The sequence below is a fragment of the Squalius cephalus genome, assembly GCF_949319135.1.
Source record: "Squalius cephalus genome assembly, chromosome: 2".
In the NCBI taxonomy this organism is placed as follows: Eukaryota; Metazoa; Chordata; class Actinopteri; order Cypriniformes; family Leuciscidae; genus Squalius; species Squalius cephalus.
The window spans coordinates 55,104,624-55,176,712 of record NC_137123.1 but is presented as its reverse complement, the minus strand read 5'-3'; the positions used below and the strand labels follow the sequence as shown (position 1 = coordinate 55,176,712).

General features: G+C 37.7%; 4 protein-coding genes and 1 pseudogene across 11 annotated transcripts; 2 read left to right on the top strand and 3 right to left on the bottom strand.

The window, feature by feature from the left end:
- Positions 1–1,890: 1,890 nt before the first annotated feature.
- On the bottom strand, positions 1,891–2,993 carry LOC307148796 (carbohydrate sulfotransferase 12-like; the record flags this gene model as incomplete). The annotated part of the gene is made up of 1 exon (XM_079854638.1): positions 1,891–2,993. Exon 1 carries the CDS (start codon positions 2,953–2,955, stop codon positions 1,891–1,893), a length of 1,065 nt encoding a protein of 354 aa, XP_079710764.1. The 5' UTR covers positions 2,956–2,993.
- Positions 2,994–16,345: 13,352 nt separating this feature from the next.
- Positions 16,346–17,145, bottom strand: LOC307149475 (carbohydrate sulfotransferase 12-like; annotated as a pseudogene). The gene has a single exon. The product of its transcript is annotated as a carbohydrate sulfotransferase 12-like (transcript).
- Positions 17,146–31,759: 14,614 nt separating this feature from the next.
- On the bottom strand, positions 31,760–42,317 carry brat1 (BRCA1-associated ATM activator 1). Of its 6 annotated transcripts, none has more exons than XM_079853212.1 (14): positions 42,238–42,317; positions 41,845–42,037; positions 40,764–40,918; positions 39,792–39,939; positions 38,689–39,082; positions 38,186–38,305; positions 37,532–37,611; positions 37,345–37,448; positions 36,188–36,371; positions 35,427–35,500; positions 35,235–35,319; positions 34,671–34,769; positions 34,394–34,563; positions 31,760–33,020 (listed from the first exon to the last, which is right to left on the bottom strand). In XM_079853212.1, the coding sequence occupies exons 2-14, from the start codon at positions 41,969–41,971 to the stop codon at positions 32,298–32,300; spliced, it is 2,463 nt and encodes an 820-aa protein (XP_079709338.1). In that variant the 5' UTR covers positions 41,972–42,037; positions 42,238–42,317; the 3' UTR covers positions 31,760–32,297. The 6 variants fall into 6 exon arrangements, with proteins under 6 accessions (XP_079709338.1, XP_079709342.1, XP_079709340.1 ...); XM_079853216.1 differs by having other exon boundaries at positions 37,345–37,445; XM_079853214.1 differs by having other exon boundaries at positions 41,845–42,010; positions 42,238–42,297.
- A 6,446-nt stretch (positions 42,318–48,763) lies between these two features.
- On the top strand, positions 48,764–68,513 carry LOC307153262 (kinesin-like protein KIF19). 2 transcript variants are annotated; one of them, XM_079862565.1, is made up of 20 exons: positions 48,764–49,255; positions 50,631–50,711; positions 52,987–53,097; positions 53,317–53,404; positions 53,535–53,671; positions 53,784–53,909; positions 55,452–55,544; positions 55,650–55,751; positions 56,067–56,219; positions 56,647–56,769; positions 59,574–59,730; positions 60,597–60,759; positions 61,798–61,975; positions 62,183–62,453; positions 62,589–62,710; positions 62,994–63,365; positions 64,319–64,490; positions 64,710–64,817; positions 64,937–66,335; positions 66,420–68,513. In XM_079862565.1, the coding sequence occupies exons 1-19, from the start codon at positions 49,214–49,216 to the stop codon at positions 65,095–65,097; spliced, it is 2,760 nt and encodes a 919-aa protein (XP_079718691.1). In that variant the 5' UTR covers positions 48,764–49,213; the 3' UTR covers positions 65,098–66,335; positions 66,420–68,513. The 2 variants fall into 2 exon arrangements, with proteins under 2 accessions (XP_079718691.1, XP_079718692.1); XM_079862566.1 differs by lacking the exon at positions 56,647–56,769 and having other exon boundaries at positions 48,766–49,255.
- On the top strand, positions 66,493–67,692 carry LOC307153268 (carbohydrate sulfotransferase 12-like; the record flags this gene model as incomplete). The annotated part of the gene is made up of 1 exon (XM_079862594.1): positions 66,493–67,692. The coding sequence occupies one exon, from the start codon at positions 66,493–66,495 to the stop codon at positions 67,690–67,692; it is 1,200 nt and encodes a 399-aa protein (XP_079718720.1).
- Positions 68,514–72,089: the final 3,576 nt, after the last annotated feature.

Below are 72,089 nucleotides of genomic sequence, written 5' to 3'. Positions count from 1 at the left end.
GCCAACAATCAAATCCAGCTAAGTGAGTTAGCGACGTACGAAGAACGGACCCCAGTGCATGATTATACTGTTTTGAATATCAATCCTGCTAAACAGGATTTTTACTTTCTTTATTCCACTCCTCGTGTTAAATTGAAATATTCGCTAAGGAACACTCAGGTAAGATGACGTAACATTAGAACAGCCTTCTATCTACAGTTTTGACTCCTCTGCTTGCTGTTTTGCTATTATTCTCGTGCACTGACTCGTTCACTAAGCTGAACAGCCAATCAGAGTTCTCCTGCGTGTAAATGAGACAACGGTCTATTTCTGCAGATATAGGTCTATTCATCTTAGATCAGGTTCGATTTTCTGCGTTTTTCGCATAGCAAGCATTGTGAATGGTGTTTTGACAATTCAGAGCCACCAAATCACGAGTAGACGAAAAAACGCATGCGAAAATTTCGGACTCAGTGTGCAAGGGTTAGAGTCTAAAGCCTTTCGATTTTGTTTTTGATCTTTTCTGTTTATGTCAGTTTTCTAGGTTTTCAGTCTTGGTTCAGTTGAATCAGTTCTCTCCCTGTTTGTCACTAGTTTCAGTTCAGGTGTGTCTCGTTAATTAGTCTCAATAGTTTCTCTGTTTGCTGTCTATTTAAAGGTGCTGCATGTAACTTTTTCATTCTACTAAAGCATAAAAATATACCATAATATGTTTGCATATATTGAGGAAATGTGCTAAGTTTGTTTCTCTGAAAAACACTTCTACAGCCAGTTCACGAGTTCACATCTACATATAATTAGTACAATAAGTTTATGCGTATTTGGCGTGCTGTCCGGGGGGAGGGCTCCGAGCTCGGAGTTAGGCCCGAACCCAGGGTACTCCCCCCAGTTGGTAAGTGTAGATGGAACTGTAAGTGAGGAGATGGGGTGGAGGGATGCTGACAAACTTTCAATGAACAGAGATAGGTCTGCTGTGAATTTATACTCTGTCATTGAGTTGATTACTGATTAATCTCCAGCTGTGCATAATTTGGTTAATTATCTGAACCTGCTCCTCCCGAACTTTGTTAATAAAACATCATTTATTTTACTTTGAACAAGTTGTTTTGTTCCTCTTATTCCTGTTATTCCGGTTCTTGAGTGTGATTTGAGTTTGCTTCTAAATTAAGACTGCTACAACTATATCCACACACACCTATATCCACCACATCTTTTTAATGTTTTTTTTTTTTTTTTTTTTAGATCAACTTGAACACTGAAAGTAAAAAAAAAGCTTTAATTGCAATAATTAAACCATGAACTACTGTGTGAAATATAAGCCTGTTGACTTGTAAAGAAAAATATCACATATGTATCATTCATATTTTAAAAATCATCACTGTGAAAGTTTTTACAGTGATTTTACAGTTTTTGATTGACCTGATCACCAAGAAAAAGGAGACAGCATCAAAAATAAGTAGGTTAGAAGGTTAAAAAATGAAATCTGGAAAAAAGAACCAAGATTATCATAAAACAGTAGTCTGAATTTAACAAAGATTAAAAATAGATTCCATCAGGCCTCAAATATGTTTCAGTATGTAACCAAACTACTTTCGTATAGCCCTGGGTGATGATACCTACAAAGTTTTTTTTAGCAGAATATTGACAATGCCACCTCAAACTGCTCTTATGTCAGCTTCATTTTGAATTCCTTAATTTTTGCGAATCAAAATATTGGGCCAAGTTGGCCAACCTTAAGGGATAAGTAGCAACAAATACAAATTTAACTAACTTAGACTTGCATTTAATTTAAATAAGACCTAGACATGTTCTTGACAGATTTCATTTAGGATTCAGCTTAATTTATCTTGTTTCTATTTGCAGGTGGTATATAAGTAATGCAAAATCAGAAAGAACAAAAAGCAATACTTGTCACTCGTCCAGAAGTGTCTCAGGTTTCTTGTATTCAAATAATTTAAAGTCTGTTTCATAAAGATTGTACAGCTTTCTCCTGTCAGCTATGGAAATGCTTGCAAACCATTCTTGCTCCCAGTCTTCTGTTGTCCTGTTCTCGTACCCTGGGGGAAAGTGAATATATTTATCCAGCCCAAGAATCCTCAACAAATGTTCTGTATCCTCATCAAGAGTTTCCAGCTTTCCAACAAAATCATAGTCAATTTGGCACGGATGGCAGAGTCTGTACATCTGCTGCCAGTGTTCATTGAATGGTTTTACTTTCTCAGTCTGTGGATCTAACAGGTACTGAATAAAGTGAGTAAAGGACGGTCTGATACCTGCGGCGAAGGCCTCTTGAGCAGAGTCAGGGGGTGATGAAATATTAGCATGACGCTGAAGCATTGTGGAGGCATACTCCTTATAGAAATACTCATCTGCCACAGTAAATTTGTTCCGGAAAGCAGAAATAAGTCGTACAAAAGGATCCCGTACAAAAAGGAACTTAGTGTAATTCTTTAGTTTGTGATGCATCAATGGACGTGAGAAACGACCAAAGCGTTTCCAAAGCTTGTTAAACGTCTTATGTACTGTATGATTATGGATTACCTTATCTGGTATGTCAAGAGGATCCAGATATGGAGCTCCATTAGGTGCCTTCAGGTTCTGGCTTAGCACAAACATGACTCGTTTCCAGTTGGTACATGCTACCTTTGGTACAAAACAGTAAATAACACCATGATGATCATCCACAATGAGATGGTCCAGGGCTTTGTTTGGAATTTGGTCAAATGAGATTAATTTCCCTGGGAAGTTCAAGCTGCTATTGGCTGAGCAAAGCTCTCTTATCATACGTCTACGATGAGCTTGACGCAGTTTGAGGTGTGTGAAATCTTGTGATGAAGCTGTGTGTGGGTAAAAAATCCCATTTCTCAATTCATTCCAGAAAATGAAGAATGTGACAAATACTGTTCCCAAAAGAATGAAGAACTGGAGTTGCCTTTGCATTGCCATTTTCGCTGGACGCTTATTCCAGATCCTCATGATAGATTGAATGGTATATTGTTTCTGGAATTAAGTTGAGAATTCTGGGGGAAAACACACAAAAAAAGGACTTTATGATGAATTCTGAATTTACAATCTACTACCACAAAATATGATTCATCACTATATCTAAACTCACACACAATGTGAACATAGAACGAATGCTCTATATTTCTGGCAGACTACACTCTTTTTAAAAGATTTTTTGGTAACACTGGAGAATAATGGTCCGTCATTAATAGGTAACTATCTAGGAAGTGATGAAGGACATTCTACATTAACACTTCAGCTACCACTATTAACTCATATGGGTAACACTCTCTGTGATGTCCATGCTTATAATGAATTATAGCTCCATCTATACTTAAGTAGGCCTATTACTATTCTATAAATATTTTTATAAAGACTCATTAAGACCAACTGCATTATAAGAACAGTTATAATTCCATTTATATTATCTTTATAATTATTTAGGCTATAAGTCATGCATTTGCTTTTTCAATGTGCATGCTCATAATCCATTAAACACTGATTGTCAGTCATGGTTCCATGAATGTATTTATAAAGATGCGACCTGCATTACTGTAATATTATTAAGTTATAGTTACAATGACTTTTTTGTTATTCAGATTTATCTCTGTCAAATAGGGGAATATATTGTTATTAATAGCCATGTTGTTTTCTTATACTTTTTGTGAGTGATAATTAATAACCTCTGTGAAAACATGTGTTGATTATACATTATGATGTTATTATTGAAAATGGAGGGGGGAAAGATGTGCTCATTATACATTTGAAGTTGTTTACTTGTCAATGTAACTAATGAACAACAATTCCTGTTATAAAATTAAAACACAGAAATCATTAATACAAACATTTAAAAAAAAATAACAATGTTGATGTCACAGCCACCAGCTCAGTCATCCTCAGCACTACACTTCCTATCATCCTCCCTATAGCTCACACCTGATTACACTCCTCTATCACCTGCACTGGCAAGCCATCACCCTCATTATCACACCTTATATGTTCAGGCCCCGTTTACACGAAGGGAAGACGCAGATATTTCGCTGCGGTTTGGCCTCTCATTTCCACGAAAACCCCGTTTTTATCACAGAAACCGATTATTTCTAAAAACTCCGGCCAAAGTGGAGATTTCTGATAACGCCGGTTATGTGTTGCCGTGTCAACTGGGAGAAACAGGGTTTTATTCTCAAACGTCACATTATGCGCCAGAAAATGCTTAACGTCATGTGAGCCCCCTATGTTTATTGGATTGCCAGGCTTTATCCTTCTCCCTGCCGCCCATAGGTTTGGCATAGTTAAGATGGCAGCATGGTGCTCAACGGCGTATTTATGCGGGTTGATGTAAATGACAACTTTTTTTGAAAACAATGTTGTGTGCATGATGTTATTATTGAAAATGGAGGGGGGGAAATATTCGTTTCTCTAAATACCTGGCTATGTGTAAATGTGGCCTCAGTCACTTTCCTACCTATCATTGTCTGGTCTCGTCAGTTAACCATCCACTGACCTACCCATCCACCTACCTGCATCCTTACCTGCTATTCCTCACCATAGATAGATAGATAGATAGATAGATAGATAGATAGATAGATAGATAGATAGATACTTTATTGATCCCCAGGGAAATTAAGGTGTCCAATAGCTTATACATATCATACATTCACACAGACACACAGACAAGACCTCCACGCAAACATACATACTACAAAAATACAAAGGAGATGTCAATAGTGTACCAATAATGTGCCATTACCGTAAGGTTAGATTAGTAACATGTTAAAGGAGTGGTGTGGGAAAAAGAATGCAGAAAGGTGCGATGGTATCATAGTGGAAGAAAGTGTCATTTCAAGTACACTGCCAGTTCAAATTCTACAACAGTTTACACAATATATCAAAAATAGAATAATCATTATTTACTTAAAGGTGCAAAGAGCAAGTCTCTGAGTTTTTGCAGAACTATGCCCCCCTCTGGCGACAAATGAAACTGCAACACTGCAACTGAACGCGCATGACGTCACGCCCAGTCTCAGATTCGGCCCGAATCCCTCTTATTTATTTTACTGTACAGGATTATAGAGGCAATCGCAGTGATCAGAGAAGGGCTCATTCAGCCCATCAGGCAATTGTTTAAGCATGTATGGGTTAGAAAAACAGGTATTTTTAACATGAAAAGTTGCTTAATGCACCTTTAACTATACATAGACAGAAGTAAAAAAAAACAACAACAAAAAAAAAAAACAGCATATAGAAAACAGCCTATATAGACAAAAAGACAGCATGGTGTATAAACCATACAAGAAGCTAGCAGATTGGGAAAGTCAAACAGTGCCAATCAGTCCAGTCCAGGGTAGATTATGTTTACGTATTAAAAAGTGATGACGTAATGCGTGGCGCGTCACAGACCAGCACAAGACGAACAATTGTGGTTAAAAAGTATATACATTTAATTTGTTTATTTATTTTAAATAACCGATCATTTCGCCAGATAAGACCCCATTCCTCAGCTGGGATCGTGCAGAGCCCTTTGAAGCACTTCAGAGCCCTTTGAAACGGCATTGATTTGAACTTCAACATTCTGGTTGCCGTTGAAGCCAATTGTGTGGAGAAAAATCCTGAAATGTTTTCTAATCCTTTAAACACTAAAATCAATCACACTCCTCCCCTTCTGTGTTGCATTGAAGAGCTGAATAGCCCTAGGGACAAAGGATCTACACAGTAAAATCCCCGGTGTTAAATTTCACACCGCTCTGTGTTTATATGTTAACCACCAGCAGTGTGTTAAAGTAACACTGATGCAGTGTTAGAGTTAATGAGATAATTAAGTGATTAATTGAGTCATGATTGAGCACTGAAGACACCTAATGATAACAAGCAGAATCACTGAAGAAAAGAGAAACAAAAGAACTGCAACTGACTTCTGGAGATGAAATCAACTGAAGATAAAAGACAACATTAAATCTCTCAGCAGTGGAGGATTAAACAACTCCACAAACAGCATTACCAGCTTCATTTATTACCAACTAGTTATTAAAGGAGAACTCGGCAACTCTAGCGAACTCTAGTCACTTCTTCGCTGATTTTTCCTTTTGTTGTCACATGTTTTCCTCACGAGCTCCCCCTACAGTGGGGGGGGGGGCGTATATTTCACAACACGGTCGTAAAAAACCATAGACTGTAAAACAATATTGACGTAGTGTCCGTGACGTCACCCGTAGGTTTCTGAAGAGCATTTTTGAAGCCTAAAGTGGGCGGAGCCGTCCGTCGCCATCTTGGCCTTGCGTCACTCCCCGATAACAGAAAATAGGCAAACAGGCGGGGCGTGAGTGGAGCTGAGGAGCCTGGCCATAGATATGAGCCTGGCTATCTGAAATCACCTAGCTCAACGTGATCGAGTTAGCTGATGATGTAAAGCCAATTAAAAGTTCCTGTTTTTGCCCTTTGAAATATTTTAATAGTTAAAATACATGGCTACAAGTGAGACTGTGTATTACTTCGAGAGTGTTTGTGTGTGACAGTGATTTATGTGCATACATGTCAGTCACTCTTTCATGGTCCGTCAGCGCGGCATCGCTCAAGTTCGTAGAGAGCTTATTCAGTCCATTTTAAATTCTGATTTTGGCCGCCTCTCAAATGGGTTAAACCGTTAAACCATAGATATATATTGCCTTTGAAGTGCAAGTAAATGCGCTAGAAAATCCGCGCTCATTCAAGGATGTGCATTTATTGCATGGACGGAGAAAGCGCCGACGCCTGCAGGATTTCATCTGACGGTACATAAGCATATTATAATCTGTTCCGTGAGAGCAGAACGAACGAGCCTTTATTGACTTTTTAAATTTGAAAACCCCAAAAAGCAACGAAATTGTCAGACATCCATTAGTGCAGAGTTCACCAATCTCGGTCCTGGAGGGCCGCTGTCCTGCAGAGTTTAGCTCCAACCCCAATTAAACACACCTGAACCAGCTAATCAGGGTCTCACTAGGCATACTAGAAACTTTCAAACAGGTGTGTTGGAGCTGGTTGGAGCTAAACTCTGCAGGACAGCGGCCCTCCAGGACCGAGATTGGTGAACCCTGCATTAGTGCATGTTCACAGAGGAAAACAACTGAAATACAGCGCTGGTTCACAAAGCACAAACACTGCAGAGAAGGCAAGTTCAGCAGCTAACATTTGCTGAGGTGAAGTGACGGCTAGTAACAGCAGACAAACGGCTAGCATTGACATCAGCGGGAATCCACCTGTCACTCAAGTGGCCACACCCTTAAATTTAAATATTAATCAAACGGATGAGTTATAAAAAAAATTCACCCCCCTCACAGTTGTTATGAACGGCAAAATTAGCTGTATAGACCAAAGCCACAGAGAGAACCAGGCTGTAAACATGTTTTTTTCTGCTGTAAAGTTGGTAATTTTAACGTGAGGGAGATACAGATTTGACTCACTTCTGCAGCCAGGCCAAGCGGTCAGTTAATGAATTGCAGTTTAACTCACTTCCGTGTTGGTTTCAAGAGAGAGACGGGGAGGTTGCCGCTTGTAAAAAACTCACTTGCGGTGGCCTCCTCCCCCTCTCTACCACTGCTCATGTGCGTTTGTTATGATCGGAGCAAGCCAACTGTATCGTGTGGAGCTATGTCTACCGAGGTGGGTAATCTGGTAATACACATAGACTGTAAAAAAATAATAATACATGCGTGTGTGTTTATGTCGAATTGCCGTAAAGCAATTCGTGTTTCGCGCTCATTCTCGTTCTCGTTCTTGCTTCTCACGAGACTTCCAATTTCTATTTTGCCGGTGTTACGGATCAACTGGGGATCATGTTAACTGGGGACGCGCGCGTGCACGCAGATAGTTTTACCTGGATTTCCAGCAGATGTTGAACGGTGACAGACAGCGAATTTTTCACTGAGCAGATTTAAAAGCTTTCCACGTTATTGGTAAATGTTTGTATCATATTAGGACACTGTTGTTTACTCTGTCGCTGCTCTGCTGAATGTTTCAGACGCAATTAAGGGAAGTTTTAATGTGTTTTAATTTCACGACACAGACCACGCCCACATTATTTTGTTACTCGTTTCAATGAAATTGAATATCTGATGACAACTGTTAGTAGATTAAATAAATTATGCTATAGACATTGTGTCTTTGCAGTGCATGTATATTCGCAGATTATTGTTATGATGCCAATTTGTGGCTTAATTTAAATTGAGCAGCAATACTGCTGTGGTAAAAGGGATGTCAAGCATTTATTTATTATTTATTTTAATGTTACTGAGGAATGAGTTAAAACACAAAGCATACAGTAGGCTAGACTCCATAAATGTTCCTAAAGAGTGTTGAAAATTGAGAAGCCATAGTTTATGGATCCAGTGAATTACCCACAGCATTTATTCAGGGGAATGTTCAACAAACATATTCATTAGCTAACAGAAAGTAACAATAAAAAAAAGGAAAAAAAAAAAAATAGGCAAATGTGCATGCATGCAGGACAGCTGTATTTGCCAACAGTGGAAGATCTGACCACACAGTCCCACCTTCCACATTCTGAACATTCAATCTAAAGAAGGGAGAACAAACTATAGACTAAGTTACATGTTAATGAAGAACAGTTACTTGTTTTGCAATGTATATACATTTTTCTTACCCATTGGCCAGTTTGGCCTTCATACCTATGCTGTTCTCCATCTAATGTAATCATGTTATATTAGTAAATAAATGTCACAGTTGTATTATCTTTTTAAGAACAATTTAACACACCATCACCCTTCATTGTGAAACTTTCACATCTCCTCTTTATATAATCACGCTCCTTTCTTGAGCAGCAATCGGGATATTGGTTATCCTGCAAAGTTTTTGATTTGTCTAACTTTAATTGCATCCATTTGCTGTGGCAGTATATGGCCTAACAACAACAATGACACTTAATTTATAGACCTTTTAATCTGTTCCTAATGGTTAGCAGACAACAATAATGAAAGCACATGATGTGATGGATAACAAGTAAAGAGAATATGTTAATGAGATTCATGGTACCAGTCAAATGAAGAGAACTGGCATAATTTAAATGTATATTACATAAAAAGATTGTGTCATATTTCTTTTGTTAAAGAGGTCAGCAAAAAAGTAAACAATAAAGCATTTCCTATTGTTTTAGAGAGGGTCAAGCTATTCGTGTGAGGTGACAAATGATTAAGAGGTTGGTGACAGTAGGCCTATGAGAATATTAGCCATAGAGAATATCAGTATATATTTGTAATAATTCATTATCACTATATCATATATTTTGCTTATTTCAGTAATACAATTTGTGGTTGCCTTTAAGGTGGACTTTAATCACTAAAGACAAAGTTTTTTCTACATGTCCAGTCCAATACAAGACATAGATACACAACATTCAAGTTCATGCTCCTACTGAGCATAATGTACATTTACACATTTGGCAGACACTTCTATCCAAAGTGACTTACATCACGTTTCAAAGTACACATTTACATTTATCAGTTCTTGCTTACCCTGGGAATCGATCCCATGACCTTGGCGTTGTAAGCACCAATGCTCAACTGTTTGAGCTACAGGAAAACTCGACACAATGTATAATTTAATATTACTATATATTTGCTACTATATAGAATTGTTCTGAAAGAAGAGTCAAAATTCGTTTTTATTTTTTTATTTTTTATTTTACAAATCTGTTGAAAATGTTACAAGTTCATGAGATAATTAACTTAATGACCCTACGTGTATAAGCACAGCTGCTTTATGTCCAGGGAAAATGATACAGAGGCGTCAGAGCTGGTTGTACAGAAAAGAGATCTTAATATAATCAGCAGAGTAAAATAAGCTGATAAGAGCTTTTATATAAAAATAATAGATCCATTATAAAATTAGGCTATATGCAGATCAATAAATGCAACTTGAAAAAAATTTAAATGACTTTGCAATTTATGTTTCTTTTAGGTAGCCTAGCTACTTTAATTTATCTACTGTCTGTTGTTATTTGTGATTAGAACTCATGACAACACACTACAGAAAATATGATACACTAATGTTGAGAAGAAGATTCTTACACGTCTTCTGAAGTGCACTGACAAGTCTGTTCATCCAATGAAACCGAATGCCCCATGTTAACATAGGCGTGGTTTCTGAGCTTGACACTTAAGTATGTTAAACTTATTTGAAATTGCGTCAAATACGCAGGAATATACACTTCAAAAACAAATCGCTTTATTATGCATATACAACTGGTGAAACATACGTTTTTAATCATGGATCCGTGAAAAATGGCTGCGACGAATCTGTAGCCGTCTAACATCTGCTGGAAATCCAGGTAAAACTATCTGCGTGCACGCGCGTTCCCCAGTTAACATGATCCCCAGTTGATCCGTAACACCTGGACGGTAGTCCCCAAGTTGCAAGGTTGGTTTTCCGCCTGGGAACGCTGGGGGGAGCGGGGAAAGTCACCAATATCACCAGAACAGGTTGTTTAACCATCCAAATGAATTCTAGACAGGTTTATTAAGTTAAAAAAGTTACCAAGTTCTCCTTTAAGAATTAACAGAGGTCTAGATGTTGATGTTTTATTGGAAATAGTTTTGTAAATATATATCAAGCGTAGCGTTAGTTCTGGCAGGTCACGTTAGTCAAGCTCGCATCAGCTGACTCTCAGCTGATCCACATCTAGCCTACCTATAGGAATACGACGCCTATCACTCACTGTATACATATATAAGCTCCTTCAGTATTATCAGCAGCTATCATGTTTCTCAGGAGCGAATTACCCTCCTCCATCCCCAGCTCCTCCTCTCGCCCAGTCAGGATTTGGCATTCTGATTCCCCTTGAATCAGAATAAATTCTCGAATTATGTTGTACTTTAAAATCTTGAATTAAATATATTTGCAAACTTTCATGTTGGTTCTGTTCTGTTTACCCCAAGGGGGGTTATTGCTGCTCTCCCTGTTCTTTTCCATGCTGCTGCATGGATGCACAGGGAGTTTGGCGGTAGTGGTCCTGACAGAAATATATATATATACTGTATATATATATATATTACAATTATATATGCAATATATATGCAATTATAACTGTTTTTATAATGCAGTATTGGTCTTAATGAGTCTTTATAAATATATTTATAGAATAGTTATACTTATAAGTATAAATGGGGCTCTAATTCATTATAAGCATGGACTTCATAGAAAGTGTTACCCTAATGTGGAAACAAGATTAACTAATCAGCAAGTAATATCAAATTTAGGAATGAGATAGTTCCTTATTAGGTCATCAAGAATGAGATTGGCATCATTTAGAATTAAGAACTAATAACTAACCATGACAATTTATAAAGAACTGCTTATTAATACTAATCACAACATTAACATGTCTGAGATGTGAGCAATGGTCTTTTTTACTCTGAATATAGTTTTCACTTTAAAATAATAGTTTGGATCACCAGTAGCCTATAGTTCTTGAAGAGTGACTAGGTAACACTTGTAATTAGTGATGCATTTTATGACTATATTCAGAGTAAAAAAGATGATTGATTACGTTTTGAGCCAATGCAGACTTTGAATGTAGCCTATACTTTAAAATAGGCTATTCATAATTTAGGACTATATAATTAGGCATGTAGGCTAAAAAGTGATTTAAAAAAATAGAAAAATGTTTTAGTTAATATTTGACACACACACAGAAAAACCAAAAACAAAAAAACAATAAAGAACATAATTTAAATCCAGCCTGTTAATTGTCACTGTAGCCTACAATCAGAGATGGGCATAAATACATGGAAATGTATTTAAAATAAAAAATAAAAAATACTGTGTGAAAAAATGTATTTAAATACAAATACAGTATTTTGTATTTTGAAAAACACAAAATAGCCTACATGTGAAATTGGCCATCCAGAGCAGGTATCACAATGAATGAAGAAACTACATAGGCCTATTGAATTTTCATTCCTAACCTCATCTCTGCCCTCTCTGTCATTCTTTCTTTCTTTCTTTCTTTCTTTCTTTCTTTCTTTCTTTCTTTCTTTCTGGCAATTACAAATAAACGTATGCAAAATAGCAGCCATTTATGTACTTATTTCTGGTTACAATCTATTACTTCTGGGGAACACTATTAAAAAATTAATACTGTATGTAAAACTGTGGGAACCTTTTCTAATATCTAGCAAATAATATGGATGGGCGATATGACCAAAATCTCAATTTTACATCACAGTATATCATGGTTTCACAATTCTCAATATCAGTTTTGATACAACAGCACTGAATTTCAAACTCTTTTGCAGGTTGTCCAATGCTTTTTAAGTAAATTTATATTTATTTTATGTAAAGTTTATTTGTTTCTATAAGTTTATTAAAATTAGAAAGTTTATCTAAAATGTTAAATTAGAATTAATTTAGATTAATTTGACACTATTTAGTATTTACCCCCTTTTTTATGTAGCCTACAATAAAACTAAAAGCTGAAGATTTTTGTTGTGTAGCCTATCATTCATCAGTGTTTCTTTAAAATCAACAACCGATCAAGACTGAGGCTAACGCTATTTTCCCACTTGTCTGTGCTATTTTATTCTTTCATGTTAAGTGAAGTGAATAATGCACTGTTTTAACTTTAATCAACAAGTATTGATCATGAAATTCTCACCTTATTCCAAAAAAATCGCTGATCCAATGCTGAGCTATAGTGAATGTCTGAACTAGTTGATGCACAAAATCAGTAGGCTACCCTGATAAAGAGGTTGACTGGAAAAAGTATTTTATGTAGGCCTATTTTGAAAATACAAAAATACTCATCTTAAATGTATTAAATGCAAATTACATTAGATTTTTTTCTAAAGGCTTTAAACTACAATATACAAAAAAGTATTTTAAATAGCCTACATGTATCTGAAATAGGCTACTTCCCATCCCTGCCTACAATTATCATATTTAAGTCTGACATTAAACAAATTCCCCAAAACAAATTAGTTATGAATAATTGCCATGAGATAACGCGCTACTATTAGCCTACTCAGAATCTTTACTTTGAATGAATAGTATCCATTCAAAGTAGAGATTTGGAGTAGGCTAATTTTGTACTTTACAGACTATCAGCGACGCATTACAATTTCACTGTTCCCCACTACCGAACACCTTTTCACTGACTCGCGCTTGTTAGTCGGAAATTATTTCAGTTTTTTAGATCTTGTTAAATTGTAGTGACAGTGTTATGCCAAAACCTAGTGATGCTAAATGGATGCCTTGAAAGTAATACAAGCCTAAATTACCGCATACACAACATACATCATGTTTTAGCTTTACTACTTCTGGGTTCAACCCAAACGAAATATCAGTAGGCTACTCACCTTCAATAGGATACTATCTCCTCATAAGTTGATTGGATTGATTATTTGAACGTGCTCCTCCTGAACTTTGCTTATGAAACATCATTTAATTTCTTCAAAATCAGACATAGTAACTTTCTGAGGATGTGGTCTGATCTGTCTGACCTCAGTGCAACACGAGGATATGCTGATCGCCTTTCTGATATTATTCATTTTCTCAGAGAAGGTGGTAGCAAAAAGACAGTCATTGAATGACAGAGTAAATGATGTCATTTTGGGTGTAACGCGTTTGCGTAGGCAAACTGATGAAGACGAAGATAAATAAAGTGGCAATACAAATATAATAATCCAAACAGGTAACACGTACACACGCACACGCACATGCACAGGCACTCACGCATGCAAACAAGACCAGACAAACTCAAAGGAACACACATGAACTTAAAGGTGCTCCAAGTGATGTTGGGTGAAGTCACTTCTTGTTGACGTTCAAAGTATTGTCAAACAAAACGGAGGCTAGCTTGACCCTCCCTCCTCCTCATCCCATCCCCTCCTCATCCCATCCCCTCCCCCTCCGTTCCGTGCTTCCTGAAACATTCATGAACCATTTAGAAAAAACAAACTGGATTTACCCACCTGTCCTCATCCTGTCCCCTCCCCCTCCCTTTCGTGCTTTCTGAAACATTCATGAACCATTTAGAAAAAACCAAACTGGATTTATCCACCTGTCCAGCAAGAGCAGAGGTACCTGAATGTCGGATTGGAAGCCCTTCTGCCGGCGGAGTTCTCGCCACCTTTTGAATGCTTTTCCGATGTAAATTCGGGACTTCGCGTTCCATCTCCTTTTCCCTCTTCTTTGTTATTTGTTCATCGGAACGTCGTCTCTTTGGTCGTGTGTCGGCCATATAAAAATTCTCAAGATTATACATTTTTAACGTTAGTCGTTGTCGTTGTCTAGGACATCTCTCCTCTAGCTAACTTTCCTCTTCATGCTTCTCTCTCCTCCACTCCCCACACACCCCCCTTCATGTGCACCGCACTAACCCCCCAACCCCCACCCCCACCCCCAAATCATTCTTGTCGGTTATTGGCTGGAACACTGTTTGTTATGTTTCGTGGTCCAGGCTGGGCCAGTTTCTTTTTCTTGCCGTTTGTGGAGCCTGGGCTGTCTAGAGTTTTTTTTCAGAAATCAGAAAGAGCTTTATTGCCAAGTGTGCTTGCACACACAAGGAATTTTTCTTGGTACTGAAGCTTTCTTGGTACTGAATTTGTCTGAGATCCTCCGGCCTTGCTTCTTGGGAGAGATTCCCTGAGAACTGCTCGGGAAGATCTCCTGGCCGTGATTAAAGGGTACCCTAAACCAACTTTTTTTAGTTAATGATCTGTAAAAATGGGGCTTTATTAGTGCTGTTCATTGATTCGAGTAACTTTTTTGACATCTGGGTATAAAGTGTTTTAATTCTACAATATATGGTGTAAAAACGTCTGAGTGCTGCCCTCTTCAGGTTGAACGGTGGCTACTGCAGTTGAATTTTCCTATTGGATGTTTGCGGTGGCAGGTGACGTAAGCGGTGGCAGGTGACGTAAGCAGGTTCCAGCTCACCACGCCCCTGGTACGAGCTCACCACGCCCTTGGTATGAGATTTATCTGTATTTAGTACAGTGGGCAGGAGGGTACGTAGGTGTAGTGTTGCTGGTTGCAACAGCACTGCTGGACTGCATAGCTTTCCAGCAGACTTGGAAATTAGGCGCCAGTGGTTGCATACACTTGGCCTGGAAGACCGTGAGTGTGAAACCTGCATTTAACGTGGGATTGCTTCTCCAACGCAGTAGAGGTGGAAATGGGCTTCTCCACAGCTCGCGCTGAAAAGCGACAGTGCCAAACGCTGCTCCTCCTGCATGGACTCCACCACCGCAGCGGCGTCTTGATGTGAGTGATCATATATTTGAATCACAATTCATGGTTAGGCTAAAGTTAATCCTCTGGGGTCGACAAACGCGTCGGCGCATTTTGCTGGATTTTTTCACATAGCGGCAAAATATGAATATGCCTACAGAGAGCGCGCGCTATTGACATCAACTCGATAAAACTCATCAGATGCATGTACTTTCGTCTCGCGGCCCTGTGAGTCACTCTCCATTTTAGAGAGTCTGACAACAGGTCTCAGGTGCACGCCCCCCTGCTCACGGTTCGTCCCCTCTATCTCCGCTGGGGTCTGCCCACTTTTCTAGCATTTTTCAAATATTGCCAGTGGGTGGAGTCAGGCTCTGACCAGGGGTTTAGTTACCCTTTAAAGCATTTAAAGGACATTTGCTGAAGTCTGTTTGTCGATTATTCCTGCACAGGAAGTAAGCTAGTTTAGGGGAACAAGTTAGTTAGGTGACTATTATTGAACGGGGACGTTGATTTGTAGACGAGACCCAGATAGACTAAACGTCGACAGTAGACGTTCGGGGACGCCGATTTGTAAACGAGACCCAGATAGTTAGGTTTAGGGAAAAATCTACCACAAAGTCAATGTGAAGCAGTGAGTAATCTTTCTGAGCGTCGTGTGTGTTGTGTGTGTGTGTGTGTGTGTGTGTGTCGGGACTTTCACAGACAGCACGTTCTCTTTTGTCTTGTCGCACTTGAATGGTTTAAAAGCATTTGCATGAATAAGAGTGTGATCATATTATGTAACGCTAACCAAAGGATCACAGAAAAACAGATGCTGCGTTAATTGAGTTAAATTGGTTTAACTTGTTAAACTGGAGAAAAAAAAAATCACATAACGCGTTAAGGTTGACAGCACAAAAAAAAATTAAAACAAATAACTTACACTTACATTGAATTTAAATATGATCAAGACATGTTCTTGATAGGTTTCAGGGGATTCAGCATAATTTCTCGTTTCTCTTTGCATGATCATTCATGCAGAAGTGTCTCAGGTTTGTCATATCCAAATAATCTGAAGTCTGTTTCATAAAGATTGTACAGCTTTCTCCTGTCAGCTACGGAAATGCTTGCAAACCAGTTTCGCTCCCAGTCTACTCTCTCACCCTGGGGGAAAGTGAATATATTTATCCAGTCCAAGAATCCTCAACAAATGTTCTGTATCCTCATCAAGAGTTTCCAGCTTTCCAACAAAATCATAGTCAATTTGGCACGGATGGCAGAGTCTGTACATCTGCTGCCAGTGTTCATTGAATGGATTCTTCTTCTCAGTCTGTGGATCTAACAGGTACTGAATAAAGTGAGTAAAGGACGGTCTGATACCTGCGGTGAAGGCCTCTTGAGCAGAGTCAGGGGGGGATGAAATATTAGCATGACGCTGAAGCATTGGGGAGCCAAAATACCTAGAAATCCTCATTGGGTGAAGCAAACTTATCCCGGAAAGCAGAAATAAGTCGTACAAAAGGATCCCGTGCAAAAAGGAATTTAGTGTAATTCTTTATTTTGTGATGCATCAAAGGATATGAGAAACGACCAAAGAGCCTCCAAAGCTTGTTAAATGTCTTGTACTGTAGAATTATGGATTACCTTAACTGGTATGTCAAGAGGATCCAGATATGGAGCTCCATTAGGTGCCTTTAGGTTCTGGCTGAGCACAATCATGACTCGTTTCCAGTTGGCACATGCTACCTTTGGTACAAAACAGTAAATAACACCATGATGATCATCCACAATGAGATGGTCCAGGGCTTTGCTTGGAATCTGGTCAAGTGTCTTAAATTTCCCTGGGAAGTTCAAGAAGATATTGGCTGAGCGAAGCTCTGTTATACGTCTACAATTTGCTTGACGGAGTTTGAGGTGTGTGAAATCTTGTGATGAAGACATGTAGGGGGAAATTCCCATCTCTCATTTCATCCCAGCAAATTATGAAAAATGTGACAAATACTAGGCTACTCCCAAAAGAAAGAAGCTGGAGCTGCCTCTGCATTGCCATATTCGCTGGACGCCTATTCCAGATCCTCACAATAGATTGAATGATAAATATTATTGTCTCTGCAATTGATCAAGTTGAGAATTCTGGTGAAAAACACACAAAAAAAGGACTTCATGTTGAATTCTGAATTTACAATCTACTACCACAAAATATGATTCATCACTATATCTATACACACTACAATGTGTACATAGCACGAATGCTCTATCTTTCCGGCAGACTATACATTCTATTTAAAAGATTTTTTGGTAACACTTTAGAGTAATGGTCCGTCATTAGTAACTATGCAGGAAGTAATGCAGGACAAATGAGTAGAACTACATTAACATTTCAGCTATTAACTCATATGGGTAACACTTTCTGAAGTCCATGATTATAATTAATTATAGCTCCATTTATACTTGTTTAGAAGTATTACTATTCTATACATATATTTCTAAAGACTCATTAAGACCTATACTGCATTATAAGAACAGTTTAAAATTACATTTATATATTTTTTTATAATTAGCCTACATATAAGTCATGCATTTGCTTTTTCAATGTGCATGCTCATAATCAATTATGATTAATGTATTATAACGTCACCTTCCTAAAATAATTGCCTAAGTCATTTTTTCAGGTTTCTCAGAAAACGCAAAAAACTGAATCAATAATTGAATATATGATATTTATTGATAATGTCACTCAAAAAGGTTATGGCAGAAGATGACTATTGACATACTAATAACAATGCATGTCAATTATGTAACGTAACAGAAATAAATGACTTAGGCAGATTTCTGAACATGCCTTTGTGACTTAGGCAATTTTAAATGTTCAACTCTGTTCAACTCTGTCAACAATAAAACACTAACAAACAAACTAAACATCATTCTGAGGAGGCATGTGCATCTCCTCACTTCTACCTCCAGCTCTTCTTTGCTGGGGACTTAATCAAATAAGTTGGCAGAACTGTCTAAATCAGTTTGCGAATCAGTTTGAATGATTTGTTCGGTTTCCTGCACGCACTGAATCTGAAGCGGTTTCACACTCGGACTTATAACAGGAAGATTTAAGAACATCAAGCGTCCGACTGTACTGGCCGTGGACCTACAGTACAGTCAAGTCAAGTGAAAGCAAATCTGCAAATTAATTATTTTGTTTGCCAGCGATGAAGATCTTTATTAGTTGAACATCTTCGTATGCTGTCTGAATGAATGATTCCACAGGACGATACATTCGATTTCATTTCATTCAGGTAATACATTTTACAACCAAACAGATTATACACTCACCTAAAGGATTATTAGGAACACCTGTTCAATTTCTCATTAATGCAATTATCTAATCAACCAATCACATGGCAGTTGCTTCAATGCATTTAGGGGTGTGGTCCTGGTCAAGACAATCTCCTGAACTCCAAACTGAATGTCAGAATGGGAAAGAAAGGTGATTTAAGCAATTTTGAGCGTGGCATGGTTGTTGGTGCCACACGGGCCGGTCTGAGTATTTCACAATCTGCTCACTTACTGGGATTTTCACACACAACCATTTCTAGGGTTTACAAAGAATGGTGTGAAAAAGGAAAAACATCCAGTATGCGGCAGTCCTGTGGGCGAAAATGCCTTGTTGATGCTAGAGGTCAGAGGAGAATGGGCCGACTGATTCAAGCTGATAGAAGAGCAACTTTGACTGAAATAACCACTCGTTACAACCGAGGTATGCAGCAAAGCATTTGTGAAGCCACAACACGCACAACCTTGAGGCGGATGGGCTACAACAGCAGAAGACCCCACCGGGTACCACTCATCTCCACTACAAATAGGAAAAAGAGGCTACAATTTGCACGAGCTCACCAAAATTGGACAGTTGAAGACTGGAAAAATGTTGCCTGGTCTGATGAGTCTCGATTTCTGTTGAGACATTCAGATGGTAGAGTCAGAATTTGACGTAAACAGAATGAGAACATGGATCCATCATGCCTTGTTACCACTGTGCAGGCTGGTGGTGGTGGTGTAATGGTGTGGGGGATGTTTTCTTGGCACACTTTAGGCCCCTTAGTGCCAATTGGGCATCGTTTAAATACCACGGCCTACCTGAGCATTGTTTCTGACCATGTCCATCCCTTTATGACCACCATGTACCCATCCTCTGATGGCTACTTCCAGCAGGATAATGCACCATGTCACAAAGCTCGAATCATTTCAAATTGGTTTCTTGAACATGACAATGAGTTCACTGTACTAAAATGGCCCCCACAGTCACCAGATCTCAACCCAATAGAGCATCTTTGGGATGTGGTGGAACGGGAGCTTCGTGCTCTGGATGTGCATCCCACAAATCTCCATCAACTGCAAGATGCTATCCTATCAATATGGGCCAACATTTCTAAAGAATGCTTTCAGCACCTTGTTGAATCAATGCCACGTAGAATTAAGGCAGTTCTGAAGGCGAAAGGGGGTCAAACACAGTATTAGTATGGTGTTCCTAATAATCCTTTAGGTGAGTGTATACACATCATTTCTAGCTGTTTGATTCCAATATGGTAGCCTATTCAAATCTTGGCTTTCAAATAATAATAATAACAACAATAATAATGAAACATAAATTATGACACATAATGCGCATTATTTGAGTTTTCCGAACTTGTAAAAACAAACTTCCCAGGAGAACTTGAATGCACCATTTGGTCCTCCTAACCCTATGATATTGCCTGAACAAAAGCGGTCTAACTGTAGTGTTGCCCTGAGGCAACAAACAAAAAAACACAGTTTTAGTATATAAATAAAAACAAAATAAATCTTTAAACAATCAAACATACTTATTTACATACTGATGCACATGCATATATTTTTTAATATAAAGTTATTTTAACTTAAACATGTTAAAAAGTGATATTTATCTTACTAATTGGTGGCACTGTGTACCATGTGGCTTTGCTTCATGAAAGGACTACTCCACCCCCAAACAAAAGGTCACACCCACTTCAGCCCCTGATTTCATTGAGCAGACATGTCAGGGGATATTATATAGGCTATTTAAAAAAAAAATTTAAAAAAATTAAAGGGGCGGTGTGAGGTCCAAAGGGTAGTTTGTTGCCTGAGGGCAACACCATGCCATAGAGGGTTAACAGAAAACCTAATGCTAGCTTCATTGACTTAGCTATTTTTATTGACTAAAATGTGGACTAAAAAAGAGAAAAAACTATGCAATATTTATAGTCTAGCCTATATTATATTAAACCTCATCACTTACCAACAGGGGGTAAGCCCTGAATCATGGAAATAACTTCAGAGCTTGAGTAGCTTTTCGATCTTCTTGATGCACCGGCCATCTTGAAAAGTTTGTAAAATTGCCTAAGTCTCATTGCCTTTTGACTTAGGCAAAATAAAACGGCCTAAGTCACACACTTGACATAGGCGATTATACTATAGGGGTAGAATTGCATGATCTGTTCAACTGAGGATGTGGCCGATTTTACCAGAGGTGGCCAGCATCATGAGGAGATGACTTATGCAAAAAAATAATTTTTGTAAAAAAATGACTTAGGCAATTATTTTAGGAAGGTGACGATAATGCAGTATAGGTCTTATTGAGGCTTTATAAATATATTTATAAAATTGTAATATAGGCTGCTTATATGTTAAGAAGGATTCAACCAATCAGGTTTCCATCGCGGCTATCCGCATTAGCGCCTAAGCGCCAAAGTTCACAATTTACGATATGTAGAACTAATTCCTGACTACCATTATAGTGTGAGTAATATCTCTGGATGGTGATATATATTGTTATTCGTCTATATTTGTTTATAAATTGCGTTATGTGAATGCCATGTCTGAGCTCTCAATGCCATCTTTTAGACAAACTAAGTACTGCAACAACTTTAATAATGTAACCTGGATTATTGCCTATGTTAATGTTAAATGTTAATATTTCAGACCACTCACTGTTACCATTCAAACTGAATCATCAGTAAACTTCAAACTCTGGTTCAACTGAGTCTATGTGTTCTTGCCGACACACCAGTGCGGATACAAATCCACCTGTTCCAGCACAAAATACAGTCCTTACATAAATCTCCAAATCAGCTTACTTATAAATAATTAATAATGGGGTTATAATTCATTATAAGCATGGACTTCATAGAAAGTGTTGCCCTAATATGGAAACAAGAACTTACTCAGTAAGTAATATCAAATTTAGGACTGAGATAGTTCCTTATTAGGTACTCAATAATTACTGAATGAGTTTGGCATCAACTAACTAATAACTATTAACTGTCAAATTATAAAGAATTACTAATTAATTATTAATCACAACATAGGTATATATGTCATAACATGTCTGAGGTGTGAGCAATGGTATTTTTTACTCAATATACTGTAGTCATCAAATACATCACTAATTACTCAAGTAGCCTATTACTTAGTAGGAAGTAGGTATTACTTAGTAATCGAGTAGCCTATTGAGGAGATTCCCACTTACATGTAAAGCGCTTCGAGTACCCAGAAAAATGCTATTTAAATGTAACAAATTATTATTATTATTATTATTACTTAGTCATGATCTGGATCATTATTTTAAAGTGAAAACGTCTTTTTCAAATTATAAAATAGTTATGAATAATTGCCATGAGAAACATCTTTTCCAAAACATAAAATAGTTACGAATAATTGCCATGAGATAACATGCTACTATATTCAAAGTAAAGATTCGGCAGAATTATTTACAGTGACAAATTACCATTTCACTGTTCCCCACCACGAACACGTTTCACTGACTCGCACTTAGTCGGACATGATTTCAGTTTTTCAGATCTTGTTAAATTGTGGTGACAGTTTTATGCCAAAACGCAGGATTTGGGGCCCCCTAAAAAAATATTGGTGTGGGCCCCGACCACTCTCCACCAATACTCCACCAATAGATGAGCATGGAGGCCCACATATAACAGAATTATTATAATCAACTTAATTATTTCCTGGATTTTCTATCACCATAGTCCATAAAGGTATGTAAATGCAAGAAATGGGATGACATTTTTTTTCCCGCTTTTTTTTTAAAGTGCGAAAACAATTTCCCCCATTTTGTGTCCCCCCTTGAAAATGGCTACGGACTCAGCACCTCTGGTTGAGTTAGGCAGGTCATTCCACCAGCAGGGAACAGTCCAGGTAAAGGTCAGAGAAAGAGATTTTGTGCCTCTTTGAGATGGCACCACAAGACGACGCTAACCCTACGCTAACCCTAACCCAACCCAACCCAACCCTTTCTGGATGGCACGTAAGTCTGAAGTAATGAGTTAGGTAAAAGGGAGCAGCAGAGCCAGTGGTAGTTCTAGGCAAACATCAGTAGCTTGAAAATACACAATATAATTTATTTCAGAAGTTCTTTAATTACAATTTAAAATAAATAAAAATTTCAGTTGTAATCTCATACAAGCACGGCATGCCATTTAAACAGGAAAGTAACAGCTCCACAAAATTAAAAACATGGTCAATAAAACTTGTACAACTGTAATTATTCAAGCATTACTGTTTTAACATGTTTAAGTGGCAAGCAAGCATTCACAACTTAAAAGAGATTTACACAATATTTAATAGGCATCTTTTAAAGATGTCATTTAAAAAGACATTGAACATACAAGGTGTGAATATGGTTATACGATTATGAGCTTAATCACATTGATCGAAGTATTGTGTTTACACAAGTTAAAGTTTAATCGCAATATTGCCCAAATCCCATTACAATCGCATTAGGTAACACACTCAATGTGTAAAGAAACTGCTTTATCCTTAGGAACGTTCGACCAAAGAACTTAAAATAATGTTGTTCCAAACCTCTATGACTTGGAGATGAGGAACACAGATTAACACAAATGAAGATGTTTAGCAGAGGGGACAACTGACCCCCAATTCACATTCATTGTATAGGCTACAAAAAGGTGCAATGAACATTGTCCAGTTGAACAGTGCTAAACATCTCAATTTGGGTTCTGTATGAAGTAAGTTGGCCTAACTGATATTTGGAGGGTGAAAACATGACAAATCTTTCTTAAAAAAAAAAAATATCTCTTATGCTTTGTGTGCTGCACCTTGCCTTAAATTGTTTCATTACAGCCATAACTTCGGCACCTGTCCCAGCACACCATGTCCTTTTGGTAGGTATTCAATTTCTGCCTCACTCTTATCTCTGTATAGAAGAAAACATACTTTAGCTTTTTACTTTAACAAGCATACTTAAGTTCTAACTATGACGCACTAACGCACTACGAAGACTCTTAAAGGTGCTCTAAGCGATGTCACACGTTTTTTTAGGCCAAAACATTTTTTGTCACATACAGCAAACATCTCCTCACCATCCTCTAGCTGCCTGTCCCCTGAACACTCTGTAAAAAAACACGGTCTCTGTAGACACCAGGCTCCACAAACGGCAAGAAAAACAAACTGGGCTAACCCGCACCACAAACATAACAAACTGTTCCAGCCAATAAGCAACAAGAAGGATTTGGGGTGGGGTTTGGGGGGTTAGTGCGCGGATGAGGAGGAAGGAGGGTCTAGCTAGCCTCCGTTTTGTTTGACAATACTTTAAACGTCAACAAGAAGTGACGTCACCCAACATCACTTAGATCACCTTTAAGGTATAACTTAACTAAAGGTATACCATTTCTAGGCGTGTTCCTTACCAAACCTTAAGAAATTACTTAAGATATACCTTCTTACGTGCGACGTTACCAGGTGCTGTCCATGGCAATGGTGCTGAATTGGTTGATATCGATGACTCGGGAATCAATATTCTCTCATGCAGGGGCTGTTTCACTGCATTATGTGAGAAAGCGGTGTAATTCTTTATAAAAGAAGCACTTCAGAAATAGCTGAAATTGCATTTATTAGGACTCATGGGATATTATAAAAAATAATCCAAACTATAATAGCCTATAATATCCTAGCCTACATATTTAAAAATTGTATCATATATTGCTGCCATAATAACCATTTCAAATTTTTACGTGCTTTCTTCTCTTTTCCATTTTTGTTCGCTGAGGTGGAGCTGTGATGAAATATTGTTCTTATAAATATTTTCCAGCATTTCAGTAATAAAAGTGTGCATCTTACGTACGGTGCTAGGCAGTGATCAAAAAGGATTTAAACAAAATTTTGAATCTCTTCTTGTAAACTCAGAGATGTGGATTCAGACGGCAGTTAAATTACCACATGACCTGTTTGTCAAAAAACAGGTAGCTTACTAATTTGGCCAGGGATTTTTACACAGGTTGGGTGAGAAAAAACTTTGACATTATGGATTCGGATGGCAATAAATTCACCGACTTACCCCTGCAAATGTTTAAAATACCGTATGAGCCCATGAGAAACAATTAGCCTCCGAATAGGACTTAACTTACACCGTTTTCACTATAAGAAAAAAGATGGAGGGTCAGTTTATGCAGCCAGAAGAGAAAAAAAAACACTCCATCAGTAAACCCCATAGAAGTTATTAATGAATTAATTTAATTTAATTAATTAATTAATTAATTAATGTGTCATTTAATGCTAGAGTAATATAACAAAAGGTGGGAATAAATGTATACATTACATTTTACATAATTAAGAAAATATAAAAAATAAGAATTTTTGCTCGCGTGCTAATAAGCCCGCGAATCTGGCCGAGGGTATATAAGCGGTTGTCTCAGTGCCCAATCCTTATCGCGCGCATTGCTCTCCCTTCCTTCGCTACAGAGATATGTGAGTATTCTTAAACTAAAAGTAACCTAAATGTAATCAATTGATTTAAATTAAATTTACAACTGGAAATATCAATTATAAAACCACAAATATGACAATTAACAATATGACCAGAGTAAATAATACAATTAAAGGAACACTCCACCATTTTTTCATATTAAACTATGTTATTCCCTTAACCAGTGCTTTGAAACAATATGTATTGTGAAAAGCGCTATACAAATAAATTTGAATTTGATTTTGAACTAAGACGAGTTGATACATACCTCTCTCGTCTCAGTGCGTGCACTCAATCGCTCTGGCGCGCGGCGACACTTTGATAGCACTTAGCTTAGCCCAGTTCATTCATTAGGGTCCAAACAGAGATGAAGTTAGAAGCGACCAAACACCTCCACGTTTTCCCTATTTAAATACAGTTACACGACCAAGTATGGTGACACAAAATAAAACGTGGCGCTTTTCTAAGCGGGTAAAAAGGATAACTATAATGTATGGCGGAATAGCACTTGGGACTCGGGAGCACAAAATCCTCTCCCCCTCTCCCTCTCACTTCTGTCATTAGAACCAACGTGACTTTTTACTGCACAGAGTCGAAGTGCTCCCAAGTGCTATTCCGAAGTGCTATTCTGCCATACATTATAGTTATCCTTTTTACCCGCTTAGAAAAGCACCACGTTTTATTTTGTGCCACCAAACTTGGTCGTGTAACTACTCGTGTAACTGTATTTAATTAGGGAAAACGTGGAGGTGTTTGGTTGCTTCTAACTTCATCTCCGTTTGGTCCCTAATGAATGAACTGGGCTAAGCTAAGTGCTATCAAAGTGTCGCCGCTCGCCAGAGCGATTGAGTGCACGCACTGAGACGAGAGAGGTGTGTATCAACTGATATAAGGAATAAGGTAGGTAAACATTAAGTTTAATAATAATGAATGATTTTTAAATAAGACAACAGTGAAAGTTTTGAAATATCTTTTAAGTATACAAGCTCATCAGTGCATATGTTTGGTCTCAGGTGGAAAAAGCTGTGTACAGTGGGCTCACTGGCATTGCCTGCACAGATGAGCAGCGGCTCTGGAATGTGGGGACCCAGAGGAACCTCTGCCCGAAGTGGTTAATGGACATCACCTTTTCCCTCCACCGAGCTGCCAACTGCACACTGAAAGCCCTCTGTCCATCTTGTAACAAAAAGCACTTGCTGGCCTTACATGATGTAAATTACCAGAGCAGAGCCACAGAAGAATCGGTTCCAGCCAGTGCGGTATTGTATGTGGATCCTCCAACCAGTGACAATAAAATTCTGCTGAAGGTGGCTAAAGTTCTGCTCCGAAATGGCAACAAATCCATAGAGGCATATGCAATTCTCGATAATGGGTCAGAGCGGACCATCATCCTACATGAAGCTGTGCAGAAGTTGAATCTGAAGGGACAGCCAGAGGACTTGGTTCTCTGTACAGTCAGGCAAGATACACAGACCCTCCACGGGGTGGCTGTAACCTTCACTGTGTCTTCAGTGGCTAACAATCATAAGGCTTTCAGGATACGGAGCGCATTCACAGCCAACAGCCTGGGTTAAGCAGAGCACATGCATCCCGTCAAGTCACAAGAAGTACAAGCACCTTGCAGGCCTGCCACTACAGCACCCTCACAAAGTGAAACCAGTCGTTCTCATTGGTACTGATTGCCCTCACCTCATCACACCCATAGAACCCGTCAGACTGGGTCCACATGCTGGCCCTGCTGCTGTGAGAACATGCCTAGAATGGACACTACAGGACCCAGCACGAGAACTCACTAGTAAACTTTCCCCAAAGCAATGTCTTTTCACCAGCTTACAGCCCACTAACGACCTTTATGCGAATGTGGAGAAACTGTGGAAAATGTTTCTTCTACGTGCCAAAGGTATGCCATGTCTACATGCACCCAAAGAAGCTGTCCTGCCACAATTAAGGGGAATAGAGCGAAGGTCATCAAGATGCACAAGAGTCAACTCTTGGGTTACACTGGCATTGCTCATCAGACACTCTCTCCTATAAGCAGCGGCAGACAGACCACCCACTTCCAACTATGCGGAGCATATAGCATATCCTCGCTAGACATTATGACCCCATAGGTTATATTGTGCCATTCACAACACGGGCCAAGGTGATCATACAGAAGTTATGGGACAAGAAAAGAGAGTGGGATGATCCCCGTCTGCCTGAGAACCTGTTGAACTTGTGGAAAGCATGGGTGAGTGAGCTGGATGGTTTACAGTACATTGTTTTGCTGAGGTCTTACTGCAGTAAAGAACTGGATCAACCTACCAGCATGAGGCAGATCCACATTTTCTGCGACGCTTCAGAGCGAGCCTACGGCTCTGTGGCTTACTTACGAACTGAAAACCTGGAAGGTAGAGTGGAAGTAGCCATTGTAACTGGTAGATCTCGGGTAGCCCCGAAAAAGCAGCAAACCATTCCACGGTTGGAGTTATGTGCAGCACTCACAGGTGCACAACTCGCAAAAGTTCTGAAGACAGATCTAACTTTGCCCATCCACAATGTTACTCTGTGGTCTGACTCCACAACTGTCCTTACCTGGCTGCTATCACACTCATGTCGTTTTAAAGTGTTCGTAGGCACCAGAGTGGCAGAAATCCAAGAATTCACAGAGTCTGATAACTGGAGATACGTGCCATCAAAGGAGAACCCTGTAGACATCACAAAGGGAAAACTGCTCTTTGACATAGGCCAGGAAAGCAGATGGAATAAGGGGCCAAAATTCCTCAGACGGACAACTGACCATTGGCCAGAGATGCCACCATTTATGACCATTTATCAGGACAGTGAACTGAGAAAGCCGATTTTCATTGGTCTGTCAGTCTCCACTCCACCTCCTCCCGATCCACAGAAATACCATACGCTTTCAGAGCTACTAAAGCAGGGTTCACCAATCTCGGCCCTGGAGGGCCGCTGTCCCTGCAGAGTTTAGCTCCAACCAGCTCCAACACACCTGTTTGGAAGTTTCTAGTATGCCTAGTGAGACCTTGATTAGCTGGTTCAGGTGTGTTTAATTGGGGTTGGAGCTAAACTCTGCAGGACAGCGGCCCTCCAGGACCGAGATTGGTGAACCCTGTACTAAAGGCTTACATCCAGCATGTCAATGGGGCGGCCACTGATTTCCCAACAGCAGATGACCACAAAGACTTGCAGTACTTCGTCAGAGCCAAACTGACTAATATCCAGATGAACTGTCCTTCCTAAGAGCAGGTAAATCCTTAACAAAAAATAGGTGCTTGTTGTGCTTAGCTCCAGAATTGGATGAGGACACCCAATTCATACGCGTTGGCGGTCATCTCTGTCAAATCAGCCAGCTAGAGGAAGATACGATACATCCTATTGTCCTCGACTCCTCTCATCCGACTACCAAACTGGTAATCAAGGACCATGATGATCGGCTACATCACCCAGGACCAGATAGGGTGTTTGCTGAACTTCGCAGGAAATACTGGGTGATACTGGGATGGGCTGCAGTCAGAAACCACCAACGACAATGTGCAGAGTGTCAGAAATGGCAGACCTCCCATCTGCCAGATTGAGGATCCATCAACCTGTCTTCTACTCAACAGGTGTGGATTGCTTTGGACCTTCCACTGTAAAGGTGGGACGCAGGAATGAAAAAAGATGGGGAATCATCTTCAAATGCATGACTTCTCGTGCAGTCCACATTGACATACTCACCAGCATCAACACAGATTCCTTCTTGATGGCTTTATGACGATTCATCTACAGACGTGGTAAACCCTTTGAGCTTCTGTCAGACCAAGGCACCAACTTTAAAGGAGGAGAAAGGGAACTGAAAGAGTCATTCATCGCCCTTCATCCTGAGCCAACAAATAAGATTCAGCTTTTATCCACCCAGTTCACCCCATTTCGGTGGATGTTTGGAGAGAGAAATCCGTTCTTTAAAGGCTGCACTTCACATCACCATTGGCAGCCAGACAGTTACAAAAGAAGTGCTGAGAACTGTCTTCATAGAAATAGAAGGAATTATCAACTCCAAACCCACTGGTTACACTTCTTCGGACATCGCGGATCCAGATCCAGTAACTCCTAACATGTTGTTGATGGAGCGGCGAGATGCCTCATCACCGCAAGTGGTATACCAAGACTCTGAACTCCTGAGCCGTAAGAGATGGAGACATAGCCAGCTCTTGGCTGACCACTTTTGGAAGCACTTTATTCGGCACTACCTACCCAACCTCCAGATCAGACAGAAATGGAAGACTGAAGCAGCTGACCTGCAGGTCGGTGACAAAGTCATGATCGTGGACCAACAACTGCCCCGTGCTCTTTGGCCTGTAGGGAGAATTGATCAGGTCTTTCTTGGTTTGGACAAGAGAGTCACACCGTGTCCTAACTACATGCAACGCGATAAGATTCCAGCGTCAGGCAGTGTGTCTGTCCACACTAGACGCGACGCGACTGTGAGACGCCACAACGTCAATCAAAAATCACAGCCAATCAGAACAGAGTGTGGGCGGAGTCTCGCGGCAAGTGCACAGCACTAGAGAGTAATCTTGACGGCACTCGCAAGAAAATGGATAAGTAGCTACATAATCAAATTCACAAATATTACACCATTTACAAAATACATAGGCTACTGAGTTACTAAAACAATCTTTGTCAAATAATACACTTGTTTGTTCACAGTTTTAACGTTCATGTTTCCATTAGTTTAATTTCAAGATCTGAGGTGAATTATATCCATTGTTGCTTTTACAGCTACAAAGCTGGAGCACTAAATGATATTCAAAGCCACACTTTGTGTTTGTTGTTCCAGCTCGACGTCGCAGAAAAATGTGGTGTTTCTCAAAGCCAAGAATGCAAAGAACGGACTTGTGTTCTTGGGGAGAACGCTCTTGCTAGTTGTTCTTGGAAGAATGAACTCACAAGGTGCCGAGCACACAGAACGCTGCTGACAGTTTGAGATGATGTGTTCTTGCTGGTATTGCGCAATAATACCTCCGCACAGACGCCATCTGCAGTACCCAAACATAACGAGAATTATTGACGATAACAGCCAGGCTTTATCGCCCAAGCCTACCCTCAGCTCAAGGGATTACTCTACAACTGTACACTACAATGTAATGTATATTCATAACAATAAAGCAACGCTTATGGAGATTCTCACTTCCAAAAACATTTGAGCACATTTTCGATTCGCCAAAAATTTTCGCAAAAATGCCAATATTTGAAATCTACAGTTGATTTCTCGCATTAAATGTTCTCAGAAGTTAATTTAGTGATGAAATAGTGTAAGAAATTGTAGAAAAACCTGCCTGCCTCTCCTTCCTCAAATGCCAAAATGAATGCTGGGATATTTCTGCCGTCAAGTTCACACAAGTTACCAACCGATGCATCCTCGGTAAAATGGGCGTGTCAAGAACACTTCCGGGTTTTTGAACCGTTTTTGCCAAAATGCAAACTTGTGTATTGGGACAGTACTTGGGCAGCTACTGATGACGTTTCACAAGTCCACAAGAACACAAGTACAGACAAGAACGCATATTGAGAAACGGCCATAGAAACCGTTACCAAATTAGAATCGTTGCGTGTCGCCGTAGTGCCTGGTTAGGACAAAAACTCTGATTAACATGGAAAAGATACCTTTTATCGCGTGTAGCGGCATCGCGTTGCGTGTAGTTAGGACACGGTGTAACGTAAAAAAAAACGTATTAAATACGTTGGATAAAAACTTTATCACAACCTTTTCAAGATGTGAAAAAAAAGGTTTTTACAACATTTTTGTGTTTGCTGGACTATACTTTCCATTGGTTTTCAAAGCAATTAGGGTGAATGTTAAAAATCTAGGTGACGTCCAGAAAGTAGCCAACCACATAAGACGTGATATTTACGTTTTAAGAACGTCGCATTAACAATGTTAAAAATACGTTTATGCAACGTTGTATATGCTGTCCTTGCAACTGCGTCACTCTGAAGCAGAAAGCACCTTCACGCGGCGCACAAACAGTAAACCTGTCGTTCACTCAGCTGCGCATAATAGCACCCAATTAATAAATAAAAAAATACACTATTGACCCACGCTCTGTTTTCTATCATGCGCCGTGCACGTTTGTGATGACGTAAGATGAACGCAAGTGCACCAGGGTTCGAGAGGATCAAGTTTGTGAAACCAGACGAACGCAGCGGGGGGCACCTAGCCTGGAAATCCAGACCTAAATCTAAAAGATTAATGGCGTCGACTAATGAAAATCGGCCAGCTCGAGGGGCGGCACCAAGCATGCATTTGAAAATCTCACTGCACACAATTGGATAACACTACAACCAATCACAACAAGTTATCGCTTAGCTACCAGAGGAGCTAACTGGTAGATTAGGCTCTTACTGTATCCGGTCGGCAAAACAGCAAAAATGCCCTTCTTGCAAAGGAACGATTCGAGCGCCGTCTTCTGTTCCTCTTTTAGAGAAAAAGTCTAAATCTTTCATTGTAGCGGCCAAAGCCATTTCAAACAAATGCTGTTCATCCATAGACATCTTGTAATGTTTACTAATGACTTCGACGTCGCAGCGCTGTCGCCATCTCGCCTCTGGCCCGCCTATATCAGATAACCCGATGTGATTGATTGGTGAAGCTCAGATAGAGGGGCATATTTAATGAGCATCATTACTCGACACCAGAGTAACTCGCTGAGCAAATTCAACTTGTGCTCTCGCGAGAACTCTGGATTACCAGGGTAGGGGGGACCGGGAACTTGCATTGAATTAACAACACTATCAACTATTGTACAGAATAAATGGAATAGTGTTAGGTTGAAGTTTTTATTTTTTTATTATTCATGTCACATGTCAAAATCATCAAATAGACTATTGTCAATATAGCCTTCCTGAGTTCCAATGTAATCCTCACAGGCTGGAGGATGTGCATGAATTCTTGGTTTAAAGCTTTAAAAAGAGGAAAGGGAATAACAGCAGGCCAGTTTTAACATGATCACTGCAGTGGACACAGAGAATATTCCGGCTGTGTTCAAGACTGTTGAACACACTGTACTGTACAGGAACCTCAAATTATTTCCAACCCTGTCTTACAAAAGGAGGTTTATGAGTTGCTCAAAAGCCAATAAATCACAATATAGGACAAAATAATCGCAACAATCTTTTGGCCAAGTTGTGTAGCCCTATATATTAATAATTTTAAAATAAAATAAAAATACAACACTACAAAAACTGAAAATATAGGTTGTAAAAATTAAATTGACCTTGAGACTATACAACAAATTGAACAGTCTGTATATCATCCTTTATTAAATGGCCCTAAAAAAAAGTCTCAAATTGTAACAGTCTATTCTCAATAGCAATCTATTATATTGTCCTCACTCTGCTGGGCTGCTGAAAGAATGTCCTCCATTAGCGATCGGGGCGAATTCACGACATGATCACTACTCAACTTCAACGTACTCTGCATTTCATCTAGATCGAGTATGTGTAGTATCATGGGTAGGCTAATGTCTTTGATACAGTGTAGATCACTGTCTATTCTCTCATCAGATGTGCACACAGATCCTTTGTCATGTTGTTTGTTGAGGCATCTACTCTGCACCTCATCCCCCCATCTGTTCCCATTTACATTTAAGACGAGAGTGGAATCGAAGTCTGTGCTCTCAGATGTAAGTGTTCTGAGTTTCAGCAAGAGTGCGCAGGCTTTCTCACACACGGGTCTGTCGCAGTCAAACAAGCTGTTAAACAGCAAGTCAAACAGCCCAAATTCTTTCAGTTTGCTCAAGGCCTGCATCAAGTGCGTCTTTTCAGAGGAACCAAAGTTCTGGACTGCGTATGGACAGCAGGTCAGTGTCTTCTCCATCAACACTTCTGCCAGCTCCAGTGTGTGCATTTTCACTTCCCAGTCAAAATCGTTGCATCCCAGTGACAGGACGGAGCTCAGGAACGGGTGCACAGCTGTTACGAGGTGTGATCCTTTCAGCCATGATGTGAAGGCTTTGACCACCGCTCTACGCGGGAACCCCTCCGTGTCCTGAGAGAGAATGGTCATCATCTGCTTCAAAGCCTCCTCCTAAAGTTAAACAACACAGGAGATTAGACTGATAAAAAAAATAAAACAAGAATATCAACATGATGTCAAGTGTCCAAACATTAAAATGATCAATGAGCTACAATTGGGACACTTGACAAGTCCACTGAGGTCAGAATGGCTTTCTTCACACTGGTCGTCCAAAACTAATTGTTAGATTCTTTTGAGTGTAACATGTTTGGTTTTTGTGGTCCAAACTACTGCTTCTCAGCTGGTGGGATGCAACAGTCAGTGTTGAGATATTGCTAAGTGAACAATTCACTGTTTATCGATTGTTTATCTTGTTTAATTGTCCAGGACCATTTTTTTAGTCTTTTGATGAAAATATTTAAAAAGATATTTAACTTGAAAAAATATGAGATGGAACGAAAAAAAATATTTAAAAACTTTTAGCTCTCAAAACATTTGCATTCCCCTGAGAAACTTTGCCTTTGGTCGCAAACCACTCAAAAGGTTCTCAGGGGGGACGCAAACATTCTGCGAGCGGACATGGGGGGGGAACGCAAAACATCTGCAAGATAATACAAAAGCACTGAAAATAGAAATATCATTTTTCCTCCCATCTTACATTTTCCATCATCATGTCCCTTTGTGGGCTCTGTGATATAGCAATATATTAATAATTAATTTTGATCATGTCATATTCACACATTTTAGTCACTTTTGACCAAAATTGCACCCAATTTAGATTATAAAAATACATTACTTTACAAGAAAGTGCAAAATTAAACCAAATATTGAAACATTATCCCCTGGTTTGACAGACAAGGTTTAACCTAGTCCCAGACTAAAATGCATGTTTGAGCCATTTGAACTGAAAGCAACAATGACATTGTTTTGTCTCAAGAACCAGTAATGGGTTTTTTTCTAGGGGACGTTACTTAAATGTCCTAATTGAACTAAGGCCTAATCCTAGTTTACTCTAAGCCCTGTCTGTGAAACCAGGCCTTCATGTATATGTTTTAATAACTAACATTTTTATTTTCACTATTATCACTAATTTTGGCATGGACTTTGTCCTTTGTAACTTGCATATTGACCACCAACAGCTATTTTGCACACTAAAGTAAAATTAAAAAACGCATAATAGGTGTCCTTTAATGTAAACATGAGAAGCAGTCATCTGTGAAAGAGATTTAAGCCTATAATAAAAAGACCTATATGTCACTGGTCATTTTGTTTTCTTACTTTCTTTTATGACAGGAACAAACAGATTTTAAAATGTGGGATTGAGGGGACAGGTTCTACATTGATCAGAAACAAGCAATTTCATCACTTGCAAAAGAAAAATACAGGATCATCCTAAAGATCATATTTGAAAAACTGGATTTGACCGAACTGAGTAACTGTCTCACCAGCAGGTTGTTGTTGCTCACAAGCACCGTATGATGGAGAGAAGAGGTAACTGCCTCCCCGACGACAGCCACAGCACTAGCTCTTACATAGCCTTCTGAATCTGCCAGTGAAGAGAGGAGAATGGAGACCATGCCGCTGGTGTGGAGAGCTTCAATGAAACCACTGTTACCTGGGAGAAAGAGACAAAAAGTACAATTACAATGAAACCTATCCCTAAAATACGCTGCAGAGCAAAAGATGAAATAGTAAAAGCATCACAATATATGCTTGTGGTACCGTTGAGGGCAACAGTCAGCTGGGTGATGAACTCTAGTGTGGAGTCTCTCACTTCCCATCGCAAATCACACAACCGTTTCTTCAGTACGGGAAAGAGATCTGCAGAATACACATGCTCACTTCATGACCATATACTGTGATGTCTTTTGATGTCGATCTGTTTTTGAAATGTGCATGATGTCGTTGCTGAATCTTCCAAAACAATATGATCATTTTTGTATCTATTAATACTTTCTTTCTTCTGTGGAACACAAAAGGAGATATTTGAAGAATGTTGGTTGCCAAATAGTTTCAGTTACTTCCATATACACGTATATACATATACACGTATATAAGTCAGTGGGACCCGAAACTGTTTAGATACCAACATTCTTCAAAAAAAAAAAAATCTGCAGAAGACAGAAGGTCATACAGGTTTGGAACGACATGATGGAGAGAAAATGATGACAGAATTGGTTGGAGTATCCCTTTAAATGATAAAGGAATTATGTATTTGTTTGATTAAATGTTTTTAGATAGAAAATTTCCATATTACATTACAAATGAGGCTGAAGTGCTCCTCACCATGGCTGATAAACTGCAGGAGATCAGGGAAGGGCGAACACACAGAGATCCAGCTCACAGTGGCCTGATATGTTTTCTTCAAGACCTTGGAAATCACAGGAAGCTTCAAGTAAATAAGGAGTTTCAACAACAGATCTGCTTTAAAGGCAAAAAAGTAATATTAGCAAGATATAAGGAAGTGTGCATACTTACTGTAGCATGGGAATCTGGACTCTTTAGATAGTCCAAGAGGACACCAAATATGTCCTTCCTTATATTCAAATTTTCTATATGTAGAAATATTAATCAGATATTACAGTCAATACCAATTCAATACCAATCACTTTCAAGGTCAATGATGCCAAAGTCAGTAGGCTCTGGACTCTGGACAGTAAGGTTTTTTATATATATTTACACTTTATAATTTTTTATAAATTAATACTTTTATTTAGCAAGGAGGATTATTAAATTGAACAAGTGTGACTGTAAAGATGTTTCAAATAAATTTCAAATAAATGCTATTATTTTGAACATTCTATTCATAAAAAAAAAATACTTAAATGTATCAGTGTGTCCACAAAAATATTAAGCAGCGCAACTGTCATCATATCAGCATTTTAGAATGATTTCTGAAGAAGACTGGAGTAATGATGCTGAAAGCTTTGCCATCACAAGAATAAATTAAATTTTAAAATATATTAAAATAAAGAACAGTTATTTTAAACTGTAATAACATTTCACAATATTACTGTTTTTTACTGTATTTATGATCAAACAAATACAGCCCTGGTGAGCATAAGAGACTTTAAAATTATTTCAAATTACCTTTAAATCTTTTTAACGGTAGTGTAATTATGCATAAACATTGTGTATATTGATAATGCTATCTTTTGTAATTATGATGTTTTACTCATCCCAGTCATTTCAATATCAACATAAGGTGAAACTCAAATTCTATCTGAAGGAGTCTTTACCTTCATACATGCAGAGAGCACCTAATGTATCAAGGCCACACCTCTGAACCTTGCAGCAGCCAATCAGATGAGTGGAGGCATTATTTTGAATCAAAGAGGAGGAGCAATGCCCAGAGCAAATCCTCAGAAGCAACACCACAGAGCTGGTGACCGAGTGAATGCACATGCCTTCAAACTGGTATTTCTAACAAAAGAAAGGTACACATTTCATTGTGGAATACACATTCTACCATATTTAAATCCATTCCACAGACTTTACAGCAAAATCTGCAAGGGCAATAAGCAAAAAAACACAAATCTGAAGATTGCATCAAGACCAGCCTAAGGAACCATTTACACAGAACGTGTTGTTGCTTTCAAAAACGCAAGACACCGCACAATAGTTTTCAACTGCAGAGAGAAAAGAGAAAAAGCGAGCTGCGTTTAGAGATAAAGTTTGGAACTTAAAGGATTAGTTCACATTCAAAACTTTTTTACTGATAATTTACTCTGATAATTTTATGTCATCCAAGATATCCATGTCTTTCTTTCTTAAGTCGAAAATAAATTAAGGTTTTTGAGGAAAACATTCCAGGATTTTTCTACACAGAATGGACTTCAATTGCAACCAACTATTCCAATGTTCAAAGAAGGTTCAAATGTCCGTCTCAATGCAGCTTCAAAGTCTCTACACGATCCCAGTCGAGAAATAAGGGTCTTATCTAGCGAAATGATCGGTCATTTTCTAAAAAAAAATAAAATAAAATGTAGAGACTCTGAAGCTGCATTGAGACGGACATCTGAACCTTCTTTGAACATTGAAATAGTTGGTTGCCATTGAAGTCCATTCTGTGTGGAAAAATCCTGGAATGTTTTCCTCAAAAACCTTAATTTATTTTCGACTAAAGAAAGAAAGACATTATCAGCAAAAAAATTTTTGAAAGTGAACTAATCCTTTAAACTTTTAACTTAACACAATCTCCTTAAAAAAAGGCGTTGCTTTTTGTGCGAGACACTGTAAAAGCGCAGTGAGATTCAGTGCAACAGTCAAAGATATCCATTTAGTGCACGTTTACATAAAAAAACAATTAATAAGTAGCACAGTGGGAAACCTAAAAACAGGTTCAGTGTGCACCAGCCCAAAGAGAGTCTTGAGAGTGAAGCAAAAGCCTACTTACTGTGTATGCCAGATCTTCTAGACTTGATAAACTCTGCATGAGGTGGGAAATACATGAGGCTTTCTGGGATAGCTGTTCCTTTAGGGCTAAATTCATCTTTTCTGCTGGAGATATGAAGACATCTGTAAGAATAACTGCATGCATGGTTTTTACAATATAAAGGCACAATTTAGTGAATGTGTGATACCAGTGTCTTGAGACTGTGCTGACACACACTGCAGGGGGAGCAAGACGATATCAATGGCCTTCCTCTTTAAAACCTCAGGACTAAAGGATAAAGAGAGAGAGAAATAAAGAGAAATAACACAATACATAACTGGCTGCCATTTCAAATGTGTGTATGTGGCATAGGGATGGACGATACAAAAATCTTGTAATTTAATATCACGTTAACAATACTTATTTTTGCCGGAAATATTAGATAGCATTAAAATTTCACAATTCTCAATACAAATTTTGATATCACAGCGAAGCTACTAGCCTAAGTAATGTAAGTAAAAGGTCTTCAAGCCTGTACTGTAATAAGTCAGTCGGAAGACAGACATTATTTGACATCGCCTTGCATGTATCTGACAGTTTAATCGCAATAAGACGTGAAAGAGAACTCAGTTAAGTATCCACATGCTGTATGTGATCGTTCAGAAAACCACCTGTCAGAACAAATCACATGAATGTTTAAACTGGTAAGGCTTGAAAGAGCATGCCAATAATAAACTTTCACGCTGAACTGCAATGTCACATGAACGTAACCCCGATAGAGATGATCATTTCAAATTTTTACCAGTCTATCACCCATCCCTAATGCTGCACTATGCATATGTGAAAAGTCTTCGGTAGTCACCATTTCTCCAGCTTTATGATTAGTGCAGCACACTGAAAACTCTCATTTTTGTTTCCAGAACCCAACATGGCTTCCAATAATTCCTCCACTTTATACTCCGATTGTCCGAGCAGAGGCGTCCTGCAACAGACGATAAACAATTCTCTGCATCCTTGCATTACACTGATACATATTTAAGAGAAGACAATAAAACGTGTACTTTCCATGAGTAATTTAAATAAACTATAATATAATTTTTACACTCATTTTAGCTTTTTCTTTTCTTTTTTTAAATATCACTTTAACTACAAACAATCAGAATTAATTAAATGTAACTAATGAAATATGTAAGGGATAATGTTATGTCATTATTATGGAATAAACCTAGATGCAAAGCAGAATTAATGATTTTTTTTAAGCATTAACATTTATATTCTATTATAATCTTTTTTTTTTTGGTAATAAAAATATTTTGCTCAAATTAATAGATACATAAAATGTAAGAAATGTCCTATTCAACTCACCTCACAGCAGCTTGAAGAACAGCCATCAGAGGCTGAGTCAATGATTCAGACCCCCTGTTGATCAAGACTTCCAGCGGTACTAGCACATCTTTCCATAGCGTACTTCTGATAGGCTCTCCACACTGAGAGGGAACCGATGACAGAAGCCGTAAACCCTGGAGGACCCGAGGATGATCATCTGAGCTTAAAGCCTCAACTACGCCATTCATAATCTCTGAGGAGACCGAGACCCAATCAGGGCTCAAAGATGATTCTCTTGATCCCACAGCATCACTGCCATTGGTCATGTTTGATGATGTGAGGAACTTTAGGATGTGCACTAAAAGCTGATTAGCCAGACAGGCAACAAACAGACTCCCGTCGTTCTGCAGCTGGAGAATCACTTTGATGAGTCCTGTGGATAGAACGGAATATAAGACTAAAGACTTGAAAAGACTAAAGATCAAAAATCTTTTTTCATGGTTTCATCTGAGCCCAAACACCAGCTAACAGGCAACAGTATAGAATTAACATAATTAAAACAACACAATGCAATACAGTGTTTACTTGTATGTGATGACCTCTCATAAATGTGAAATACAAAGTGTGAATGTTTATGTTAAATCTTTATGTATTGTTAAAAGGTTTGGGGTTGTTACAAATGTTTAATGATTTATTAATAATAATAATAATAAATTATTTTTGAGGATCTTCAGAAATCATTTGAATATATATGCTGATTAGGTGCTCAAGAAACATTTAAAATTATTATTATAAATGTTGAAAACAGCTGTGCTGCTTAATACGTTTGTGGAAACTCTGATAAAAAAAAAATCAGGATTATTTGATGAATAGAAAGTTCAAAAGAACCACATTTATTTTGAATAGAAATCTGTTGTAACAATGTAAAAGTCTTTACTGACACTTTTGATCAATTGAATGAATCCTTGCTGAATAAAAGCATTAATTTAATCTGCCATCTAAATTAAAGTAGTCCTTACAATATTATGTTGCAATTTTTTTCATTTGCTGGTCCATAACTCTCTTATCATAGTCAATTTTTATGCACATTTGGAACTTTCTGAATCATTTTGGAGTGGATGATATATTATGACAATTCTCACCGTTTCCACAGATGAAGTCCAGAGCTTGCCGGTGTTTCAGCATATTCAACAGCCCCTGCAGCCAGCCACTGCGAACTGAGGCATCCTCCCAAAGATCACACACAAACCAGGCTTCCCGCTCAAACACACACACCAAAAGACCTCCCTCCTTATTTCCAAAAACAGAGAACTCAAAAACATGATGTGACTGGAAAACACTACAAACTGCAAAGAATACCATAGTACTTTTTGGGGTTAGTGCTAGACTAGTGGTTCTCAACCAAGGGGCCTCTGCAAACTTCAAAGAGGGGCAAAAAAACTACTTAAAATTATTTACATAGAAGAAAATACAGCCTTTAAAATAAGATAAGACATAAAATTCATTAAAAACTGACATATTTCTTACTTTTAAATAAAATGCAGTTGTTGAGGGAATTAATGAAGAACCAGGAACATTTTTACTTAAGAACCACAGACTTGGAAAACCTGAATATAAATGAATTTTTAAAGTGTGATATCTAGACCAGGAAAATTCATGTAAATTAATAAAATCCTAAAATGTCATGGCCATTTTTTATAATGAATATACATTTTTCTTGTTATGTCAAGCTTTAAAATATTTGATAGGGTAGAAATTGCTATTTAAAAAAATAGTATTTCAAAATTGCAATATAATCACAAATAATGAGAAAAGTCATGTAAATTAATTGGTGTAAATGCATAAACTCTGAAAACTGGAATTGTGGAATTATATTTTTGACTTATTTATAATTATTCTATTGAATTAATTTAATATATTGCCAATCCTAGATTCAGTAAATAAAATTTGAAAACAAGCATCATCCAGAAATATTTTGGGTGGCCTTCAAATATTTTCTAGAATATTGGGGGGGTCTTGAAGTCAGAAGTGTTGAGAACCACTATCCTAGACTACTGTAAGCGAGCAAATAATATGTCACTGATATTGTGACAATATAGTGGAAACTATCTCACCTCAAGCAAGTGGAAACCCTGCTTGGTGCCAGCCAAAAGTCCAGTGAGTTTGAGGGTGAAAGACAGGATAGCAGGATCTGTAGTTTTAGACGTACAGACACTGGAAATGAACTCCTTGAGGCACGGCTGATGTTGCAAAAGCACCTGTTCATTACCTGAGGAAACACATAGTAATCACTATCAGACAGAATGTGCAGCACATATGCATGTACGTATATTGTGCGTGATATGCGAGACCCTAAGAATGCTTACATGTTTCAAGCTCCATTTGGCAGCTTGTTTTTTATCCTGTCAGTAATGTGATTGTCTCAATAATTAAGACACGCAGGTATAATTGCAAAAATAAGTGTAAATACTAGCATTACTGATGTATCGAGAGGATCGATCCTCACATAAAAATATGGATACCAAATGTTTTAAGTAGTCATTTTCTTACTTATTGTAAAATTAACACACAAAATAAACTTAGTGGGGAAAAATTAATTGACAGCTTTCATTTTTTCAACACACTATATTAAAAGCAAAGCTAAATATGATATTCCTTATGCTTTGTGAAGACTGTTTCAAGTTCTCTTAAATTAAAAGTTTTAATAATATTATTATTTATAATATATATTTAAGCCTATTAAATGTTAAAATAATAATGGATTTCAATTATACTGTAATGTTGAATGACTAGAATTGCTCATTCCATCCCCAGAAATTGAAAAACAAAAAATATCAGAAACAGTATTGGTATCGATGATACTGATCTTCATTCATAGTACTTAGTAATAATATGCCATTTAACAAATATTTAAAATATACCTTGCCTATGCCTAATCTTTATTGTTTTTATGTCAATTTGTAGAGTCAATGTGAAAATTAGTTGACAGCACGATAGATAGATAGATGTATAGATAGATAGATAGATGGATAGATAGATAGATAGATGTGTAAACACTGATAGTTGTGTAAACACTAAGTAAAATAATTTAATTTCCCTCAAACACTTACAAGCACAGACATAGAATATATTACTCTACCAAATCTTGTCTCAACTAGTCAAAAATTGGTATCAATTTGATTCCAGTTTACTCACTTTGGCTGTGCAGCTCTTTGAACCAATCGAGCAGCTTCTCTAACGAGGTGTCATCAGGCGGAGACTGCTTCGGGTCGGCCAGTACCAGACAGACCGCTGGTAGCAAAGATGAGCAGTCACTGTCCATGATATCAAAATCCCTGAGTCACCAGCACATCAAATCCAACTGCAAATGGCAACAACAAGAAGTTGCCTTGATACAATCACAACAGGGTAACGTTACGCCAGTATGGAGAAACGATTCAAACGTTTGTCTGAGTCTGCATCTGTACACTACAATAAGTCATTCAAAAGCAAGTGGAAAAAACATCTACAGTATTGAAGGAAAAACCACCCTTTCATGTATCACATTTAAACAGTTTGGTGTCAAAGTTGGCTGCACGCTGCACTTACTTTCGCTTTGTACGGCGTGCTGGAAAGGACATAAAAAAATACGAGCAGAGCGTTGACGCTCCCAGCTACGTATGCGCAAATTCTGCGCACTTTAATATTCTCCAATACAGTAACCGCCTCTCATTCGATTCACACGCATGGTTACAGAGCGGACGCTAAAGAGTTCCTAACTGCGCAGATAGGAGGCAGACAGCATCAATATTGCCTGACGCATTTCTATTAGTTGTCTAACTAAAATCAAACATACTGCATTAAAAATTCAACGATTCCTGCTCGTCAAATGCAGGATACGTTAAAAATGGCGGCTGAATCTGAATTTGATGAAGAAGAGGAGCCTTTGTTCAGCGATCCCGGATGATTTGATGAAGACATGTCGATGATGATGATGATGATGAAGGTGAAGAGGCTGCAATGGAATCCGCGATGCCTCAACATGAGACAGTCACCATGCACATCAGATTAACTAAAACTGCTTAAACTAAATTGAAATTGGGATTTTAAATATTTTTCCTGCAATAATATTCTGATTTTTTTCATTACAGTTTTTTTCTATGTGCATAGAAAAAAAGGACATTCTGTCTGCTAGAATTCTAGAAAATTATTTATTATGAGATCATATTTTATCCATTCAGTTTAGTCTTGGGTACTTTTGGACCTTGCAAATATTTACCATGGTAACAGTTTCCACCAGAATACCCTAGAGGTACTGCAAATTAATTAACATTTTCATCAAAAGAAATATTAGCCTATATTTTAAATGGATTAAACATTTATTCATTTATACGTAGCCTACCTGTAAAAAGTTTGGAAACATTTATTTTTTTTTATGTTTTTGTGAGAAGTCTCTTGTGCTCAACAAGGCTGCATTTATTTTATCAAAAATACTGTAAAAACAGTAATATGAAATATGACCATTTGAAATAACTGTTTCTATTTTACTATTTTAAAAGAGATTTCTATTTAATAAATTGGTAACACTTTACAATAAGGTTTCATTAGTTAACATTAGTGAACTAACATGAACAAATAATGAACAACTGTATTTTTATTAACTGGCATTAACAAAGATTAATAAATACTGTAACAAATGCATTGCTCATTGTTAGTTCATGGTATAGGCTACTAATGTTAACAAATGAGACCTTATTGTAAAGTGTTACCAATAAATTTAACAATTGCAATAAATGCTGTTCATTCAACTTGCTATTCATCAAAGAAGACTGGAGTAATGATGCTGAAAATTCAGCTTTGGCAACACAGGAATAAATTACATTTTAAAATATATTAATATAGAAAAGATACACATGCATTTTCTTTCTCAACTGTTTACGTTCACTTAAGACATAACTGACAATGTATTCGGGATATTTGCCAAGGCATTTTGACATATTTTGTTTGAGTATGTCAGTTCAAGGCAAGCACAAGAAGACGTGAAAGAGAGCTCAGTATCTCATGCTGTCTGAGAGGTAACTTTCTAGGCACACAAAACTTCCCTCACAGTGCGCAAGTAACGAACTGAGTTCCCTTGCTCTTGAATAATTAAATTGGCAAGGCTTAAACTTTCGTGACAATGCAACACTGGCCCCTCAACTGTCCCGAGCATCGTTCACGTTTGCTCACGTTCATGTTCAACAACATTGCATTGTTAGAATTCATAAAAATTGTATGGACCAACTGGCGATTGACATATAATTTGTACTCGCATTTGACGATTGGCGAGTGTTCATTTTGGGCCCTGCTTATAATTATAAAATGCTTTTTTTTATTTCAAGTATCGGAAATACTTTTTTTAGTTTTAGTTAACTTTAATCAATCTGATTCAACAAATAAAATTCTGTCATCATTTCACACACAGAATCACATGAGGTTGAAAATTGTTCCTATTACGTCCGTTAGGGGTAAGACGCAATAAATTCATAATAATTAATTGGCTTCCAGCAGGCCGTCAATAAAGCAATTAGGCCTACCTACACTGTAGTACACTCATCAAAAACATAGAATAAATAAGTTCCAAACAAAAGGGCAGGTCTCTCCTACATTACCACATTCTAAATAAAACACACAACCAAAGGAAACACGAAAATAATATCTGGCGGCTGGCAGGAAGTCTGAGTCTCCTCTGTTGCTCTGGAGGAGAGGAGTTTTTAAAAGGACCACTGGCAGCACTGTTAGCAAATGCAGCGATGATCTGAAACTCAAAGTAAACATCAAAAAGCATACACAGATATTATAAAGACACAAGGAAAAATAAACCTAACGTAACAGTTCCTTTAAAAATATCTACAGCCGAGCCTAAGTCCCGCCCCTCCGCTTCCGGCTCATGGGACCTTATTTCGGAAAAAATATGTATGGAAGTCAATGGCGAGAGATAACTTATCTTTTTATTCCGTCTGAACTGTGCCCTGAACTACACATATGATGTTTGTCAATTTAAAAGGTAATTATGAAAGTCAAGAAAGTCGCAGTTTGTCATAAAACAGAAGAGTAACGTTTAGTTTTATGTGAAAATCGCTCAATGAACTACATCTCTCGTCTCGCACTATGTACGTCACAAGATCCGTTGCTCGTATGTGTGTATTCTGGCTCAAAACACTCAGGCATGACGGCGTAACGTTACGATTATAATGTAAGACTATAGAAAAAATGACAGACGTTAGCTTCAGTAAAGTTAGCTTCATTCATTGAGAGAAAAGGTATGACGTCGCATGTGCGCCTTCTGGGTTTGTAGTCTTTGTAATTACGTATTTTCACAGTCTTATACCTCAGCAGTTTTACATCAAGCTGCGACTTTCTTGACTTTAAAATGTATCTTTTAAATTGACAAACATCATATGTGTAAATCAGGGCACAATTCAAACGAGATCAAAATATTTGTTGTCTCTCGCCATTGACTACCATACAATATTTTTCCGAAATAGAGAGCCTAAGTCCCGCCCCTCCGCTTCCGGCTCATGGGACCTTATTTCGGAAAAAATATGTATGGAAGTCAATGGCGAGAGATAACTTATCTTTTTATTCCGTCTGAACTGTGCCCTGAACTACACATATGATGTTTGTCAATTTAAAATGTAATTATGAAAGTCAAGAAAGTCGCAGTTTGTCATAAAACAGAAGAGTAACGTTTAGTTTTATGTGAAAATCGCTCAATGAACTACATCTCTCGTCTCGCACTATGTACGTCACAAGATCCGTTGCTCGTATGTGTGTATTCTGGCTCAAAACACTCAGGCATGACGGCGTAACGTTACGATTATAATGTAAGACTATAGAAAAAATGACAGACGTTAGCTTCAGTAAAGTTAGCTTCATTCATTGAGAGAAAAGGTATGACATCGCATGTGCGCCTTCTGGGTTTGTAGTCTTTGTAATTACGTATTTTCACAGTCTTATACCTCAGCAGTTTTACATCAAGCTGCGACTTTCTTGACTTTAAAATGTATCTTTTAAATTGACAAACATCATATGTGTAAATCAGGGCACAATTCAAATGAGATCAAAATATTTGTTGTCTCTCGCCATTGACTCCCATACAATATTTTTCCGAAATAAGGTCCCATGGTGGTCGACCGGAAGGGGAGGGACTTAGGCTCTCTATAAGGTCCCATGGTGGTCGACCGGAAGGGGAGGGACTTAGGCTCTCTATAGACCTTATGCGCCAGAGAAACAAGGGCGCCGCCATCTTTAGAATATTGTCTTTGAACTTCCGTTTTTGCGGTCGCTCTGTATATTTCTATGACATTGCTGTCCAGGAGTAATTAGATTTTGAAGTGGATTTACTTAATATAAAGTTAACGAAAGTTGACATGAGGACTGTAATGTTTAAAGCAGATGTCTCAACAAATGTCAGTAGACGAGAAGATTTTAAAACAAGCCGTTCATTCATAAATACGCAAGATCGCAGTGTGAAAATAGAGACCGGAAGTCAAAAGACAACGAGCGCAACGCTGAAAAGGGGCGGGGCTACATAAGGTCAATGAGCAACGTTTGAAATATTGAAAATGATCCATCTTTGAGTGTTACCAGGAAGTCAGGTGATTGTGAAATCTGTCATATTTGTAACGTCTACACACAATTTTAACTGTGAAGATTATAAGGTTCCTAAACATAGCCATGGCCCATAGATAGCTACTAGGTTTTCTTTATTTTAATTAAGAAAGACCTCAAGAAGTATTCAAAAATCTTTAATCAAAAGGACAGACTGAGCCAGTCCAAAGCTTCCAAGGTCTTTCCATTCTTTCTTTCTTTCTTTCTTTCTTTCTTTCTTTCTTTACTAAAAAAATCTATAAATATGTAATTAATGTGTTGATACAATGTTTCTGCAATGTTCTTGATGCAGGAGTTAGTGGACAAACGTCTGATGATGGAAGAGTACAGGCAAAGCCATTCAGCTTTACAACCAGAGAGAGCTCTGCCTTCAGCTCAGAGGTGAGAAACACCTCTTTCTTTCCTTTATTCTTTCTCTCTATTGTTTTTATTCTCTACTGACATTTCCATCATGTCTTGACATCCATTTCTTACACTATAGCAACTGTCTTTGCCCATAATAAACCCTTGTGCTGTGTTGAAAATCCTTTACCTAATTTGGTGTTCTCCGAGTGCCCTAAAATAAAAAAGTAAAAATAATTTACTACTTATCCAAGTCGGAAGTTTATAAATTGCCCTGAATTATCATCTTTCAGGTGTGGACACAGATGAGCTGGACAGCAATGTGAAGTACTGGGAAGAGGAAACTATCAAGATCTTCATCAATGAAGAGATCATTGCTCTCGGAGACCTGGAGTAGACATGAAAAGCACCCATGTTTCCAGCTGTGAGACAAAATACCCCCCCCCCCCCCCCCCAGAGGTCACCGCCACAGGTCCTTTACAAGTGCTTTGTATGAGAGACACTAATATGTTGACATGCTCAGTTATCAGCAGGTTTTTGCATATAAAGTTCACAAAAGTACGCAATTGAATATTTAAAGTCGCCATGAAACAAGAGCTGTGATTGTCTTTTCTTCCCGATTGTGATGTATATCCAAGTGAAAGCTTCTCGAACAAGAAAAAATTTAGGGAGGGCTTGATATTGTCCATCGGGAATTATTTGGATCGTTGTGCTTTGCTATTGCTGTGATGTCATGTGAGTGACATGTTGTCCCGTCCTCACGTCAGACATGTCATCAGAGAAGAGAAGAGATGTTGCTGCAAGAGGGAAGGGATGTCATTTTGAGTAAAGATTAAAAAGGCACATGAATAAAAAAATACAGTGCATTTATAATAAATACAGCAATATTCCATAAAATACAAGAATTTTGATTGTGACTTTAAAGAGTGTAGCCTATACACGTTGCGCATCACCTCTGTGTTTTGGAGCAACTGTTGAGGCCAACTGTAGTCTGAATATTGCTTATACATGCTGGACAAAGCTGAGCTGACTTCACAAAAAATATTCTGGTACGATTTCAGTCAGACTAAAGCATTTACATGACATTCAAAAAATTATGAATTGTTGTTTTTTAGAGCTAAATTCGAACTTTTGAAGTGCATAAGCACACTTACTGATTCACATATTCCTGCTGAGAATGGATGTTTCATTTTAATATGAAAAGTAAGAGCTCATATTCTTAAATCCCCTGTCTTACAATTTTCTTGTAGCATTTACTGAAAGGAGTGCATTGATATATCATTTGCTATTCTTCTTTTGACAGAGCATGGTAATTTTGTGGGTTATCGCTTCTCAAAAGAAAATATTTCTGATACAGGAGGAATTTCTTTTGTATTGTGGTCTGGTCTTTTGTAAAAGATCAATTTGTTTACTAAGGAAACGTTTCTTTTTTGTTTTTTCCACCATCATTCCAGAGGTTCTAGACATCATCACTCGTGATGCCAATGTGCTGCAGTATCATGAGGCATTATGTCAAATCCAAGCTGGACTTAAAAAAAAAGATTGTAAAATTATAAGGGAATTTAAACACAAAAGCATTGAAAATTTTTTAGGCAAGTGTTATTTATGACATGAGGCATGAGTTTTTCACAAGCATCATACATTTCTGATATGAGAATTTTCTTTGTATTTTATTTAATTTACTTATTGTTGTATTTTACTTGAATTTCCCATTTAAACTGAAATAGTTTTAAAGCCTCTATACAAACATAAAGATTGTGTATGTTTACTCCTCTATAGTAAATGTGAACAACTTAATGTTTCGCCTGTGGTTTAATATTTTTAAAACTCTTTAAAACTATTTTTTATAATTTATTGCATTGAAATTATGGTTGTTTCGCACAAAAACAGTGAGTTCACGTCAGGCTCAGCGCTATGCCCATACCCCATACATTTTTGCAAATTAAATTGTTTTGAGTATTTGTTGCAAGTGTAATTTGCAAGTGCGAGAAAATTAGCATTATAAAACGACAAAATATGATAAATATGTTATTTGGTCTGACTCATTTTGGCACAAAAAATTGCCAAAGTAACCAAACTAGTGTGTACTAGTCTCCATAGCAACAGTAACCGTTTTCTTGCGCCAGCACGCGCACGCGCTGCGAGTGTCACTGGTTTAAAGAGGCGCGCAAACACCTTTATCCTTCTTGTTAAATCCTTCACACACGTTTTCTCTTAAATATCAGCGTAAATATGAGGATAACTGTGGTTTGGACTGATGAAAATGTACTTTTAGCTGCACTGGAGAGGATGGGTTGACATAGTCCCAGCATGGTAGGAGCGAGTTGGGTTGTTTCACACCTCTAGGGGTTTCATCACCGTTAACAACCGTCCGCTGGTGAATCCAGGACCTCCGCAGGGGCCAGTCAGCAGCACAAGTCCTGTCTCAGAATGAGATTAGAAGATTAACTAGGCTAACCCGCAGTAAATCACCAGTATATTCTAGTGTAGCACTAGCTGAGGCGTATTTTGATATTGTCAGTAAAAAACAAAACAGGCTTTGATACAGCACAAGACTGGAGTAAGTTAACGTTAAGTTGGGAATAAAAAGATGAAGGATTTGCCAGGAGAGTGGAAGGACCATCAGCTCACGGTAGGCTGTCGATCTTTTATTAAAGCACCACAGTTCATTCAACAGTAAGGTTGAACACCTGTCACTTGCACCTGTCACGAATGTCCCGCAGGAAAATGTAACGTTACAGGCTACTAATAGAGATGCATGATAGTCTGTCTCCTGCGGGACAGGAGAGAATCATCAAGTGAGCAGAACGTGTCTCTTGTTGTGATAACAAATGATAACACTTATAATAACATTCGTTAGTATGTCACTACATGTGAGACTATGCAGCAGTTGTCACGTTTTTAGTGAATATTATCAGTGTAGTAGAATGTTTTGATAGTCAGTCTTTGTAGACATGCACATTAAAGTCGCTATAAAAAAATTAAATAAAAAGTCATGTTACAAAAAGATCATACAAAAAGGTAAGAGTAGCCTAAGTTGTCAAAGGGAGGCTAGTTATTATTGGCAGATTTAGGAAAACAGAAATGGCCATCTTTCTCAACATAACAGTATTTAAAATGTATTATATTTGGTAATAAACAATTATGAAATGCAAAATAATTTATGAAAACCACAAGTAAGATGCAACATGCATTAGGCATATCCTACTTTTCAAAAGTGTGGTCAGTAAAATTTATTTTTATTTTTTTGAAAGAAATTAATACTTTTGTATTAAATGTGACAGTAAATACATTTATAATGTTAAAATGTATCACGGTTTCTACAGAAATATTACGCTGCGCAACTGTTTTTAACATTGATAATAAAAAGAAATGTTTCTTGAGCTTCAAATCAGCATATTAGATTAATTTTTGAAGGATCATATGATATTGAAGAGTAATGATGCTGAAAATGCAGCTTGGCCATCACAGGAATAAATTACATTTTACATGAAATTTTTATCAAAATAAGTAAGTTTTATCAAATAAAAGTTTTATCAAATAAAGGCAGCCTTGATGAGCATTAGATACTTTTTTTTTTTTTTTTGGCTATCAGAGGTTGTGATGAATTATAATATTTAAGAATATATAAACCACATGTGACAACTTGCACTGACCTGACATACCCTGAGAACAAATTTCGACCTTTCGTTAAAATAGTTTATACTTTCGTTTATTATAGTCTACAGTTGACCCTTGTCACAATTTATAGTGTAGTGTGTCAAAACCATACAGTAACACTAGATATAGGCTAACACTACAGTGAACACTTCCCTGTGTGACAACTAGCCCCATTATCCTTCTTAACAGATAAGAACAGTTCATGTAGATTCAAATATGAATATTAAATTAATTCAAGTTTTTTTAATGATATGAACATGCATTGTTAACGTCTTTTGCAGCTAATAGGATGAAGGCAGATTTATTTAAAGATAAGTTTTTAAATAAATGATGTGTACTGATTCAAGGTTGCTCTGCGCATCCGGCCTCTGAACGATGCAGAGATTGAGGAGGGTGCAACCACAGTGGCGCACAAGATTGACAACCAGGTAGGCAAAAAACAACATGAAGGACCACCTGAGACACATGTCCAGCATTACCTATAATTCCTGTCTGAAATTGTTTAATCAAGTGACTTTTGACTTTAAACCTAATACATAGCCTTGTTACAACTAGCCACTGTCTCCCCTATATGTTTTGTATACATTTTGAAAACATATTCATAATATTCACAACTCTTGCTTAGGAGTCTGTTGCTGAATCTTTCATGATGAATGATGGTCTAAAGACCTAATCCTCCCTTTCATCTGCAGTAAATCCTGTTTACAGTCAATAAATAAGGTTTACTGTCTTCTTTGCTTATGCTTGATGTTTTAGGATTCTTAAAGGCAAAGAAACATGCAGCAGACATGTCTTTGTGTGCATGATTATTAGGCAAGTCAATATTCTCAATCTCATTTTAAATAATTTTTCACGCACATTTTTCCAATTTCAGACCACATCAATCTTAATAATTATTTATTATATTATATTAGCAGTGCACCTTATGTTTAGATGTATTTAATTATTAGTTCATTTTTACTACAGGTTATGAAAGAATGCAACATTCTAGAAGTTTGCGAAAAAACATGATGAGAAGCAAAGCTGCAAATTAAGTGCAAAAGACTTGCAAAGAATGACAGTCAGCTTGAAGGCACCAGGAACTTTTTAGAATGCAATCAATGCATGCCCCCGTTTTCCAGAACTGTCTACCTGAAGTAGGTGTCAGGTTCTCAGAGACTTCAGTTGCTTTTCCACCGTTAGGAAGAACGGTTTTAAGAATGGCATGCAATGGTTCCAGTTATATTTCCACTTGAGATTGGTTTGGCAAAGCGCGATCACAAACCGCTCTCGGCTTGGAATTCTCCACACGGTTGGCAACAACTGATAGATTTGTATTACATTCCAAAGAGCTCTGTTATCAGCCCCGAAGTGGAAATTGAAACCATATCCAAACCAGCTGGGCTGGATTTGCATGGACTGGAACGGTTAAGCAATGAGAACGGTTTGTCTGACGGTGGAAAAAAGGCTTTGTTAAAGGTGCTCTAAGCGATGTTGGGTGACGTCACTTCTTGTTGACGTTCGAAGTGTTGTCAAACAAACTGAGGCTAGCTCGACCCTCCCTCCTCCTCATTTCCCGCCCCCTCCCTTCCGTGCTTCCTGAAACAGGCTTTTCCAATGTAAATTCGGGACTTTGTGCATTCCTTCTCCTTTTCCCTCTTCTTTGCTATTTGTTCATTGGAACGTTGTCTCTTTGGCCGTGTGTCGGCCATATCAAAATTCAAGAGAATATAATTCCAACGTTTGTAGTTGTCTAGGACATCTCTCCTTTAGCTAACTTCCCTCTTCATGCTTCTCTCTCCTCCATTCCCCACACTCCCCCGTCATGTGCAGGTGCACTAACCCCCCAACCCCCACCCCCAAATCATTCTTGTCGGTTATTGGCTGAAACACTGTTTGTTATGTTTCGTGGTCCAGGCTGGGCCAGTTTGTTTTTCTTGCCGTTTGTGGAGCCTGGGCTGTCTACAGAGACTGCATTTTTTTACAGTGTGTTCAGGGGACAGGCAGCTAGAGGATAGTGAGGAGATGTTTGCTGGATGTGACAAAAAATGTTTCAGCCTAAAAAACGCGTGACATCGCTTAGAGCACCTTTAAGGGAAGGAAGACTGAAACACAGCATCCATTTAATTTGAACCCAGTTCCAACAGCACAACATGAAAGATTTTTCTTGCCATGTAGGCTACACTACCATGCAAAAGTTTGAGGTCAGTAATTTTTTTAAAGAATAATAATACTTTTATACTGCAAGGAAGCATTAAATTGATCAAAAGTGACAGCAAAAACGTTTACATTTCTACAAAAAATTGTTTAATTAAATGCTGTTCTTTTGAACTGTCTATTAATCAAAGCATCCTCTTTCCACAAAAATATTAAGCAGCACAACTGTTTTTAGTATTGTAAATAAATGTTACAGCTGAAAATTCAGCTTTTCCATGAAAAATTGTTGCAAAACAGTTATTTTAATTTGTAATACAATTTCACAATATTCCTTTATGCAGAATTGGTGAGCATAAGAGTCTTCTTTCAAAAACATAAAAAAAAATCTTACAAAAAAATCTTACTGAGCCCAAACTTTTGAACGGTAGTGTTAGTGTACATTGTGTCACAGAGAGTGTGGACATCAGTCTCAACATATTTCAGGTAATTTATTTTGCAGTGAGTTAATGTTTAAACATTGCTGAATTGATCTAAGAGTTCATTCTCATGTCTAATTACTTTCTTCAGATGGTGGTGTTGATGGACCCCTGTGAGGATGCTGACAATGTCCTGAGGGCCAACCGCTCACGTGAAAAAACATACATGTTTGATGTGGCATTTGATCATACTGCAACCCAGGTGTGTAGTAGTGATGCTCTTCCATACAAAATATTTACTCTTTTTGTTGGTCATGGGATACTTGATCCTCATCCTTCATGTTCATTAAGATTTTAAGGTGCCGTTTTCCGTCATCGGTTTTCAAAATAGTTTTTGTGTTTAGGTAATTTAAGTTTTTGAAAGATACAGCATGATCACAGTTCCAGACCTCAATGTTACTTACTTTTTTCTTTACTTCAGGAGGATGTTTATGTGGCAACAACAAAAAATCTTATTGATGGTGTGATTGCTGGTTATAATGCCACCGTCTTTGCATATGGACCCACAGGTAATCTAGATGTGAATTTTTCTTTTTAGTGTTTGGATTTAAAAAACGCACATACTTTATATTCTAATACCCTACAAAACTGCATTCACGTTTCCTGCAAACTTCTTGTAACAATCAATTGATTTTTTAGGAGCTGGAAAGACATACACTATGTTAGGCATAGATTCTGAGCCTGGCATTTACATCCGAACACTCAATGATCTCTTTAAGGCCATTGAAGACAGCACCGAGGACTTGAATTGCAGTGTTTATATGTCATATATAGAGGTCAGTCTTATTGATTTGATGATATTACATCAATTTTGGTACGGTCCCTTTAGGACTTTATACAAATGCAGTGTGTCCTGAATGCACTAAACATTAATGAACTTCTTTGCAGATTTATAATGAGATGATCAGAGATCTGTTGAATCCATCTTCTGGATACCTTGAGCTGCGTGAGGACGCTAAAGGGAAAATAAAAATTGCAGGCATCACTGAATTCTCTACATGTAATGCTAAAGAGGTACTTTTTAATAGCTTAAAATACACTACCATTCAAAAGTCTGAAGTCTGTAAGATTTTATTATAATTTTCTTTAATAAATGAATACTTTTATTCAGCAAGTCTGCATTAAATTGTCCCAAAGTGACAGTAGAGGCATTTATAATGTTATGAAAAAAGATTTCTATTTCAAATAAATGCTATTCTTTTAATCTTTTATTCATGACAGAATTCTGGGGGAAAAGTTTCCACACAAAAAGTATTAAGCATGATAATAATAATACTAAGAAGAAATGTTTCCTGAGAACCAAATCAGCCTATTAGAATGATTTCTGAAGGATCATGTGACACTGAAGAAGTAATGATGCTGAAAATTCAGCTTTACAATAACAGGATTTTATTTTAAATTGTAACAATAGTTCACAATAAGACAATTTTTACTGTATTTTTTTATCAAATTAATGCAGCTTTGGTGAGCATAAAGGGGGTCGCACACCGGACGCGCAGCTCAGCGCCGCGCCACGTCTAGGACAACTCTCACCTGAAAATCAGATAGCATCAGCAATTTTCTGATTTCTGTAAATAAATATAAAACTAAATGTATATTGCAGCACAGGGTAAAGTCCGTATATACATTAACTACGATTTGAGACACATAAATGTAAATTTAATATAAAACTATGTAAATGGCGCTCTGTGGCGTGGCAGGATTTTGAACACGGTCCTGAGCCATTGCTGGGCGCCGTGGACAGACGCCGAAAGGCGCCGCCGGTGTGTGTACTCTCATAGAGAATAATGTGTTCGAATTTAAAAGACGTGGCGCTGCGCGGCGCGGCGCTGAGCTGCGCGTCTGGTGTGCGACCCCCTTAAGAGACTTTTCACAAACATTAAAAAATCTTACCAACCTAAAACTTTTGAAAATTAGTGTTTGAAAAGTCTAGTTATTAGAAGTTACGTTGGTTTAAGTGTCATCCTGAAAGTGCCAGCAGCCATATCACCCTGTTGCCCAAGACTGGTTTCCCACTGAAGCTAAGCAGGGCTGAGCCTGGTCAGTACCTGGATGGGAGACCTCCTGGGAAAACTAGGTTGCTGATGGAAGAGGTATTAGTGAGGTGCTCACCCTGTGATCTGTGTGGGTCCTAACGCCCCAATGAGATGTTAAACCGAGGTCCTGACTCTCTGTGGTCATTAAAAATCCCAGGATGTCCTTAGGAAAAAGAGTAGGGGTTTAACCCCGGCATTCTGGCCAAATTTGCCCATTGGCTTCTTTCTATCATCATGGTCTCCAAATCATCCCCATATATACTGATTTTGGCTTCATCACTGTCTTCTCTCCACCAATAAGCTGGTGTGTGGTGGGTGTTCTGGCACACTATGGCTGCCGTCGCATCATGTTGGTTTCCCCCCTTCCATGTAAAGCACTTTGAGTGCCGAGTGCTATATAAATGTAATGAATTATTATTATTATTATTATTAATTTCCCATGATTGGCCTGTCTACTCCTTATAGTGTCTCCAGTAAAGGATGATGTCCTTCTGAACCTGGTGTTTGCTTGTGATTTTAGATAATGGCTCTTTTGACCAAAGGGAATAAACTGAGGACCCAGGAGTCGACAGCTGCTAACAAGACGTCATCTCGCTCTCATGCTATACTTCAGGCAAGCCTAAAACAGAGACACACACACACACACAATAATCATGTGCATGACCTCAAATTGGCACTGTAGTTTGAGTGTGCGCCTCCTGCTTTGTCTACTCCACAGGTGGCAGTCAAGCAAAAGAGTCGCGTAAAGGATATCAACGAGGAGGTCAGGGTGGGAAAGCTATTCATGGTAGACTTGGCAGGAACTGAGCGAGCATCACAGGTACATGCTGTGTGTGTAGATGTGTTGAAGTGGAAACGCAAGCTTTTAAATTCCTCATGGATGCCAGATTTTATAGTCCAGTGCCCTCTCTCATCTTTCATCTAAATAAATATTTAAGTTCTTCTATCCTTCATTATTCATATGCAAATAATGTGAGACTGATTAAAGAATTTGAGCATGTCACATTTCATATGGCAGCCAAAACATCACAAACATCCTTCGTTAAATTCAAACATTCTTAGACAATTTCTTTGTCTATGAACACCAACAGACAGTCATTTGTCCTGTTCTGAAGCACATATTCTCTTCTCTCAGACTCAAAACAGAGGAAAGAGAATGAAAGAAGGAGCACATATAAATCGTTCCCTTTTAGCACTGGCCAACTGCATCAATGCCTTGAGTGAGAAGGGTGGGAAAGGTGCTCAGTTTGTCAACTACAGAGACAGCAAACTCACTCGACTTCTTAAGGTGAGAAAAACCAGCCAGGCTACAACAAGTTTAATTAATCTCCTCATTCAAATAGACTTTGTAAGCCTACTGTAAAAAACAGGCTATAGTATATTTTATGTAGCATTATATATATATATATATATATATATATATATATACACAAAGTTCTGTCATAAAACTCTAGATGGCGCAGACTGATATGTCCTAACTCAACAAACACTCAGAGAGTTGTCAAGACGACAAGATATAAATAATATATCATACGATTTCTGTATTTCTGCATTGAAAATCCAGATGAACTACTACATTTACCAAAATGTGAAGTGTACAACCAGAGCACACTGCATGGAATACTGTATCCCACAATGTTCACAAATGCCTTAATCATTGAACGTCTTGGTTTGCACAGTTGTCACATAGTTGCAAATTTTGATGTGGATTTCAGGATGCTTTAGGAGGAAACAGTCGCACAGTCATGATTACCCATATTAGTCCTGCCAGCTCCAACTTTGAGGAGTCAAGAAACACACTGGTTTATGCCGACAAAGCCAAAAATATACGAAACAAGGTAAACACATTTAATAGTATTTGTTTAGAAAGTCTGCATCAACCACAACTTAAAACTGTTGATGTTAATATTTTAAAATAACCATTGAATAAATATTAAACAAACAGAATTAAGTATTAAAATGTACTAACTCTTTCCCCGCCAGTGTAAAAAAAATGTAAATAAAAGTTGGCAGCCAGCGCCAACATTTTTTATCATTTTCACAAAAGTTTCATGGCCCCCAGAATATTTTATTGTATGAATGTCTGAGCATACAAAATATCAAAAGAAAGAACAGACTCTCTGCTCCGTTTTATTCTAGCTTCATGCATTCTTTTTTTATTAGCCTAACACTTGAATGTGAGTAAGTAAAAAGCTGAGAAAATCCCGTTTTTCTCAAACACTACGTCTGGATCGGATTCAGAACTATGATCAAAACATAGATGTTGAGTAGATCATAAAACATAGAATATGGAGTAGATCGAGTCCATAAACACCATCAAAGCTTGCACAGTCCTACCTTGCCCTGGGTCGACATTTCATTCAGTAATATTAAGCAGTTTTGATTTATATGCAGTTTATTGTTGATGAATTTGTTATTTTACATATGCATCTGCTTACATATTATATTGCTTCTTCGCCTGTATTTTGATCAGGAGATTCAGTACCCTTTCAGAATATGTGCAATAGCGCCCCCCTACTGTATAACAGTGAAAAAACTGAAACAGAAATTTCCGTCAATAGCGGGGAAGCGTTGTCTCACAAATGACGGAAATTTCAGTCAATGGCGGGGAAAGAGTTAAGTTTAGGTTAAAGGAGAACTCCGGTCAATTTTAACATTGAGCTCATTTTTTTGTAAATTTGGAGTGCTGTCAGTACAGAGAACAACGACAAAAATCGGTGTTGCCTACACCGTGTTATCCTCTTTTTAAAATTTGCACCCTGTTGACTTAAATGGGGCAAGTTTTAAACCTGCATTTAGCCTCTTAACATCCTTGATGTGTCATTACAAGTTCCCAGCCATGTGAGTGATTCCTTTAGAGTGAACGCGGGTGAATCTGACTGCAGTAGATGTGAAAGATGAATAAAAATGATGTTTATTCAGCCAGCGCACATACCTGTATTTACATCCTGTTTTCGGTTGAAGTCCACAGTAGTCGATTGTCGAGTTCACGCGCATAGGTTTAGTACGTACGATCATGCGCCCGAACTCAACAATCGACTACTGTGGACTTCAACCGAAAACAGGATGTAAATACAGGTATGTGCGCTGGCTGAAATAACATCATTTTTATTCATATCTTTCACATCTACTGCAGTCAGATTCACCCGCGTTCACTCTAAAGGAATCACTCACATGGCTGGTGCACTTGTAATGACACATCAAGGATGTTAAGAGGCTAAAAGCAGGTTTAAAACTTGCCCCATTTAAGTCAACAGAGTGCAAATTTTAAAAAGAGGATAACACGGTGTAGGCAACACCGATTTTTGTCGTTGTTCTCAGTACTGACAGCACTCCAAATTTACAAAAAAATGAGCTCAATGTTAAAATTGACCGGAGTTCTCCTTTAAGTTTCGATTAGGAAATTTACAGTACACTACCATTCAAATGTTTTGGGTCACAGAGATTTTTAAAAAGTTTTTAAATAAAGTCTCTTACAGTGCGCTCACCAAGTCTGCATTTAATATATTGTAAAATATTATTACAATTAAAAAAAATGTTTTAATATATTTTAAAATGTAATTTATTCATGTGATATTTTTGTGTAAACTGTGATTACATTTTAAAATGTAAAAACTTTTAAACAATTTAATCCTTCCCCACTGAATAAAAGTATACATTTCTTTAAAAAAAATACCATATTGACCACAAACTATTGAACGGTAGTGTATATTTCACTGATAAATAATTTTCTGTTATGGTTTAACATAGAGACAGAGCGTATTTAGCCCACGCCCACATCGGGGGGAAAACAATCCAACCGTCTCCGTTGACTTTGCATTGCGAGAAGCTGCCTCCTTGTCATTTATGACTTATAACAAAAAACAAAACAATGTCAAAAAGCTGCTTTGTGACAAGGTGTACAGCAAACAAGCTAAAAAACCCAGAAATAAGTTTTTATAATCTGTCGACCCCAAAAAACATTCATTTAAGGACACAAAAGTGGATACAGGCAATTGAAACAGAGCGCAAGGTGTCATATTACGTAATCGGCGACAGTATAGCTTAGCTTACAAAAATCTAATATATAAAACGGACATTTGGATATTTGACTTACCAGTGACAAAATGTTTACTGCATTTTTTAGTGCATACTGAGTGTCAGGATCCCAATTTACCCATTCGTTCCAGCCTGTACCCACTTTTGTGTCCTTAAACGCTCGTTTTTTGGGGTCGACAGATTATAAAAACTTATTTCTGGGTTTTTTAGCTTGTTTGCTGTACACCTTGTCACACAGCAGCTTTTAGGCATTTTTCTGTCTTTTGTTATGTCATTAAATGACAAGGAGGCAGTCTCTCGCAATGCAAAGTCAACGGAGACGGTTGGATTGTTTTCCCCCATTGTTTTGGGCGTGGTCTTCAGATTATGACGTGTTGCGCTCTGTCTCTATGCTTTAAGAATGTTTCCCCTTTAAGAATGTTAGTTGCCTGCGGTTTGTGTTTCCCCTTTAACAGATTCACGTTTTTCTTTTGAGTGTGTTGGGATTAGTAAAAGCATTGGCCAGTTCACACAAACACCTACACTTCCATAAATATTATGGATGTTAATGATATATTCTCTTAATGTTCAGTGTCTGATTGCCCAATTGTTTAAACTCTTCTAGGTGAAGCGTAATTTGATGAATGTTACATATCACCTTGCCCAATACACCAGTATTATTGCTGATCTGCGGAGTGAAATTGACCGACTTCGTGCAAAGATTGACCAACAGAGTCAAGAGCAACAAAAAGGAGAGAAAGCAGGCATTTATGACATTCAAGGTGTGTTCAATTTTGTGTTTGTATTTGGGTACAGTAGCTGACAATTAATACTGAAATAATCCATTTTAAAGGTACACTATGTAACTTTTGTTGGTCAAAATGAACAAAATTTAAACGAGAACATGTCAGAGCTCGTAATAAAACAAGAATCAACATTCGCTTGGCTTTTCGGAGATGTCAAGAACTGAGGGATTTGAAATGTTGTAAAAGCGATGTGGAGATGGTGTTTTTACTACTCAACAGGTTAGTACAATGTTTTATTAAACAGATAAATTGCCACATGTAGAGTTCATTGCAAAGCACTATCTACTGTGAAGGGTCATTTCATTATGGGTTGTTGTAGCACTGTGCTGGAATTTATTTTCAAGGAAGTAGCTACCATGTCTATTAATGGGTATAGCTACAGTTACATCTTCAGCCAGTCAGTTTGAGATGCTTTCTATCTAAACTGGTTGTGTCTCTTAAGCCTAGTAGAGAATGTTTTATGAGCAGTAGGATAATCTCTCTCTCTTTTTTTAGTTATGAGAAAGAACCATATTCATCCGCACAGTCAGGCAGAGCCAAAGCACAACCAAAACAATGTTCTTCCACAAAATGCATGCGGTTTTGTTTTTTAACCGGTAGAGGTCCAAAAGTTACATAGTGTATCTTTGGGATATCAGACTTAAAAATGTACACACTTTACAAGTTACGGACCAGTGTTTAATACTTAGTCTTCTGTTCAAATCCCTAAAGTATGCAAGTATGAGCAATAATATGAGATCTTGCCATGTTAGAACATCAATGAGGACATTCTTTCTTGAAATAGCAGTAAAAGGGTCATTTTTATGATTGCAAACTGATTTCTCTGAATGGGCTGTTCTTAGCTGAGGTGCAAGAGTACAGTCATGGTGAGATGGCTTTACTGCAGGAGCAGCTCTTGTCTGCCTTCAGGGAGCAGATGGAGATCAGACGCAGCTTGATGGAGCTGGAGAACTGCACTATGGAACTCCACATAGACACATCCAGACATCTGCTCACCATCTCAGAGTAAACACAAACTTACACATATAAACAGTTACACTGATTAGCAAGTTTACAATTAGGGGCAGGGTTGTTATAGTTACCAAAAATCAAAACAATAAAAATGATTAAATGTTAATCAACTTGAAATCAAAATTGACCATACTTATTTTTTATGGATTATTGCCGTTTTTATTATAAATGATTTATCTGTGCACATCTTTTTTTTTTTAATTCATGTGTCCTCATAATCTTTAATCAAAATAGCTTCGCCTCCCTCTTGCAGCAACATCTCTTCTCTGATGACGTATTTACAACCTGTCACTCACATGACATCACAGCAATAATAAACCACTACAACCCAATCAGTTCCTGATGGAAAACATCAAGTCCCGCCCTACATTTTTTCTTGTTCGAAAAGTCCGTTATAAGTCACCATAGGAAAAAAAGGATGATTGCAACTTTCGTTTCATGCTGACTTAAACAGAAATAAAATATAAAAAACTTAAACATTTCTTATTTTCGTAGAAACCGTACAGACATAAAAAAAAATGTAATAATAATAATGACAAACACAAAATTACAAAAACGTATATTTTTGATAAATATAAAAATACATAAATATATTAAAAATATGAATTAAAACTATAATAGTATCTCAAAGATACTAAACAATGATTAGGGTTTAACATTAATTTGAATTTAATTATAAAGTTTAATAACAGTTTAACAATAATTCAAAGTTTAATCACTTTAAAATGTTATTGTATCTATTTAATTACTCCCCCATATTTTTAAGAGTGTTGCAATGGTAAATTTGACAGAGTGTCTATTTTGGGCTTGTCCTCCAAATATGTCATTACCACCTTACATCATTGCCATCTCACACATAGTTAAAAATCTACACCATCACATATTATACCAAAATCCGCTTGAAATTTCCCAGGATGTTTGATAAATGTTTTGATAGTTAAATGTTTCTTTTTTTATTTTAAGTAGTAAAAAATATTATTCTTATCATTTTTATCTCACATCCACCCTCTTTCTCTTTTCTTCATCTGGTAGTTGGGAGCGTGATCGAGCACGTGCCCGGAGAGGGAGAGACGAGGTAACCGAAGAGAAAAGAGAGAGAGATAATGAGGAAGAGCAAGAGAGTGGGCAAGAGGAGCCACAGTATGTTACATCAGCTCGAGAGGAGATCGGCCCCCTACTGGCTGAACAGAGAAAAACAATGGAGCTGAAAGTAAGCAAGTTTAATTAAGACTCATTTTGAATGAGTCATAAAAGCAAATGGACATCTGACATGTAAAGCAGTGACTGCAGTGTAATCCTTTTTTAATGTTTATACATGCTGTTTTATGACCTAAGCTTAATTAGGAGGCATTTTAAAATATTTGTATTTTTGTTTGCAAAAATTAGTTTCCCTATTGCTTTCCACTCTGTTTTTCAGCGTGAACTGGAGGAAAAATTATTGAACATGAAACTGAAGTCATCAAAGATTGAGGAGTTGCTCCCTAAACGCATAAGTAACAGTGAGCAGAGAGACATTCTGACACTGCTTTGTAAAGTCCATGAGCTGGAGCTTGAAAAAACTGAAATCCAGTCAGCTGTTCTCTGTAAAGAAAACGTTCTCCGAACAAAAGACTTCATCATTCAGCGGCACGAGCAGCAGCGGACACTCTGTGATGACATCATACACCAGCAAAAGGCTCTGATTGAAGGTGTGGGTCATTGAAATGGGCAGATGTCTTTAAAAAGACTGATTATAGCATCTGACATTTGTTAAATAAACATTAGGAAATTTCAGATATAAATATACATTATCTGATGTATTTATTTCTTAATTCTCTCCACAGATCAAGGACTCTGTGTACCTGAAGAGTTACAAGAGCTTTATTCACTTTACTTTGGTGAATTAAGTGATGCAAGCGTGGACCAAATTTTCAACCTTCACACTTTCGTCACAAACCCCAGAGCAGTAAGCAACACTCGTTTTTTGTTCTATTTGATCTCTTCCTTTCTTTCTCCTTTTCTTGTCCCTTTTCATTCAGTTTCAGCAGTCTCTTTTGATTTTTAAATATACACTACCTCTACCTCTATAACCTCCACTATATTATTCCCAAATCTTACTTTATTTTGAAATTAGTCTACAATTGATTTGACAAAGCATGTTGATTGATAGTGATGCGTTGACGTTTTGCATTTGTGCGTCATAAGTCAGTTTTGTGAAGATTGTAATGCGGCTGAATGTCTTTGAGCAGGCTTGTGCTGTTAAGAATTCGACTCCTGTATGTCCTACTGAAGCTGTGAGTCCAGACACTCTGAGGGAAATTGTCAGTGACACCAAGAGCATCTCAGTCATTGCTGCAAAACGCCGCTCAAACCTTCGAGTAAAGGAGTCCAATTCCAGGGTGGCTGGTGTGAATTTGGCCGCAGGACTCAAGTCTTCGGTGAGCATGGACAGTTTAGTTTCAACTTTGGCAGATGAGTCCGCAGAGGTCAAAAGAAACCCCCCAAGACATAGAGGCAGTTCCCAATCGAAGCAGGACTCAAAGAGAACAGAAGGCAGAATGGAGCTGCCTGAGAAACAACAGCGCAAGAAGCGGTCCAGATCTTTTGAAGCAAGCAAAAGGGTATGAGCACATCTGTTGTTTCAGTGAGTTTTGGTTAGGCTAAATATGTACGCTACTGTTCAAATGTTTGGGGTCAGTAAGATTTTGTGTGTGTGTGTGTGTTTTTCTAAGAATTTAAAACTTTTATTCAGCAAGGACACATCAAATTGATCAAAAGTGGCAATAAAGACTTTTATAATATAATTACTAAAGATTTCTATTTCAAATGAATGCTGTTCTTTTGAACTTTCTATTTATCAAAGAGACTTTGGAAAAAAATATATCATGCTTTCCACAAAAATATGGAGCAGCACAATTGTTTTCAACATTGATAATAATAAGAAATGTTTCTTGAGCACCAAGTCATCATATTAGAATGATACATGAAGGATCATGTGACACTGAAGACTGAAGTAATGATGCTGAAAATCCAGCTTTGCCATCACAGGAATAAATTACATTTTGTAATGTATTAAAACAGAAAACAGTTATTTAAAATTATAATAATATTTAACATTTTTACAGTGTTTTTGATCAAATAAGTGCAGCCTCTGTGAGACTTCTTTCAAAAACATCTTACTGACCCTAAACGTTTGAACGGTAGTGTATTATATGAGGTATGTAAAAATATTTTTATATAGTGCGGTTTTCAAATTTGGCTTTTTATGATTTTTATTACTTCACTGTATAGTCATTAGCTGTATTTAAATCATTGTGATGTGAGGTAAATTATTGCATTTATTATATGTGTCTTTCTTGTTCTTTGTCTAATATCACATACACTTTTCATCATGTCAGACAAACTATCACTTTTACAGTGTGCTTTTGCTTTTTATTTTCATTGGTACGCATGGCAAGTGATAACCTAATAATTACATTAAAAAATAGGTTTCTATGTAAATAGATGCAAAAAATGTCAATTTCAGGTGGCACTCTCAAAGGAGGTACCTTAATTTGATCTGTTTTTATCACAGCATGTACAAAAACCAAGACAAAACCCTTCCAGATATCCAGCTTTGGAGAGCATCTCCGACAACCGCCTTGTGCAACCAGCATTAAACATGACCCAGCAACTCAACGGTGGTGCTGGAAACCCTGCGACACCCCCAGTAGCTAAAATGAAGAACAACATCTCTCACTTTACAGGTACAGAACTACAGCTACTTGTTTTTTCAAACTCAAGCAAAATTGAGATTCAGGCTAGCGTTTGGATCTCTGTTAGAAAATGCAGACCATAAAGTGATTTCATTGAGATTTTTTATTTGAGTACCAAAATCAGCTTGTTGCTCTCGTGCCGCAGACGTGAGATGTGTGAAACAGGCCTAAAAATGAGCAAAGTTTGATATTTTGTCAATTTGAATTTAGGAGAAGTGCAGCTTCAGAAGTTAGAGATCAGGGGAACACCACCCAGCACCATCCATCAAAAACACTCCAATGTCAAACGAGGACAGGCAATCTACAAACAACAGCGAGGTGAGATTTTTTTTGTCTTGCTATTCAACAACATGTTTCCTTTGTTTTTAATTGTGAAATGAAGTTGGCAGGCTGTGATTGTTTTGTAGTCCAATCTAAGTTAATAAAAATGTTTTTAGGCCCAGGAGATGTTTCTTACCCCAGCAACCTCCTACAGCAACCAGGCAATTACAAGAAGTCCACTAATGAAAATCCTAGACAAAAAGGAATGGCCGATGTCAACAGAATGAATGAAGCACGGCAAAAAAACAAACATACTGTAAAAAGGTCATATGTTTGAGTTTCTGGTTCTTAAACAAGAGAAGGTTTTTTTTATTTTTTTTTGCACTAAAATGTACAGCTGAGACTATGTTGTGAATTGATGTTATTTTCATTTTATTATAGCATTTCTCAGATATGTATTGAAAATCTTATAATTCGAAAAAACACTTTTTGAGATATTAAATAGAGATTTTATACAGTTTACAGAACACATACTCATTTTTTGATAAATCACATTTGAAGCTAATTTATTTGGAGAAAATCTTAGAAAACTTAGCTGCTAAAACAAAATAAATTATCAATTGTGATTAATTGATTGTTTTATAATAAAAATTGAATTATATAAAAATTTGTTTGAAAGCCTATATTTGTTTCTCCAGTGAGGATCATCCCTGTAATAACTACCACAACCATGGAATATTATCACATAGAATATGCACAATATGCACATAGAATACAAATGGAATGAATTTAGTAAGAACTTAGAAGACACAAAGTAAATAATTGTTCATCACCGGTGACATGTTGATGTTGTTCTACCTTGTCACTTGAACGTATGGCATGCTATAGTTCAAAATTCAAAAACTGAATGTTAACATTTTCAAAATTGTTAAGAGCACTTAAGACAAATAAAATGACATTAACATCAAGATGACATCAAGAAATGAAAGGTTAAAAATCACTCACAGAATATAAATAAATGAAAGTGTAAATAAAAGAAAATTAAATGGGAATGAATATAGATTTAAAAATGTAAAGTAATAAATCAATCATTTGTAACAATCAAGAGAAATCTCTGTGTAGATTGTGTCTGTGTCCCTTCTCCTTCACATAAAACAATCCCTCTGAAATCCCACGAGAAGCCACTCGATCTCAGGGGTTCAGCTATTTCTATAACCTAGTACACGGGTGAACCTTTGAATTTATTTTGAAATGAAATAACTAGTAAAAGGTATTTTATGACAATATTGTTTTTGGTCATATTTTTTGTCATGTCTGGAGTTGACGCAGCAAGCGTGTTGGTTTATTTTCAGCTGTGGTTTCCTGTGAATGGTTGTGGTAGTTAGTTTTAGCTGAACCCTCTGGAAAAACAGCAGCATATGATTTAGTTCTGGCTGAAAGGCGGAGCGTTTCTCTCCTGCGTTCACAGTCACACCCTAGTGTGAGTTTACATATGTAACTTCAAGCATTCCTGCCCTCTTCAAAGTTTTCATGTGGAACATTCTGAAATGTAGAGCACAAGAAGACAAAATATGGGTGAGTGATGGATCATTTTTCATGGTAGAAATTTTTAATTGAAACTTCAACATGAATGTCCTAAATGTTTATGTTTTTCTCCAGAAGTCCCAACTTGACTCATTCCAGAGATGATAATGATATGCATTGAAGACTTGCAGACTTGTTTTCAGTGAAAATGCTGAGAAAGCTCCAGTGTTTCCTTCTGCTAGGAACAGTATTCATCATATTCTTCGCAATAGTTCACTGGGATGACGTGAGAGATGGGACTTTTTATCTGCACGTGGCATCATCATTACCTGAAGTCCCCGCAAGCATGACGTCCTCTGAACGTAGGACAAGTGAAGATTCATTTATCTGGAAACAGTCAAGCAGGTCAGTCAAACCAAACCTGACGATCATCACACCTCACCTAAAACATGATCAGGGTCCAAACAACCTAATGCACACATTTATGCAGACTTCTCCCACACAACTCAACCTGCGTCAAGCACATCGTAGACGTATTATAAGAGAACTTTGCTCAGCCAATAGCAGCTTGAACTTCCCAGGGAAATTTAAGACATTTGACCAAATTCCAAGAAAATCCCTGGACCATCTCATTGTGGATGATCATCATGGTGTTATTTACTGTTTTGTACCGAAGGTAGCATGTACCAACTGGAAACGAGTCATGATTGTGCTCAGCCAGAACCTGAAGGCACCTAATGGAGCTCCATATCTGGATCCTCTTGACATACCATCAGCGTTATCCCACAATGCCACTCTGCATCTGACGTTTAACAAGTTTTGGAGGCTCTTTGGTCGTTTCTCACGTCCTTTGATGCATCACAGACTACATAATTACACTAAGTTCCTTTTTGTACGGGATCCTTTTGTACGCCTTATTTCTGCTTTCCGGAACAAATTTACTGTGGCAAATGAGGAATTCTATAGGCAGTATGCCTCCACAATGCTTCAGCGTTATGCTAATATTTCATCCCCCCCTGACTCCGCTCAAGAGGCCTTCGCCGCAGGTATCAGACCGTCCTTTACTCACTTTATTCAGTACCTGTTAGATCCACAGACTGAGAAAGTAAAACCATTCAATGAACACTGGCAACAGATGTACAGACTCTGCCATCCGTGCCAAATTGACTATGATTTTGTTGGGAAGCTGGAAACTCTTGATGAGGATACAGAACATTTGTTGAGGATTCTTGGTCTGGATAATCAGATTCACTTTCCCCCAGGGTACCGCAATAGGACAGCTGTAAACTGGGAGCGAGACTGGTTTGCAAACATTTCAGTAGCTGACAGGAGAAAACTTTACAATCTTTATGAAGCAGACTTTAGATTATTTGGATATGACAAACCTGAGACACTTCTGCATAAGTGACATGAGAGTAAAAGGATTATATAATAAAAATGTACTGATACTTTGGTACTTAAAAATAATTCTAATTTGTTTGACTAAAACATTTTTATATTTGTTGTTAAATTGTTGCTGTTTGGTATTGCTTTGCTCAATGATTAGATTTTCATGTTGCCCACATAGAAAATTTCAGTACTATTTCATTGTTCGTACAAACACTGTTGGACAATACAGGCGCAAGTACATGTAGTGAAACTCTAAATTTAATGAATTTTGAACTGGTTCGAAATGACCAGTCCAGTGCATTGGTTTGTTTTGGCCACAAGGGTACAGTGTTTCTCAATTGATTTGTTGCAGCCAGTGCAATGTACTACAGCTATGTGAGCAGCGCTCTGATGAAGTTCTCAAATTTGAATTTAGAATTTATGAAAAGAGGCCTATTGAGACAGCTCTCCAAGGTCCAGTGGAATATGTGAAATAGGGGCTCCTGTTTGAAACCAGACATCTCTGAGCAAAATAGACGATAAAAATAATTGGGGACAGAAATTGACATTTCACATAATCTTATCTGGAAAAAGTATGACATTTCAATTTCTGATGTTTTATCTCTATTTAGTGTTCTCGGGAATAGATTTTGATATGATTTTAGCAAATAAATCTTTTTGGGGTCTTATATTTTTACTCTTCAGTTCAACAGGCAAAAAAAGCAGTCAAATATATTACCTTCACTGAAAATCGCTAACCTAAAAAAACCAGCATGCATAACTTTTCCAGATTTCTAAGGCTATGTTTTCATTTTTGATGTTAAAATACTTTTAAACATAATATATAGGTTATAAATTCCCTCATTGTCGCACACTTTTGCCAACATTGTTCTGTTTGTATGAGCATCCCAAGCACATTAAAGGAGAACTCCGGTCAATTTTAACATTGAGCTAATTTTTTTGTAAATTTGGAGTGCTGTCAGTACAGAGAACCACAGTAGTCGATTGTCGAGTTCACGCGCGAGATCATAGGTAACTAAGCAATAGTGGAGAACTCGACAATCGACTACTGTGGTCTTCGACTGAAAACGGGAAGTAAATACAGGTATTTGCGCTGGCTGAATAAACATAATTTTTATTCATATCTTTCACATCTACTGCAGTCAGATTCACCCGTGTTCACTCTGAAGGAATCACTCACATGGCTGGGCACTTGTAATGACACATCAAGGATGTTAAGAGGCTAAAAGCAGGTTTAAAACTTGCCCATTGAAGTCAACAGGGTGCAAATTTTTAAAAGAGGATAACACGGTGTAGGCAACACCGATTTTTGTCGTTGTTCTCTGTACTGACAGCACTCCAAATTTACAAAAAAATGAGCTCAATATTAAAATTGACCGGAGTTCTCCTTTAACAATGGTTTAACCAATGGCACGAGTTTTAGATGGGACTATCTGCTGAGATCATTGCTAAATGTTACTATAAAAAGTAAATAATAAAATAATAAATTTTATTTTAATAAGCACATTATTTGTTTAAAGGGGTCATGAACTGGATTGTTTTATTATTTTATAATGTTGCCTGGGGTGCCCTTATAATGTTAGTATGATTTTTACATCAAAAATTGTCATAATTTATAAATAAAAGCCATTTTTCCAAGCCTCATTTCAGCTTCAGATCTGAACGCTCCGTTTTAAGGGGCGTGTCTGCTGTGAGACTGCAATGCAAACGCCCACTGCTGTGATTGGCTGACATGCTTGCATATGAAATAGCTATTATTACATGAACTCTCTCGAAAACTTTTACTACGTTTTTACTATTACAGCTATCGAGATTAACACATCATGAAAAGTATCGTTTAAAGCATTATATTTAAATCTATTCCATCACATGAAAGGTTGCAGCATGATGAGCACTGACTGAGCAGATGACAGACAGTCTGTTGATCGCGTGAATAAAGATCTTATCATTGCAACGCAATTTTTGCACTCTCACAAATGCTTACACCAAATCACAATGCAAACACGATGTGAATACACAGTAAGAGCTTCGTTGTGTAGTGTAACACTGTCATCATTTCATCACGAGTTTGGTAAGTGTCCAGATAAGCTCTCTCGGCTCGCGCTGTGCTGTTTGATTGACAGCTTGGACGATTGGAAAGGGATCGTTCTTTGATCGCTTTCTGTGTATAATTTAATAATTAGTTTTTTTTTTTTCATAATACTACGAGAAATTATGTGAAGTTGATCGTTTAGTCACTGATGCATTTAACGATTTTAAGAGAAAGATATCTGAACTTGAATAATTACACATCAGAAATCACTGATCGCAGATCAGGCATTAGAGTACACATGGTTACTTACATGTTGCTGGCAGATCCGTGTCGGGAAATTGTGCTGATTGACTGATTTAATAAAGTTTAACCATGCTGGAATCCGAAGGAAGCTTATGCAGACTGTCTTCTTGCACAACCAGGCACTGCACAATATTTAGTAAACAGCATGTTTATTGCTTGGAAGTAGCTCGATCCGGTTTAGCAATTATCATGTCGTCCTATGTTATTTAGCATGTTTGGGCGAATCGGTGGGCGGGGCTAAACAGGCCGTGTTGAAGTAGGCGTTGATCTTCTTTTGTGGAGGCGGTGTTTTATCCTCTTTGACGTCATTGTTCCCCACTTTGAAAAACGAGTCGTTTGCTGAGCCTGATGTCTATAAAAGCTTTTATTGGACTAACAAGGTAGTTTTCAGTTCTGAAACTTACAGGATATTATTATAGTATGATGATCTCTTATATGTCAAAAGCTCAAGGAAAATTTGATTTCTCAGTTCATCACCCCTTTAAATTAAGCTACGATAAGTAATGGTACTGGGTGTTTTTTTCAGTCATATTCATTACAAATGAGGAGATGAAAAGGTCACTGTAAATTCCATCAAGCAAAAAAAAAAAAAAAAACTTTTGTCTTGTCCTCTTTCTCCGTCTCTCTTTAGTTCTCTATTAAACTGACTAGTTCTGGATGGTCTACTCTGAAAGGTCAAGGGCGAATTCACCGCCAAGTAAAATCTTCTGAACTAACTGTCCTCTTCAGCTTGCTTGTGCTTCTGCTGTATGACAGCTTGAAAGGTTGTGTGGCAGGTCCTTTTAATGTTGTCCCCTCTATGAGATGCTTTTGAATAAAGGTCAATACTAATGGCCTACTGTATTCGCCCACAAGAACAGGATGCAAGTACATTTTTGCTTCCTGTGACCCCTGTCCATGCTGACTCATGCCCATTATTTCTTACTTTAGTTAAGCACATTCTTTGGTCCCCCTCAAGAGGGATCCTACTTGTTGCTAAAATGTAGATCAGAAAATGAACTGAAAACAGAATAGGTCCAAAAAAGGACTATGGAGAAAGTGTGGTTGCACTTTCCATTAACGGTGAACAAAATAGGACCTGAAAAGACACATTGATGTTCTTTTCCAAGTGGTCAGGAACTGCTTGACCTTCATCCATCTCAAGAGGTCAAACTATGTAAATAAGTGATATCCCATAGACATTGTTTTAAATATACAGATAGTTATAATAGGCTATATACCACACCCTAACATAACTTTATGCATTTTTCACACACACACACACACACACACACACACACACACACACACACACACACACACACAAAACAATTATATGGTAGCCTATATGTATAATTATATTTACATATCACCTTTCAACGTGATTACGTAATGCCTGGCTCATGGCAGCTCATGCAAGACAAGTATTTGTGGTTAAAGGGGTCATATAATGATACATGCACTTTTACAAGTTGATTGTACTGAAATGTGTGTTGGCAGTGCCTGTACACAACCATCATAAAATGCTAAAAATCCATCCAGTGTTTTTTTTTTAATCTTCTTATATGTTTTCTCCCATCTCAAATCAAGCCGTTCGATTTTGTGACGTCACAAAATCGACGCCCCTCTCACGATTATTGATTGACAGCAGCGTTTCGACACAGACCTGCCCACGCTCGCTCGTGAGCTGTCTGTCATCATAGTCCGCGCGGACCGGCGCGGTCATTGTTGATGCGCTGGAGCACTGTCTATGAGCAGAATGGCGTCTAAGCGATTGTGGTGTTCTGTTCTTGGGTGTAATAACGAACACAGCAGTCATTTTGATGTTCCTAATGTTCGCTGAAGATGCAGTGGCTGAGTTTGTTTTCGAAGGGAATATTCCCCACGATCAACGTCAATGCTTTCATGTTTGCATGAATCATTTCACACACCAGACTGTTTTACAAACGAAGTCAATATAAAGCTGGTTTTGCTAAGAAGCTGCTCCTGAAAAAAGGATCGGTACCAACTATTTGTGTTCCTGCTGCACCTCCAGAAGAAGTGAGTGTAACGTTTTAACCTTTATATTAATATTAATATTAATCTTTGCAAATCGCTTGCTG

Coding starts and splice junctions, on each gene's coding strand:
- LOC307153262 (XM_079862565.1), top strand. CDS start 49,214: ATGAAGGATTTGCCAGGAGAGTGGAAGGACCATCAGCTCACG. Junction 49,256..50,630: donor GGAAGGACCATCAGCTCACG/GTAGGCTGTCGA, acceptor TACTGATTCAAG/GTTGCTCTGCGCATCCGGCC. Junction 50,712..52,986: donor CGCACAAGATTGACAACCAG/GTAGGCAAAAAA, acceptor TACTTTCTTCAG/ATGGTGGTGTTGATGGACCC.
- brat1 (XM_079853212.1), bottom strand. CDS start 41,971: ATGGACAGTGACTGCTCATCTTTGCTACCAGCGGTCTGTCTGGTACTG. Junction 39,940..40,763: donor AGGGTTTCCACTTGCTTGAG/GTGAGATAGTTT, acceptor TTTGGAAATAAG/GAGGGAGGTCTTTTGGTGTG. Junction 39,083..39,791: donor GGACTTCATCTGTGGAAACG/GTGAGAATTGTC, acceptor TTCTATCCACAG/GACTCATCAAAGTGATTCTC.